The following is a 72089-nucleotide window of genomic DNA, read 5'->3' as shown; positions in this document are numbered from 1 at the left end:
CCCCTCAGCCTTTGTGCCATTGCCTTGCAGTTTGGTGTTACTGAGAAATTTTACTCTTGAAGTACCAAGTAAGAAAATTGGAAGCTCTCTTGTCCCTCCCAATCATCTTCCACACTATTCATGAAACCACAGGAGATGGGCTAAGGAAGAATATAGAATCATTTTAGAGTCTATGTTATAGATTAATACACACCTAGGTCTGAGTTTTATTTTATTAGGTACAAGCTTTGAGTAAGTCACACTCTCCATTTTCCATTTTTCATATGGAAGTATATATATATATAACTTTGTTGAGTATATATTGATATGTATATATCTACATATAAGAATTTATTGAGTATATATATGTATATTGTATATATATAACTATATAAATATATATATATATACACACACATATAATGTTTTATTGAGAGCTGAATAAACTGAATAAGAAACATATTTGTCAGGTCAATGCCTGAGATCTTGCTGGCTGGTCTTTTTTGCATTATTACTTTTATATTACTAATATTTTGCTATTATGGCTATCACAGTTGCCATTTATGATAAAGAGAAGTTGGACCCCATTCTTTCCTTCTAACAGCCAGCTCAGTATCACCTTTTCTTGTCCAAGACTTTTGAAAAGATATGCCAAGTTCAAGATGCTCTTGACATTTAGATCATAGAGTATTTACTGAATAGCAAGATGCCACAGTACTGTGGGAACATAGAAGGAGATAGGATAGCCTATCCTACCCACTGTGAAGGTGAGATCCTGGAGCTGGCTGGGTAGGACTGAAAACTGCATGTCCAAAAGGACCATGTGCACAATCCCAGTCCCAACTCTTAGGGAATCAGGGGGCTTATGGCTGGACCAAGTTATTTGGACTTTAATAAACTTAACACAAAAACTTATCCGAGTCCCCTTGTGTAAGATGGTCATTTCTCCCAAAGCATCATGTGAGGTACAGAAGTCAACATGAATCAGGCTCCTGTCTTCTTCTGCTTCATCTCAGTTATGTCTACTGGAATTGATATACTAGAAAATAAGAGACATTTCTTTCTAAGTAAAGAAAGCCCTAATCTGAATAAACACCCCCCTGCCAATCTCTCACTTTGAAGGGCTTCAACACACTTTGGAGCTTATGGCTTAGATATCCTAAGACTACTCTTAGTATTGACACCAGATTCCATCTTTACAAAAAGAAGAAAGAAAAAGAAAGATTACAAGAAAAGAGAAGTTTCAAGGCATCTTTACCTTCCACAATCACTTAATCCTTGACATCCAATCTTCTTAAAATTGGTCCAAAAGTCAAAGATGTACAGAATCATGGGTAAAACATTAGTGCAGAGGCTATCGCACTCCAACACACACACTCACAATGAGAGAGAGAGAGAGAGGCGGGATGGTTAATAGGGAATACATGAGTCAGGGAACCCACTGTCATTGCTTTCTTTATTTTATTACATGGCTCAGCCCAGGGAAGTGGTATTTGGAGAAGTCTAACTGTGTCCATGCTCCTACAATAAGATAAGCAAGATCATCCTATCAAATGCTGTACTACAAACTTAACCCACTTCTGTTGAGTAAAAGTTCAGACCTGACTACATGCTTCCCTCTGGCATTATCTTGACTTTGCAGATCCAGTGCTGGTTACAACTGCCAGGATTACTTCTCAGCTTCCATGAGTCTGCATTTCCCCTTATTTCCATTGAAATTTCCTTCCAAACATTGAGGTCAAATGTTAGCACAGAAAGATTTCAGGAAATAGCTTTCCACAGTCATATAAATGAGAATAAACTAATCTGAATAGGCTGGTTATTCAGCCAAGCAAGTAGCTAAATGTTTGTTTTCAATATGCTGATGGTTACAAGGGAGGAAGGACATCTATACTCCCACTTGATGGAGCATTTTTATAATACATTACCATGCACAGAATCACTGCTAAAATGAGTGGGGGGGGGTAGTATTTGCTCACATATGATGATTGGCAGTTAACAAAGGACTTTTACTTATCGTATCTCATTGGTCTGCATAGCAACTAAAGAAAATAATGAAAACCTAGATTCTTATTTCCAGTTAAATTTTGCAAAGAAATAATTCCCACTATAGAATCAGTTATGTTGGTACCTGTCCTGTTGTCCTTCCTATCATCTGTCTTCGTATAATCTGGCTATCCCACTTTCCTGAGAGTTTAATTAAAGATCAGTATATCCAGTCTATGTTTTAAGACTTGGCATGTTGTATAATTTTTCATTCAGGAAATCCTTCAGTGAACTTAGAGCCTAGGAGCTATGATAGGTTCTGTGAGAGGAGAAAGGGGGAAAGACAAAAATCACTGCTTTAAAAGAATTAAAAATCTAGTTGAAGAAGTAAAAATAAAACAATGTTCTTTTGTATAACCCAAAATCTAGTTGAAGGGGTCAAAAATAATGAATTTCGTAAAGTACCTACAAAATATTAAATAAGGAAAGAAGAGGCCAGAAGTGGGAGAAAATACAAAAATAGTTGATATTTAGCAGGACTTTCAGAAGTAAGTAGATTTCTGACTGTGAGCATAGCCTTTAACTACTGAGCCATCTCTTCAGGGCTTCTTGTGAGACTTCTATCAGAGAGAACAGCAGTCGTGTGTCTGATTCTTTTCCTTACTATTGGGAACCTTTTCCTCCTACTGGGTTGCCTCTTCCAGCCTTAATAAGATGGTTACCTAGTCTTATTGCAGACTGATATGGAATGTTTGGTTGATATCCCTAAGGTATCTGCCTTTTTCTGAAAGAAAATGGAGGAGGAGTAGATTGGTAGGAGAGGGGTGTTCTGCGGGACTGAGAAGAGAGGAGGAAGGTGAAACTGTAGCTGGAATATAGTATATGAGAGAATAAATAAATAAATAAATAAATAAATAAATAAATAAATAATTTTGAAAAGGTAAGTACAAAGTTTAAGTAACAGAAAGAAAGGAATAGATGATAGAGTATTCCAGGAAGAAAAAATGATCAAAGGCCCAGAGCCAGGGACAAGCATGCCCAACTGGTAGAAACTGGGTGCCTTGTAGATTATGCTATGAGAGAGTGAAATGGCACATGGTAACACCATAAAGAGATATCTAGTTTCAGTAGAATGTGCTAAACTATATTTCACTATTTAACCTCATCTACATCAAATCCTACAAATGAGCCTTCCTATCTATAAAGGACTTTATTTTTTTTTCCATTTTTATTAGGTATTTAGCTCATTTACATTTCCAATGCTATACCAAAAGTACCCCATACCCACCCACCCCCACTCCCCTACCCACCCACTCCCCCTTTTTGGCCCTGGCATTCCCCTGTACTGGGGCATACAAAGTTTGCGTGTCCAATGGGCCTCTCTTTCCAGTGATGGCCGACTAGGCAATCTTTTGATACATATGCAGCTAGAGTCAAGAGCTCCGGGGTACTGGTTAGTTCATAATGTTGTTCCACCTATAGGGTTGCAGATCCCTTTAGCTCCTTGGGTTCTTTCTCTAGCTCCTCCATTGGGAGCCCTGTGATCCATCCATTAGCTGACTGTGAGCATCCACTTCTGTGTTTGCTAGGCCCCGGCATAGTCTCACAAGAGATAGCTACATCTGGGTCCTTTCGATAAAATCTTGCTAGGGTATGCAATGGTGTCAGCGTTTGGATGCTGATTATGGGGTGGATCCCTGGATATGGCAGTCTCTACATGGTCCATCCTTTCATCTCAGCTCCAAACTTTGTCTCTGTAACTCCTTCCATGGGTGTTTTGTTCCCAATTCTAAGGAGGGGCATAGTGTCCACACTTCAGTCTTCATTCTTCTTGAGTTTCATGTGTTTAGCAAATTGTACCTTATATCTTGGGAATCCTAGGTTTGGGGCTAATATCCACTTATCAGTGAGTACATATTGTGTGAGTTCCTTTGTGAATGTGTTACCTCACTCAGGATGATGCCCTCCAGGTCCATCCATTTGGCTAGGAATTTCATAAATTCATTCTTTTTAATAGCTGAGTAGTACTCCATTGTGTAGATGTACCACACTTTCTGTATCCATTCCTCTGTTGAGGGGCATCTGGGTTCTTTCCAGCTTCTGGCTATTATAAATAAGGCTGCTATGAACATAGTGGAGCATGTGTCCTTCTTACCAGTTGGGGCATCTTCTGGATATATGCCCAGGAGAGGTATTGCTGGATCCTCCTGTAGTACTATGTCCAATTTTCTTTTTTTTTTTTTTTTTTTTTTTTTTTTTTTTTGAATTTTATTTTATTTTATTTTATTTTTCCATTTTTTATTAGGTATTTAACTCATTTACATTTCCAATGCTATACCAAAAGTCCCCCATATCCACCCACCCTCACTCCCCTGCCCACCCACTCCCCCTTTTTGGCCCTGGAATTCCCCTGTACTGGGGCATATAAAGTTTGCAAGTCCAATGGGCCTCTCTTTCCAGTGATGGCCGACTAGGCCATCTTTTGATATATATGCAGCTAGAGTCAAGAGCTCCGGGGTACTGGTTAGCTCATAATGTTGTTCCACCTATAGGGTTGCAGATCCCTTTAGCTCCTTGGCTACTTTCTCTAGCTCCTCCATTGGGAGCCCTATGATCCATCCATTAGCTGACTGTGAGCATCCACTTCTGTGTTTGCTGGGCCCCGGCATAGTCTCACAAGAGACAGCTACATCTGCGTCCTTTCAATAAAATCTTGCTAGTGTATGCAATGGTGTCAGCGTTTGGATGCTGATTATGGGGTGGATCCCTGGCTATGGCAGTCTCTACATGGTCCATCCTTTCATCTCAGCTCCAAACTCCGTCTCTGTAACTCCTTCCATGGGTGTTTTGTTCCCAAATCTAAGGAGGGGCATAGTGTCCACACTTCAGTCTTCATTCTCCTTGAGTTTCATGTGTTTAGCAAATTATATCTTATATCTTGGGTATCCTAGGTTTGGGGCTAATATCCACTTATCAGTGAATACATATTGTGTGAGTTTCTTTGTGAATGTGTTACCTCACTCAGGATGATGCCCTCCAGGTCCATCCATTTGGCTAGGAATTTCATAAATTCATTCTTTTTAATAGCTGAGTAGTACTCCATTGTGTAGATGTACCACATTTTCTGTATCCATTCCTCTGTTGAGGGGCATCTGGGTTCTTTCCAGCTTCTGGCTATTATAAATAAGGCTGCTATGAACATAGTGGAGCATGTGTCCTTCTTACCTGTTGGGGCATCTTCTGGATATATGCCCAGGAGAGGTATTGCTGGATCCTCCGGTAGTACTATGTCCAGTTTTCTGAGGAACCGCCAGACTGATTTCCAGAGTGGTTGTACAAGCCTGCACTCCCACCAACAATGGAGGAGTGTTCCTCTTTCTCCACATCCTCGCCAGCATCTGCTGTCACCTGAATTTTTGATCTTAGCCATTCTGACTGGTGTGAGGTGGAATCTCAGGGTTGTTTTGATTTGCATTTCCCTGATGATTAAGGATGTTGAACATTTTTCAGGTGCTTCTCTGCCATTCGGTATTCCTCAGGTGAGAATTCTTTGTTCAGTTCTGAGCCCCATTTTTTAATGGGGTTGTTCGATTTTCTGAAGTCCACCTTCTTGAGTTCTTTATATATGTTGGATATTAGTCCCCTATCTGATTTAGGATAGGTAAAGATCCTTTCCCAATCTGTTGGTGGTCTTTTTGTCTCATTGACGGTGTCTTTTGCCTTGCAGAAACTTTGGAGTTTCATTAGGTCCCATTTGTCAATTCTCGATCTTATAGCACATGCCATTGCTGTTCTGTTCAGGAACTTTTCCCCTGTGCCCATATCTTCAAGGCTTTTCCCCACTTTCTCCTCTATAAGTTTCAGTGTCTCTGGTTTTATGTGAAGTTCCTTGATCCACTTAGATTTGACCTTAGTACAAGGAGATAAGTATGGATCGATTCGCATTCTTCTACATGATAACAACCAGTTGTGCCAGCACCAATTGTTGAAAATGCTGTCTTTCTTCCACTGGATGGTTTTAGCTCCCTTGTCGAAGATCAAGTGACCATAGGTGTGTGGGTTCATTTCTGGGTCTTCAATTCTATTCCATTGGTCTACTTGTCTGTTTCTATACCAGTACCATGCAGTTTTTATCACAATTGCTCTGTAGTAAAGCTTTAGGTCAGGCATGGTGATTCCACCAGAGGTTCTTTTATCCTTGAGAAGACTTTTTGCTATCCTAGGTTTTTTGTTATTCCAGATGAATTTGCAAATTGCTCCTTCTAATTCGTTGAAGAATTGAGTTGGAATTTTGTTGGGGATTGCATTGAATCTGTAGATTGCTTTTGGCAAGATAGCCATTTTTACAATGTTGATCCTGCAATCCATGAGCATGGGAGATCTTTCCATCTTCTGAGATCTTCTTTAATTTCTATAAAGGACTTTATAATATTAATAATTAGTATTTGACTCTGGCACTTGTCCAACATGGAGCCCTGGGAACAAGACCTGAAAAAACCCTAAGATGGTTAAACTTACAGTGCTGTGAAGATATTGGAATGTTTCAGGTCCAGAAGATAACATTATCTTAGGCTAGATGTAGCCCCCGAAACAACCATTCCTTGACCACCTGTGTGTCAAAGCTAACATCTTATGGCTAACAGATTTAAAAACATTTTAAATCTCTTAACTTAGCACACCACTAGCTTCCACCAACCCAAAAGCTCAGATAGCATCTTGGGGCTGTTGTAAAGCCTCCTCCATCTCACTGTGACTGTCTCTCTAACGTACCCATAAGGATATTTTAAACTTGCCTTGATGTGTGACTTTCTTTGCTTTTTAAAACTATAAACGCTTCATGAATGTGCTCCCACATTGGAACATGGAATTAGAGGTAACCTAACACTGTGTTTCCCAGGCCAGGGTCATTCAATATTGTTCCAAAATAAACTCTTACTCCCTTAAAAAAAATAGAATTTTAAGACAACAACAAGGTTTGTAAGTGAATGACACATCTTCTGGCTGGTAGATGCCTGATGATCCCACCCTCCAGAAGCCTGCACTTGTCCCATGGTAGATGTGGAGAGAATACAGGTCTTGTGGTCAGATGAGTAGTATTTGGGCACTACAGTTTGTCCTTGCTGACTTCATGAAGAAAGCAGGCAGCCTCTGCAGCCCTTGGGCTGAATGTCATGCCTAAAAAGAAAAACAAAACAAAAGGAGGAACTCCAATCCAGATATGGGCTTCCTGGACCATAATCCTGCTTAAATGCTAGTGATGACATTACCAGAGAGATTTCATGAGGAGATGCATCTCAGGAGTATGACGTTGGGGTCACCAGTCATCCATCCCACCTCTCTACTTTTTTGACTTCCTAGGAGTCATTTCCCTCTGTGCTGCTTTGCTTCTTCCAGGAGGATCTTTTAATTATAAATATTAAATAACACATACATAGTGAAGCATTTCTTTAGAAGAGATTTGTGGCCCTTGGTCATGACCAGATCTTGCTGTGGTTCCAATCTATCAGAAAAAGGCTTTTTACTTATAGTAAAGTCTCAGTACCAGTCTTTGCCTACTGGCTTTTACTTGTGTATCCTGAATATTGCACTTTGCAACCTTTGCTCACAATGTTCAAACACGCTGTCTTCATTTCCTTTTCAAGTTCTTCTTACCTTGGCTTTTACACATGCTAGTCTGTCTTTTCCTCCAGTACCAAAGGATTGTTCCTTTGCCTCAATCTCTTTTTATATCTGGACATTTCCTGATGTCCAGGCTCAGCTCAAATGTTGCCTCTTTTCAATAGGACCTCCATGACCTTATATATGCAGCTGCCTTCCTCTGTTGTACTCCTAATCATTATCATTTTCTTCTCACTGCCCCCAAGGTGCCTCATTTAGGCCTTTATTTGTTTGCTTATTATCAATGTCTTTATTGGTTACATTTTTATTAATGTGATAAAACATCCTGGCCAAGGCAACTTTTAGGAATGTTTACATGGGCTAACAGTTCCAGAGGGATAAGAATCTATGACAGCAGAGTGAAGTCACAGCAGCTGCAACTGGAAGCTGAGAGTTTGACATTTTAAATTTAACACCCAAATCATTCCATTTCATACCCATTCCAACAAGATCATACATCCTAAGCCTCTCAAACAGTGCTGGCAACTAGAGAGAGACCAAGTATTCAAATGTCCAAGAGTATAGGGGATATCTCATCCAAACCAGCATAGTTGCCTTCACTAGACACCAATCTGTCTGCAAATTGGCTGGGTGTTCAAAGGTACCGCAGGGCTTTGTGCAAAACCAGCATTCATTAAATGTTCACTGAATAAACATGCTTATGAAAAAGCAAGGGCAGTTTGAAGGCAAGATAAGATTTGTTCACTAACACCTGAATTTCTACTGGACTTTTCAAAATCTGGGAGGAAATGGACATACACAATGCAATTTCTGTTTCATTTTAGCATCTCCCAAGATACAGGGGGTTGAGACATTTTCATCACATTATCCTCAATCCCTTACTCTTCCTTTAAATCCACCTTACACCCTTCACACATCTTCATTTTCCCTGTGTATTCTTTCTGTGCCAGGAAACCTGTATGCTCTCATCCTCTTCTAGGATAATTCCTAGGCATACAATGTTCCACACGGAGCATTTCATAAGCATGATATCTGAATATAATTCCCCCTCACCCCGACACAAATTGCATAATAGTGTCATCACTCTACTTTTAAGCCTTTTAATTTCTATCTTCTTCATCTCTTCGTTCTTTATATCTATTCATTAAAAACAGTTCTATGGTTTTCTCTTGCAGCTTTTTATGAATAGTACATTGAATATACTGTAAGAAAACAATGGGCTATAATACTTCTTACATTCTATGTACGTTTTAAGATTCTAGGATACGAGTGATAATTTTTTTCTTTATTTTGATAATTTAACTCTTTAAATAAGAACATGAAACTTCTTCTAATTAAATAATACACATCTCCCACATATTCTATCGTTGTCATCCACACATTCATGTTCATGAGCAGGGATACAATTCAAACAGAACAAGCACTCATGTCCTTAGGCCACATTATGTTCCAGCCACATTAGTTACCTGATGATTATACAACCTCATGACATAGATGCCATTACCGCCGCCCCCCCCCCCCCCCGCTTCCCCTGCCCCATTTAATTCCCATTTCAGGATCTGTCCAAAATCTTGAAGCTCCAAATCCAAAAATCACACCTAAGGCTGGGTGAAGTAAATCTAAGGTTAGAGTCCAAATGTAGATATCTGTGTTTACAATTAAACGTGAAAGAATTGAAGTGACTCAGTATTTTATTTATAACATTTTAGCCTCCCAGACAAGACTATTACACTTTCAATAAGGCAATTCACTGAATACTACTTTCTACTAAAGCCTTGAGCTAAGTGCCGAAGAACAAAAACAGAGAGTTACAGTTAGAGGAGGGAAAATATTTAAAAGTCAAAGCAACACAACACTGTACACAACCTACAAGCAGGGGACAAACACAACAGCTGGAAAGGGTGGAGAGGAATTGCTCTCCCTGAGAAGTGAGTAATGATGGCTAGCATTGGTCCGGAAGTCAGAAATATAATAACCTGAAATTGGTTGGTTGGGATTTATTGAGAACTTACTATGTGTGATGCATCTTGCTGAATGATTTACACGCAACTTCTCGTTTAGCAGTCATGACGACACAAAAAGTGATAGTTTTTAGTTCTTTTGTTAAGAATAAAATTGAAACAGAGTCAGGTTAACTGGTTTGTTGGTCTTCAAAAAGCTACAGTATCACATGGATTCCTATAAGACCATGCCAACTATATTATATTTTATATAAAATATTAGCTATAGACTAAAAAAAATGAAAAGGCAGAGAGACAGAGAAAGAACACTGAACCAGCATAGGCAGCACTGAAGGAGGTAACATTGCTATAGCTAAAGAATTAATAGGGCCCAGGAGCTTCAAGGATTAAACTTTAAAGGGCTACAGCTCTGCCTGGAGGAGAGGCACTGATAACCACCATCGTTATGTTTTGGTCTGCAGAGGATTGCCATGGAGCTACAGTCTAGATCTCTAGACTGTAAGATAGATAGAAAGATAGATAACAGCAAGTTGGTGCTCTTCTCTGGAGAAGTATGACTGAGACTGGCTCTGTGCGTGTTGGACATACTTCAGAATGAAAACAGAGAGGGAATGAGACAGAGCTCTGCTCCCAGAGTGAACTGCTCTGTTATGCTGGCTCTGTTGTGAGCGGCTCAAGCAAGAACCCAAAACAAACCCAGAAGAAAGCCCTCTTTTTCTCAATCCAGGCTTCTGGTTGATGATCTCCCTCTAGAGCCTGCTGGCTAGAAAGCTCCAACCAAGGAGGAATGCAAGGAGGACCACAGTCCTGCCTCAGTATCTTGAAGGCAAATGTAGATGGATGAGTGGGAGATTGAGAGTCAAAACTTAGCAATGGACACAACCAGGCAAGCAAGCTTTCAGTACTGGCTCTTCCCTGGCTACTTTTCCTGATGACTATTTCATTTTCATCCTTCCCATTTCCAGTTCTCAGTGTCTTCTCCTTCAGTGATACACTCAATTGATGGATTTTGTTCAGTTTCATAGAAAAGAAATGTGAGATTTGGGCTTTCCTTCCTTACTGGTGCATTCTATTTCAGCCATCCTCTCCTCTCTCTCTAAGCTCTGAAACCATGAGCTTCTTTGTATCTGTCAGCTTTCATTTGGTTAGGTTAGGTATGATTAGTGTGACCAATAAACTCAGCAGACATGGGGAATGTCAGTTTAAAGATAATATTATTTGAAAAGTATAAGATGACATTAAAGCCAGTGCTTCTCTCCTTGTCTTCCCTGTGACCTGATGCTGCAATTTAAAACACAACAGAGTCCCTCCCTATATATCCCTGATTGTGCAGAGACATAAAAGGTGCTATTTCTTTAACTTCAACCCAGACTCACATAAACAACTGTATCTTTAACTTCTCAGTTGCTGGTTTATTAAGCTACTTGCCTAGGACTACGTTCTACATCTTATCCCACACCTCCCAGCACACACACACAAACACACTCACACACACACACACACACACACACACACACACACACACACACACACACACACCATACATATTCACCTCTTGGCTTTTCCAGCTCTATTCCTGAGTAGTATCCAAGCAATAACATTCAAAAATACCCACTCATGCCATTGCCCACATTTGCTACTTACGATGCACATCATCTCTCAGTAGTTGAAGAAGGAAAATGAAGTGAAGTACTTCCATGTTTGGGAATAAACAGGAAACATACATCAGGAACTGGGACTGGTTCTGTGATTTGATTGCACCTGAGCAATTCTGTTAGGTAATATATTTGCAGAGGAGAATCAGTGCAGGTGTGTTTAGTTCTCAGAATTGATGCCTTGCACATAAATATGAGGCATTTTTGAAGACACCTAGAGTTTAGAAATTCAGAAAGTTCTAATCCTGGCTGTGACTAAGAGTCTTTGAGATGAATATTAATTTTTCAAAAGCACTACCGTTCTCTTATCACTATGTTTGGCTTGTGGTTTATCTGTATTTTTTTTAAATGAGATGAACAAATGAATTAAACTTTTTTCCAAACTCCATATTACTACGGTATTTCTGTTGTTGTATAAATGTTTCTACTTAGATAAATGACCACCGCAGTTGAAGTAGTAAATTCTAGGACACTTGAAGATTGCCAAAATAATAGCAATAAGAAGAGAAGGAAAATATGTCTGCAGCACCAGTGTCTCTGGCTGTACTCTCTTTATAGCCAAGGGGAAATGTTGAAAATACCCTCTGTTGCCTCCTTTGTAGAAAGGATTGGAGGCCGAATGGAGGGTCAGACACTTTTGTTTATGAGTTACTACAGCTGAGAAGTGTGAATTATCTTTTCCCATGAAAACTGATTTGAGATGCTGAATTCTATGACATCCCAACTCCATCCCTCGAAAAGAGGCCTTATCTTTCAAGGCCACTAATTTGTCAAAAGTATTTGTCAAAAATACTACTCTAAAGAAATCCCAAAATGGAGTATTCAGTTTTCTGTTGAGAGATTTTACCCTGCCACAGCAAAAGTATATATAGAAAGGGGCAATAAAAGGCTGTTGTTCTGCAGTTTTCTAAACTATGTACTTAATGACTTAAAACATGAGCTAGTGCACAGAAAAACATGGAACTGATTTGCAAAGCCCCTTTCTGAAAATGAGGTTAACCTTAAAAAATGGAACAAATTCACATGTCATCCTCCTTCCATTGTACAGGCTAACTTGTGGTTTAGAGCATTTTCTACATAACAGATATTCTTTATCATAGTATTCCCAAACACACCCAAGCATTGCAAATCCAGGAAGATAATATTTGATAGCATTATTGGAATGTATGCAGTAGCCATATAGTTTTGATGGCTACAAATATGAGAATTATATTGTTAGCAATCATCTGCTTTTGAAGAAAGGAAATAGAGGACATTTTTATTGATAGGTTCTCTCCAGGGCTTGACCATTACTCCTGAGAGCCTACTCATCTCTCTGCTCATATCACATAGATGAAAGACATCTTTCATCTCTTCCCAGCTTTTACATTTGAAGATCTTTTGTCAAGTATTACCACATTACCTCTGACCCTCATCATCCTCTCCAGCTGGATTCTTATACCTATGACAAGGTGATTTAAAAAAATGCTCTCAATTCTTAAATCAACATCCATTTCCCCTGACCCAGTCTGTTAACCAAATAGATTCTTTCTACCAAGAAAAGATAGAGAACTAAAAAGAAATTTTCCTGGCAGACTTCCTTTCTATAATGGAAAATATTCCACCATGATTTTGGTTATTGAAAAAAGTTAAGGCAAATTAACCTGAACTGTCTTCTCCCTGATTTTATTCTAAACAACATATATTAACATTTTAAAATAGAACTGAAACAGGTGCCCAGTAACAGAATGACAAGCGTTAAGTGTGAAATCTGAAAGTTAAAGAAACTAATCCACATATGGTCACCATTTTTTTCTTTGAAACCTCCTCCTGCACTGGTCTGCTAAGTGGCCTCATCACTGTCAAGTCAAGAAGTGGGTATTCACAGACATTTGCTTGGTGCCTTTAATATGTCTGTAATTAGTCATTTAAACAGATTGCCCTGTGATCCAAAACTGGGGGAGCAGAGAGATGAGCTGAGAAAATAATATCCCTAAGGTACTTTTCCTGTAGCTTATTGTGGGAAACAAGTCTTTACTCTGTGAAGAGGTCTTTGGATCATGTTTCATTAGGTGAGGATGGAGCTAGAGAGCAACCAGGACTCTATAAAAATATATGTGATGAGAATTTATCTTTTTCTCTCTGACACTGGAGTGCTATAAAGAGTTTTGTTGGCTACAAGATATCAAGTGATCTAATGTCATAATTGGCTAGCTAGGAGCAAGAAGGAAATGTACTTGGTGAGAATGAATTGAACCAGAAACTAAGAGAGGTAGCTAGCAGGGTAAGAGTGCATATTTTCCAAGCATGAGGATCTGATTTCAAACCCCAGCACCCACAAAGAAAGCAAGATGTGGCTGCCTATGCCTATAACACCAACTCTGTAGTAGGTGGAGACAGGAAGAGCCGTGGTTTACTGGATGCCAGTCTGGTTCCAGGTTCGTTGAGAGAATCTGTCTCAAATGAGTAAGGCAAAGAGTGATAGAGCAGGATACACAGTGTCCTCTCTTAGTCTCTAAAACATATGCAAGGGCTAGCACAATAGCACGCTCACATACACATAGACTGGGCATACACACACATGCACATACAGTAGGCATACACACACACACACACACACACACACACACACACACTAAAACATAAATAAATAAACATTTGTAGAAAATGTTCTTTTAAAATGAGTTGGGGCAAAAAGGGAGAAAGTGAGAGATGGTAGTGTGATACTTTATAGGAACTGGGGAAGCTAGAAAGAAGCTATGATTACCCTCTTGGAGCTGGCCAGTTACACTTTTTTGCTAATAAACACACTTGGAGTGATTAATCAGCCTCTGCTTCAAAGATGAGAGTAGACATTTTCAGAGACTGACAGGAAGAGATTGGACTGATTTAATTAGTTCATGACTTCCTCGGTGGGAAGTGTTCTCTCAGTTAACGCCTTTATCTCAGCAAGGCTCAATTATTCTTTCTTATAAAAAGACTGTTTAATTTTCACCAGCCATTTTGCTTGTCTGTAGTGGTATTTGTGCTGATGACATAGGAGTTTCTAAAGAGTTGGATGATTTAAATCTGTGAGATATATATATATATATATATATATATATATATATATATATATTCTCACTTTCATAAATGATCGCTAATATATCCTGAATGATGACCAAACACTTTGCACAGTTTGAACTCTTCTAACTGTTCCAATTTTTTTTTAATACTCAGGCAACTAAATAGGAACGTTTTGCCACTCAGGAAATGAAGGGTCAGAGTACTTAAGTAACCAGCGTGAGAGGTTACAGAGCCAATAAGATGAAGAGCTGAGATCCCAACTTAGGTAATCTAACTTCCAAATCAATGCTCCATGCAGCAGCACTCTCTCGGTCATGTCCTTCAGAATTCCCATTTTCCATCTGCAACCAAACATATGGAACACATAAATTTCTTTTATGAGCCCTAACATTACCATCGAGCCCTAGATGAATCTCAACTAAGTGTTGGACAATGGAGAAGCATATTAAGGAAGGAGAGGGCAGAGAGGTTGACCTGATTTCAGTACTCAGAAGAATGAGGTACGATGTTTTGACAGAAATGATGTTTTGAAAGCTGGGGGAATTCAGTGTCTCAAAGCAAAGAATCCTATGCTGTGTCACTCACTTCAGTGGCTCAGAATTCTGACCATGCAAAGGAAGGGGCAGAGGGTGAGTCAGAACATCAGAACTGACAGATGGTGTATAAAAGTACTTGGCAACATCTGGGAGTTTTTTTGTCTTAAGATTTTTAAATCTTCATTTTAAGTTGATTTTCAATTTACCATCTAGATCCTCTGAGTGAGCTGACTAAAGATGTGGAATTTTCCAAAAAATAAAATGAGAAATTTCAGAGAATTAACTAGAAGTCATGAGTCAATTCCTTTGGTAGATACATCACGCTCCCACCATCATGATTGCCTGAAATACTGTGCATTTGGAGGGACCCATGGCTCCAGCCGCATACGTGCAGAGGATGGCCTTGTGGGTCGTCAATGGGAGGGGAGGCCCTTGGTCCTGTGAGGGATTAGTGCTCCAGTGTAGGGGAATGCCAATACAGGGAAGTGGGAGTGGATCAGTTAGGGAGCAGGAGGATGGTAGATGGGATGGGGAGGGAGCTTTTGGAGGGGAAATGTGGAAAATGGATAGCATTTGAAATGTAAATAAAGAAAATATCTAATAAAAAACATTTTAAAAAATCCTACATGATTTTAAATTGCAAACAACCAATGTATTTGTCAGGTTACCTTATCATTAGCACTGTAACCCCCACAAAATATGAAAACAAAGAGTCATTCCATAACTCTTGAGACAGAGGAAACAAACTTGCATGATCTGAGCCACTGGGGAAGCCAGATGTGGCTGGAGACGAGAAACCTGAGCAGTTGCATGAATGTGCTCTTCGAAGAGGGGACACATCAATTTGCCTCCACTGAACAGGGCCAGATGTCAGCAGAATGCTAAATAGCATGCCTGTGACACTGACTAATCTGAAGAGATTGCACAGATGTGACCTCCTCTGTCAAAGTCAATGTGTTCTTGGCCTTCAAAATTCCAGAAAAATACAAACATAAATGAAAAAGCAGTAGCAAGACTCACCTCTAGCCTCACAGTCATTAAGGCCTTCGAGGTTTCTAGCATCCTGCTGGAGGCTGGTGATGATAAAAAGATTGCCTAAGACTGGAGTGATATTCTCTAAGCACTAATAACCATAGAGCTGTAAAATTATATGACATTAAAAACCACAGAGTTGAAAAAAGTCTTTCTCACATGCTCATTGCTTTATAATTGAAGACTGACAGGTAAACACAAGTGTGCCTTGCTCACTTTTGTGCCTTTGCCTAGAATGAGTATGCCTATCTGCTTGGGACCCCATTATAAAAGGCAAGGTCCAGAATGACGTCACAATCCCGCCTCTTGCCTTACTTCATCCTATAATGTGAAATGTTGCTGTAGCTATCTAAGCATATGTCTGACTCACATCCTCTGTGCCTTTCAGTTTCTGTTTGAGCTTCTTCCAGTTAGTGCCTCTTCTTTAGAGTCCTCTCTAGATAATTTACATAAATGCTCAAACCATATAAACCATGGCCTCTTACTTATGGTTTCCCAGACACTGGCCTGAACACTTTTATTTTAATTGAATTACCAGAGGAAGTATGAGTTACCACTGTGGGTTAGAAGCATATACTATGTCTAATTCTTCTTTATAACCCCATTGTCTAGCATGATTCCCGCTGCAAAGCAAGTGCTCAGGTTGTACATGTGGAATCAATAAAGCCATTGCATCTTCATTACTCCTTTTAGGTTAATTATCATGTCAATGACTTGGAGAGTCAACTTTGTGTAGCTGCTTGTATTATGAATTACATTTCCCCAAAATCTTTTTACAAGAGTGTCTGCAAGAAGTTTCTGGAAACCTACCCCCAATTGATTCTGATTGGTAAATAGAAATGTCAACAGCCAATAGCTAGGAAGTACAGACAGAGGCGGGGTTTTGGAATTTCCTGGACTTGGAACCAGGAGGAGGAGGAAGGAGAATAACCACCATACAAAAAGAATGTGGAGGAGAAAAGAGACACCACACCTGAGAAAAGTGCAGGACAGAGAGGCATGACTGCCACGCTAAGGAGCTGAGAGAAGGCAGCCCCAGGTCAGGCAAGACAGAACTTAGAACTGGTAATAACTCAGAATTAAAGGAGTAGAGGTTAGGCAGTAGCCCAGCTATGAGTTGCTTAAGACATTTTCAAATATAAAGTCTGAGTGTGTGTGTGTGTGTGTGTGTGTGTGTGTGTGTGTGTGTGTGTGTGTGTGTGGTGTATGTGTGTGTGTGTGTGTGTGTGTGTGTGTGTGTGTGTGTTTTCTTCAGGAACATAAACCATTGACGTGGGTAGTAAACCCTGCCCCTGCTGGGATTTATTATTTTAAAATGTAATTCAATGACTTTGAATTTTTTACTTGTTCTTCTTAGAGATTTCTGGGTTCCAACAAGCGCATTCTTTGGTGGGTCCCATGACATAAACACTGTGATAGATTAGAATTTAAAACCAGAAAGGATTTATTGTCAAGAGGTGATAAAGGAATAATAAACTTGAAAAGGATTTTGTATATTTATACACATGTCCAAATTCAGACTAGAAAATAAAAGGGCCTACAACCAATTTTCTGCCCATTAATACCTTTATAATTAACATATTTAAATGTAATTTGTTTCCTCTCCTTATTAGAAATAAGCACCAATGTTTATCATAATATGATATTATACAGTCAAGAACTTGGAGTGACCAGAAAGAAAATGTTAAAAAGCTAGGCAATGGTGGCACATGCCTTTAATCCCAGCACTTGGGAGGTAGAGGCAGGTAGATTTCTGAGTTCAAGTCCAGCCTGGCCTACAGAGTGAGTTCCAGGACAGCCAGGGTTACACAGGAAAAACCTGTCTCTAAAAACCAAGGGAAAAAGAAAAAGAAAAAGAAAAGAAAAGAACTTGGAGTGATATAGACCGCTATTGCCAATTGTCTTTCTTCCTAGAGCAGGGCTTAAAAGAAAACCTATAAGTAAGATAATACAAATCAAAATACCACTGGATCAATATTTGAGTCCAATAATTCAAAGAAATGTTTTGGGGGCTAGAATATGAATTATGCCACCCATTTTTTCTGTGGTTTAAGCTTAAGTCTTGAGACAAGCTTATTCAATCCCCCTGTGAAAACGAAGGAATGAGTGGGGTGGCCATATTTGCCAAGAACCTGTTCCTATCTGCTCAGTCCTCAACCCTGTGCTCATCACAGTTGGAAAGAAAAGGAGTCAACCAAGCCTGGGTCTAGCTAACAGAGACATGTTATGCCTACTTTATGTACCAAGGGGTACATAGAGAGAAATATATATGAGCCAGTTTCTCTGGCTTTGGTATGCCATAACTCTGCATAATAAGTTAGCCCAATAACTGTTCTAGTTTCAGGCGAATCATATTAAATATCCTGACTGCTTAATGAAGGATCTGAAAAATAAGTAGACAATAATGAACCCAACATGAAAGGCACCCTCAAGGTCCCTTTGTGAATCTTGGTTTCTTGTTCAAAGGTGGGCATGTAAGCTTCAAATACCACCTCCACTTCCCTTCATAGTCTTTGTGTGTGTGTGTGTGTGTGTGTGTGTGTGTGTGTGTGTGTGTGTGTGTGTGTGCAAGTGTGCATTACAACCACAATTAGCAAATGCAACTACGCCTGGGGATCCTACTAAATATGCTGTCAAGGAAAGGACAATGTTCCCCATAACAAAGAGTGATTCAGCCCCAAATAGGATTAGTGCTGTTAGAAATATGTTTGAGTTTGCAAAGAAAGAGTCCACCATTCCAATCAAGGTCTTGCAACAAGGTAGAAATTTACCCTTGGTCAGGAGGGTGAGCAGCTCACTAAAGCGGTGGAACAAGCACATGGTGAGTTTAGTTTTTCTAATGCAGGTGACAACTGTGTATTTTCCTTATTAGCTATTAGGTGTCTGATCTAACCATCTTTCCCCTTTTAAAAAAAACTAGCACAATAAGGGATAAAGGGTAGACAGATCTGACATTTTAATTGGAGATCTTAATAGGGCCTTTGTGTATACAAATATTTTATAGGAGTAGGGTTGGGGAAATAAAATACTTGCATAAAACTCTTACAAGGTGGGGAGATAAAATGATGTAAATTCTTTGTTAAAAAACGCATTTTGTAGTAGTTAATGGAAAAAACTCATATTTAATATTTCTTACAATGCTGAGCTTCAGAGATGGTGGGTTAGACTATTCATCTCAGAAAGAACCCATTCCTTACATTCATTAGTCTATGAAGCTCAGCTATAAATGGTGTCATAACAATAAAATCTTCATTTTCTGTGAGGACTCTGAAGCTCAGAGGAATGGGACCAGTTCAAGGTTAGAGCTATGGAAGGAAGCAGAATGAGATGGAATCCATGTTTTATAATTCTATCATGCTCTTTACCCACCGCCATCTCTAACTCCATCCCTGCTAATGTAGCCTGTAGCTCTTCTCCTCCACAGCTCTGTTGATAACAGCATACCCCAGATGTGTCTTTTATCCAGTCAAGCCTTTCGACCAACTCATTGTCTCTTTTCCTAGCAAGACTTTTATTCAGAGTGAAGCTCAGTGCATTCTGTAAATAGCAGGGCATGGTCAGGCACAGATAGAGCACATCAGGGAGCTAGTATCAGGGATGCCTTTAACATCCACATCTTATTCACTCTCTTCTTTAAAAGAATGAAAACTAATCATTTGTACAAACTTCTGCTGAAATAGCTAACCATTGAAACAGGTTATTTGGTCAAAATGAGAGAGTGGGGGGAGAGGGAGAGGGAGAGGGAGAGGGAGAGGGAGAGGGAGAGGGAGAGGGAGAGGGAGAGGGAAACAGAGAACATAGAGAAATGTATTCCAAGGAATGCACAGGTAAGCTTCAGGGTAGATCTTGCATATTGACTTGGCTTGCATTTCTCTCCAAGTTCATTTTTTTCATGGTCTCTAATTCATCTGTTTAGTGCACCAGTAGCATCAAGAACCTTCTTCGTGTTCTCCAATGCACGAAATTCTTCAGGGTGCTCACTCCCTGATTTAATTCTTTATTATTATTATTATTATTATTATTATTATTATTATTATTACTACTACTACTACTACTACTACTACTACTACATCCTGACTGAAGTTTCCCCTCCCTCCTGTCCTCACCTCCTATTTCCTCCCCTCTACATACCCCCCCCCCCAAATCCACTCCTTCTCATTTTCTCTTCAGACAAGGGTAGGCTCCCATGGATATTAACCAAACATGGTATATGAAGTTGTAGTAAAACTAGGCACCTCTTCTCCTATTAAGGCTAAAGGAGGCAACCCAGCATGAGGAAGAGGGTCTCAAAATCCAGCAAAACAATCAGAGGCAGCCCCTACTCCCACCACTGTTAGGAGACTCACAAGAAGACCAAGCTACACGGCTGTAGCATATGTGCAGAGAGCCTCTCATGTAGGCTCTCTGGTTAGCATTTCAGTTTCTATGAGCCGTAATGAACTCAGAAATGATCCTGTGCATTTTCTTGTGGTGTCCTTCATCTCTCTGGCTCCTATAATCCTTCCTCCCCCTCTTTTGCAGGATTCTCTGAGCTCTGCTGTGGGTCTCTGCACCTGTTTTCATCCATTGCTGGGTGAAGCCTCTCTGATGAAAGTTGGGCGAGGTACCAATCTATGAGTAGAGCAGGCTATCAGTAAGAATCATTTTATTGAGTTTTTGTTTGTCTATTTATTTATTTATTTATTTATCAGTCATGTTTTGTTCTATCTAAGTCCCTGGGCTATCAAGGCTATGGGGCCTGACCAGGCAGTGTCAGAGGTGGGCACCCTCTTGTTGTATGGGTCTCAACCTGGTTTGGTTCTTATAGATCATGGCTCCTCCTACATTCCACTGGGCTAGCACATATTTGTTATTGTTGTTGTTGTTGTTGTTGTTGTTGTTGTTGTTGTTTCCATCAAATTTTGTTTTATCTAAGAAAGTCTTCATGAACCTGCCTTAATTTCACAGCCTCTCTTCCTTCAGATTATTGGCTATTTCTTTTAGTAAGTCTCAGCTTTTTGCATATGTGTAGTGTATGTCTCCCCAACAAAAGAAAATTAGTGCTATGAGTACCAGTATTAAAGTCAGCTTCATTCACTGATAACAGCTTAAACAACCCCACTAAAACTAATGTTGAAATTTAATGCCTCTGGTAGACTCTTAAGCGAGTAGAAACCTAATCTAACCTTGGTTTGCTGAGTGAAACCACTGGGAGATAATGTTCAATAGGACCACAAAGACAGTGCCCTAATCCAGTGAAACTGGCTTTATATGAAGAGGAAGAAAAGCAAGCCAGGATGCTTGTCTCTCTCACCCTGTGATGCTCTGCTCTGCCTAGGGAGTCTACAAATATCCATTCCCATCCCCAGCAGCAGCCACTCATGTGTAGATTCCCTGCCTCCAGAGCCAAGAGCTCTATAAACTTTTGTTTCTGCTTTAATGACCTAGTATAATTCATTTACAGAAATAAAAAACAAAGCTATTCCCCTGCCCTCATCCCACATCTGGCATCAAAAATATGAATAAATAACATTTTTTAAAATTACTTCCCCTCTTTGATCTTTATGTTCTATCCACCTAGTAATAGTATTAAGTTGAAATTCTAAAAGTTATGTTGTTGAAAACTGAAGTACAGCAACTGAACAATAGGAATGCAGAAGTATTGTGCAAAATTTGAGAGTTGTCCTGATTCTTTGACTGAATTTCTTACTGTGTGACCTGGATAAGAAACATCCCATTCTGTGCCTCCTCATTTTCTTCCATTTTTAAATTACACATTTTGGTAATATTCAAAAGTTAGCAATTTCAGATTTTTTTTCCTTTTTCCATACCCTTTGCACATAGAATTAAAATAGAATTCAATACTTCACACACACAACACCATAATTTACATGCAAGGTCAAAAGAGGGAAGTTTTACTGTTTCACAAAAAATAAAGATCTCATTGAGTATGGTGGCAGAATCAAATTCTAAGGCCTCAAATTCTCTTCAAATGTTTGTTTCTCATGCTGTGGATTCCTAGAAAGGCATTTCCGAGTAAAACTATACCCACTATTGTAGGCAAGTGAATCATTCATTACCTATGATTGCAAACATCTGTTATTTCAGCTCCAGTTAGGAATAATCTATATATACTACAATTGAGCACAACTACTGATTAGTGTATAATCCAAGAAGCCGACAAATCCCATGCATCCTCGTTCATGGTGGATAGAGATAAATACAAAGGAAGAGTGTGCACATTGCATCATCATGACTTTCTCAAATCTATTCCGACGGCTGCCTCATTGTGCATTGCAGAAACTTTGCTGCATCTTATCATGGCCTAGGAAACACAGGAAGCTGACAGTGTGACCGAGCTAGTCCTGAGGGTCTTCGCAGAGAAGGCAGCTGGGGTCCTGGTCTGCTGCAGATTCTATCTGAATGGTAAGAGAGTGAAGATCAAAGCTGCTGAGGGCTTGAGCAATTCCTGTCCGCACAGACTGGCTGTCCTGGCTGGCAGCTGTTGATAACCACAGGAAGATTAACACAGTTAATGTCATAATGTATTCATGTTCTCTGTCTGTCTGCCTCTGTCTCTGTCTCTGTCTGTCTCTGTCTCTGTCTCTCTCTCTCCACACATACACACACACACACACACACACACACACACACACACACACACACGCATGCATGTGAGCACATGCTGAAGCAGGAGCCGATTTTACCTTCAAGGGTTTGGTACCTGAAGGATAGAGAAAGGGCAGAGCCCTCAAAAGAACCAGTTGGTTCTAACACTCACTTCTGTTCACACGGACAATGCATCCCAGTATAACAAGGTATCGCTTACTACAGGTACTCTTCCCACATAGTTACCTCTGTAGTCTGGCACTGGTAGGAGCTTCTTATGGAAGGAGAGACATGACTTGGAAAGCAGTAGAACTAGACTGAGCTCCTGTGTCTTATTGGACCCTGCTCACCAGCCCCCAGGGATCTCCCTCTTGCTGATCTTGGATTTAATTAGAATTTATATCAAGACAAGTGGCAGGAACACAGAAGCATTTAGAGCTCCCCAAAGGCCTTCCCTAGAGCACCCACCCTCACTGCCATCCTTTTTTTTTTTCCGGTCTTAAATAATATCAATAGGCTGCAAATTCCCTGCATGGTTACCTGATTCTTTGCTATACTCCTATACTTGTGGTGAAATATTTGTACAGAGGATGTTGTAAATTTCTGGAAGTCATATCTGAGCCCCTTGGAGAAAATGAAGACATCTGATAAAGAACAGCCTTCAAGTGACTGTCACTGACTTTCCAATCCTGTGCCTCTAAGTAACATCTTGAGTCATTTTTAACAACCTAATTACTAACATTGGCCTGAGGTTTCTCTTAAGAGAAAAATCTCCTGCCTCCCATTTCTCCCCGTCTGAAAACTTATCACGACACACTTACCTTCTACTTGAAAAAAAAAAAAGCAGGTTTGAGTCTATTCTATGAAGTGTCTTGCATGGCCACATGATGTCTGACCATCTTTCAACACATCTGCTAGCTTGTTGGAATTTCAAAACTGAGCCTCCACCTCCCTTCTTTCTTCTTCAGGGTCAGAAAAGTATCTTTTACACAGGAGACACTCCATGGAGATTCTTTGTTGTCTAATTCATTTCTACTATTTAGACTAAGGGGGCACCCAGACAAATAGGCAAAGTCATTTCTTCAGAAGCCAAGGACTTAAAGTAAGAGAAACATTTTAGCCCTTTACACTGTCTTTCTATTCTGTGCAATCAGCTCAGAGGATGCAATTGGGATCATTGTTGCTATGACAACATTGATAAGTGGGTTGGTTTTCAGAGGTGCTGAGTAGAGAGAGCAACACATTTTATAGTTGTTTTGACAGACAATAGATAGTAAGGGCAGCTGCAAAAGGAAGAGAAATGACTACTTTTCAGGCTAAGGAGTGAATCTTGCCTGGGTGTTTGCAAAACTCACTGACCTGTAGCAACATGAACAGAGAGAATCACTTGGTTCACAGTCAGTGACCAGATGTGTAGACTGTGCACGGAGATCACGCCATCAACTGCGAGGATGATCTCTTTCACACTGTTGTAACTCAGGCCCTTTGGAACACCTGACAAAGGAATCGTAGGACCCTCTTGTTACTTACCTAAATATACTCACCATGAAAGCTAAGTGGACCGCACAGTCTTCAGCCGAACACCAACTTGCATCCAGTGCCTTTCTTTGGTTTTGTACTTCAAATGTTTAAAAATCTGCCTCTGCCGAAGGCTTTGAGACTGATAAGTGTCAAGTTCACAGACAAAATACTCAAAGAATTTACTCAGCAGCATCTAGCAACAGTAATCATCCTGAAGATGTTATTATACCAACAGTGTTTTCCCTAATTATCTTTGCACATGCTCTACAAAGCATAATGAAACAGCATGGGGTTTGCTATCATAAATCTTGGGTTTGCATTCTGACTATAATTACTGTGAATTTTCTCAAATTGTGATGCTTCTCTGACCTGCATCATATGCATAGTAAAATGTGACCAATATGAGCAAATCATAGATGATGAATGATGTGGGGAGCTCGTGGAACAAGTCTGTCCTTTGTAAATTATAATGCTGTGAAAGATTGATATCCAGTGGTCACTCCAGGAACTGTGCTAAGAGGAGATGCTAACGATAAGCCATTTGGTTTGCAAATTGCCCATTGTGTTAGCTGCCCAGGTCATTCACTGTCTGGGTAACAGACTGTAATAATTAGAGACACTCTTCTTTTTAACTAAATCATGTAGAACACGTGGGAAGATGGGAAGACTACTGGCCAATCAGCTTGGCTTTAATTTTTATAATTATTTTTAACCGGCTCTCCCTATGTAACTCTGAATGGCCTGAATGTATTATATAGTCCAGATTGGCCTTGAACTTACAACAATCCTTCTGCCTCTATCTCCAAGTTGCTGAGCTTATAGGCATTTGCAACTGCACCTGAATACTACCTGTTCTTTGAGATTGAACTATTCCTGGAATTTATGTCAGTCACACATCACTACTGAGATGCAGTCTGGGAATCTCAGAAAACAGCAGTTCTTCAACTGGGTTGTGCCAAATGAAAACAAAGTAACAAGCTGTAGAATGCAGTGGGGAGACATTCCCAGGAAGCTTTAGTCATAGGAGCTACTGTCTTGACAGTGAGAGTTACTTCTGTCATCTTTTTCTGATTGACAGGAAGACCCATGGAGCCAGCCAGGCAAAGCAGAATAGCTGGGAACCATACTGTCTATGGGCAATGAGGTTCACATACAGAAGATCCTACCCTGGGCTAAGAACAAGCTTGTGACATTGTAATCCCATCTGCTCGCTGACCCCTCCTCCCCAGCCATGTTAGAATCCCGGCTCTTCTTTATAGCACTTACTGTTCTATTCTTTCTTATTGTTTAGACAATCTCTCCTTTTATTCAAGTATAGCTCCCTCCATTAGGAGAGTGTCATTCACTGCTTTGCTCATTTTAGTAAATCTAATTTTAAGGACATGATCTAACAGCATTCTGCAAACACTTGCTGGATAAATAAATGTCATCCCCGTGTGCTTGTACTTTGAGACACATGAGACCTAAACATTCAACTATATTGCTGCCTAATAGAAAGACCCATCTTGTCTCTTCTTTCCTTGATATTTTCCAGTATACGTCTGCACTATTTCCCTCTAATATTGTATTCAGTGCTTATATTTGATATCTTTACATTGTGAAGTATAATTTAACAGTATGTGTGTGTGTGTGTGTGTGTGTGTGTGTGTGTATTTCTATTAGTTCCACAGAGGCAGAAACCAAACATTAATAATTCTTATCACTCTAATTTTCCTCTATAATATAGATACAAATTAACCAAGAACATGTCTGGCAGTCACCCCTTTTATGATCAAATGGAAAGAGCATCAGTCCTGAGGATACTGATGAAAGCAGTCCTACCTTCCATGAGTAAGATGGAGAAGTCTTTTAAGATCATGACGGTGCTGGCCAAAACCAGGATGGAAAAGATAAATGTGCACACTGGATCAGCAATTTTGTAGTCAGGCTGGAAAACACAGCATCCTGGGTTAACTGAGTTCAAACTTTCTATCAAGACCCCAGTTGATAAAAGAAGTAACATTCTCTGAATCTTTCTTTCTCTGCCACTCATTGATCTTCCTGACCCTGGGTGTTCAATTCAAAAGCAGGATGCTTTTCCTGGGGACTCAGTCACCCAAGTTTTAAATTTGCAATGAGTAAGGAATGGGGGGATCTGGAAATTCGTTCCTCATAATTCAGGGATTAAACTGAAATGTATTCTTTTTTTTCCATTTTTTATTAGGTATTTAGCTCATTTACATTTCCAATGCTATACCAAAAGTCCCCCATAGCCACCCACCCCCACTCCCCTACCCACCCACTCCCCTTTTTTGGCCCTGGCGTTCCCCTGTACTGGGGCATATAAAGTTTGCGTGTCCAATGGGCCTCTCTTTCCAGTGATGGCTGCCTAGGCCATCTTTTGATACATATGCAGCTAGAGTCAAGAGCTCCGGGGTACTGGTTAGTTCATAATGTTGTTCCACCTATAGGGTTGCAGATCCCTTTAGCTTCTTGGGTACTTTCTCTAGCTCCTTCATTGGGGGCCATGTGATCCATCCAATAGCCGACTGTGAGCATCCACTTCTATGTTTGCTAGGCCCAGGCATACTCTGACAAGAGACAGCTATATCAGGGTCCTTTCAGCATAATCTTGCTATTGTAAAAATGGCTATCTTGCCAAAAGCAATCTACAGATTCAATGCAATCCCCATCAAAATTCCAACACAATTCTTCAACGAATTAGAAGGAGCAATTTGCAAATTCATCTGGAATAACAAAAAACCTAGGATAGCAAAAACTCTTCTCAAGGATAAAAGAACCTCTGGTGGAATCACCATGCCTGACCTAAAGCTTTACTACAGAGCAATTGTGATAAAAACCGCATGGTACTGGTATAGAGACAGACAAGTAGACCAATGGAATAGAATTGAAGACCCAGAAATGAACCCACACACCTATGGTCACTTGATCTTCGACAAGGGAGCTAAAACCATCCAGTGGAAGAAAGACAGCATTTTCAACAATTGGTGCTGGCACAACTGGTTGTTATCGTGTAGAAGAATGCGAATTGATCCATACTTATCTCCTTGTACTAAGGTCAAATCTGAGTGGATCAAGGAACTTCACATAAAACCAGAGACACTGAAACTTATAGAGGAGAAAGTGGGGAAAAGCCTTGAAGATATGGGCACAGGGGAAAAATTCCTGAACAGAACAGCAATGGCTTGTGCTGTAAGATCGAGAATTGACAAATGGGACCTAATGAAACTCCAAAGTTTCTGCAAGGCAAAAGACACCGTCAATAAGACAAAAAGACCACCAACAGATTGGGAAAGGATCTTTACCTATCCTAAATCAGATAGGGGACTAATATCCAACATATATAAAGAACTCAAGAAGGTGGACTTCAGAAAATCAAATAACCCCATTAAAAAATGGGGCTCAGAACTGAACAAAGAATTCTCACCTGAGGAATACCGAATGGCAGAGAAGCACCTGAAAAAATGTTCAACATCCTTAATCATCAGGGAAATGCAAATCAAAACAACCCTGAGATTCCACCTCACACCAGTCAGAATGGCTAAGATCAAAAATTCAGGTGACAGCAGATGCTGGCGTGGATGTGGAGAAAGAGGAACACTCCTCCATTGTTGGTGGGATTGCAGGCTTGTACAACCACTCTGGAAATCAGTCTGGTGGTTCCTGAAATGTATTCTTAAGCATGTTCTATATTTACTTGATTCAGAGCTTTCAAATTAGAGAGCACAGTAGTCATGGAAGTGTGTGAAAAGATGATCACACTAGTCAATACTTTTCAACCATAATTATGACGAGGGAGGAAAAAGGGTATCATTTATTTCAGCTTTTAAAGCACAAACCAAACATGATTTTTGAGCTTCTCTCTCTCCCTCTCCCTCTCCCTCTCCCTCTCCCTCTCCCTCTCCCTCTCCCTCTCCCTCTCCCTCTCCCTCTCCCTCTCCCTCCCCCTCCTCCTCCCCTCCCCCTCCTCCTCCCCTCCCCCTCCTCCTCCCTCTCCCCATCTCTGTCCCCCTTCTTCCCTACCCCTGCTGATTATTGGTCTTGAAATTGAGTGAAATATGTACTGTTCTAATTATGATGAAGCTCGGTGGTGCAGAAAAGTCCATTCTCTACTTCCTTTAGGAAATGTAACATAAACCTGACCTTTGTGCATGCAGCAACTGGACTCATTTTTAAGGTGTTACATGGATTTTATTAGTTACACAACAAAGAAAGTCATAAATCAAATTACTTGCCAAATATATTGTGGATGGCACGGGTGGGAAAGCTGGGAAAAGTCTGCTGTGGATTTCAGATGCTGTGTGATATAATCTGATGACATTCGTAGCTTTTTAGATGAGTGAAAGCAAGTGGTCTATTAAGAATGCATTGCAAAGTTTTGTTTCTTTTTTTATTTAAGTAGATTGTGTAATGCAGTATATTCCTATTATAGTTTCCCTTCCCCAACTCTTCTTGGATTGTCTCTACTTCTCTACCCACCCAAACCCATACCTTTCCTTTCTCTCATTAGGATATACACAGGCAATACTAATATACTAATACTAATACTAATACTAATACTAATACTAACACTAACACTAACACTAACACTAACACTAACACTAACACTAACACTAACACTAACACTAATACTAATACGAGTTAAACAGAATCGGACAAAACAAACGTAAGAAAAAAGCCAGAAACAAAAGCTCAAGAAACACAAATAGATACAGACACACATAAATATATACACACACGCAAATCTCATAAAATACAAAGTCAGAAGCTATAAAACATGTGCAAAGGACCTGTAAGATTTAAAAAGACAAAAGGCTTGACAAAGCATTATGAGACAGAGAACTTCCAAAACTGCCATTGCTTTCATTCTGTTTTGACATTTACTGATGGGCATGTAGCCTGCCTGTATGTATGGTTTGTATAGCCAGGGAAACTCCATTGGAGAATAACTGTTTAGAATAACTAATTTTTCATTTGTGAGAAGTTATCAATGGAACTAGCTTCTGTGTTTGAGATGGGACCTGTGTCCACTCCCCATCTCAGCACTAAGGCTACATCAGGACCAGACCTGGCAGGCCCTATGTGTGCTGTCAAATATATATGAGTTCATACTTAGACAAGCCTTGCTGTGTTTAGAAGGCCTTTTTTCACCATCCTCTTTGGCAAACTCAAACTATTACTCTTTATGATTTTAAGCTGCCTTTGCCTATGACTTGAAGTTTGTATTTCACTTTAAAAGTTTTTATTTATTTACTAACTTCAAGCTTTTAACGTGAATCTCCCATCCCCAACCTCAGCAGTCAGGTATTTCTTTCCTTTTGTTTTTTCCTTTTACTGACATGTTTTCACACTTTAGGAAAAAAAATATTATAGTCTCCAAATTGGATAATTATCATAGCATGATACAAATGGCAAAGCTGTAAACAATTCTTTTTTTTTTCCCTATTCACTCCATCCCAAACGTACATCTCTGTCAAGGAGTACTTACATGTTTAGAATTAGAGACCCTTCTCCACTGTCATTTTGCCCAGAGTTCTGCTTTGGGATAAAAGAAGCTCCTGCCACACTGAGAACAGTATCAGTGGGCCCATTCTTGAGCACGCCCAGACTCGCCAGCAAGAACGACGCTGCAACAGGATCCTTCTGCACACGTAGCTTACAAGGATTAGGATATGAGGCTACCCCAACTATAAGTGCAAAATCCTTACAATGGAAAGATAAAGAAGGAAGGACAGGGCTTTTTCAACCTTATGTACTTCCTTTACCTGTAAACTTATGGGGAAGAGATGTGTTGTCAGCCATGAACTTTATACTGACTAATGATTATTCTCAAAAAAGCAAGGAAATGATGAAAGGAATGGGATATATACCTGGACTAGGTCTTGGAAAAAATTTACAAGGTAGAATTTCACCAGTTAAAGTCACAGAAAAAGCAGACAAGAAAGGGCTGGGTTTTTTCTAGGGGCCGCTGAGGAGCCTTTGCCCATTCCATAGTGTACAGAGGACACGGAGTGGGTGCCTCAGTGGCCTTTACCCTCTGAGAAGTTAAAAGCAGCTAAAGAATTAGTACAAGAACAATTAGACCTGGGACATGTGGAACCCACACAATCACCCTGGAATACCCCTATTTTTGTTGTAAAAAAGAAGTCAGGTAAATGGAGATTGTTATATGACCTAAGAGCCATTAATACACAAATGCAAGTTATGGGTCCTGTACAAAGAGGACTCCCCCTACTCTCAGCTCTACCTAAGGATTGGAGAATTATAGTAGTAGATATTAAGGATTGTTTCTTTTCCATTCCATTAAATAAGAAAGATAAACCTAGATTTGTATTTACCTTGCCTTCTATTAATCATATGGAGCCTGATAAAAGGTACCAATGGCGGGTATTACCACAAGGAATGGCAAATAGCCCTACCATATGTCAGTTATATATAGGAAAAGCTTTGCAACCGGTTCAGGATGGTTTCCCCTCCTTAAAAATTTGTCATTATATGGACGATATTGTGATTTGTGGACCTGAAGAAGAAAATATACAGCAAGCTTATGGCTTGCTTAATGAAACTTTAAAAAATAATGGCTTGATTATTGCACCAGAAAAAGTACAGCAGTCTAATGCTAGTCATTTTTTAGGAGCCATTGTTACTTTACGGTGTGTCACCCCACAAAAGATTAGTATTAGAAAAGATCATCTAAAGACACTAAATGATTTTCAAAAACTATTAGGAGATATAAATTGGATTAGACCTTATTTAAGGATCCCTACTTCGGAATTAAAACCTTTATTTCAAATTTTAGAAGGAGACTCACATATTACCTCATTGAGACAATTAACACCTGAGGCTTCTGATGTTCTTAGGAAGGTAGAAAAAGCGATCCAAACAGCACAGTTAAATCGAATAAATGAGCAAAAACTTTACTGCCTATATATGCGTGGTGGCCAGCGGTAACCAGCGCCACCCTGCAATGGCACATGTGGCTTCCCACAGCCCATGAATCACGTGTTCTACCCTTCTCCAGCCAAGCAGTAGGCACAAATCCCAAACACAGCGAATTAGATTCCCTTGCCCCCGCCCCCACCCCAAGAAATATAACTCTCAGAAAGCTGGAGAAGGTGTCTCCGTGATTTGGAGCAGATTCTGCCCTTCCAAAGAACCTGAACCCAACACTCAGCAGTCACAATAGGCTGCTAATAACTCCAGCTCCGGGGGAATCCAACTCCTCTGTCCTCTGTGGATACCTAGACTCATGTGCACATACTTACTCAGAGACATTACTGGACATAACTAATAAAACATACATAGATAAATATTTAAGAAACATGACTCTTGGCAGTGATACTAAGAATGGGTAAAATACTTGATCAGACATATTTATTTCAGTAAAGATACCTGTAAATAGCAGAATGTGCCAGATCTCTACCTTGGTTTGTGTCTCTGAATTCATTCCATACATTTTTTTCAGACAATAAGCATAATTTAGATCAGCCATTTAGATCTCTTCCATCGTTTACATCTGAAGAAACTCAAGGTGTCCATGATTTCATTGGTTTACATCTTAACACCATATCGAAAGCGTCTTTCTTGGCAGACTCAAAGCCCAACAGATGAAGCACAAACAGCTTTTTGGAATCCAGGAAAGACTGTGGTTTCAGGATTTGTTAGCTTTAACTTTGTAAAATGGTTTGAGCGAGTGAACACAGGCTGCTAGCATTGGTGGTATTTGAGGCTTAGTTTTGATGCTGCTACATCCAGAGAATCACTGATTACTAAACACACTCACCTTAAAGTAGATAATGAGAGCACTAATTAGCACACTGATGCTCTGAAATACATCCCCCAGGGCATGCACAAAGGCTGCTCGGACACTGGCATTAGCTTGTACATCCTTGTGGTTGTAGCCAAAGTTCCGTTGGTGCAAAATCATAGTTAGTCTGAAAGAGATAACAATGTTCCTGACACGCAGTAAGTTTATACAACATAATGGAGGCATCATCAGGAGCATTTATCACTCAACCTGTCAGTTAATTAAAATAAACTAAGATATACTATGTTGGACTTACATTTGAATATAAGTATACCTTAGAACTTTTCAAAACTCTCAAAAGGAAATATTTCCAAAATGTACCCCCTTTTATTCTGGAGAATTCACCCACATAACTATTCTGTCTCATGGTAAAAGTGAAAAGGATTACTGCTTTTATGAAAATCAAACATTGGTACAATGAGATAACTGTTAGTTGTCCCAAATATGTAAGTTCCACTGTTTTGTCACTGTGGTTTAAGACTCACAGCTTCCTTGGAGTGTTGACTCCCCTGGCAACTTACATAGAGCTCTCTTGCTCCCAAAGCTGGAATCTTTCATTTAACTTAAGTTAATTTGTTTCATTTGAAAGATTATTTTTTAATTTTATTTTATTTTTAATTTATTTTTTACACTCCATATTTCATCCCCTACCCCACCCATCCAGCATCTGACTGCTCCAAAACCCACACCTCCTTCTCACCCCACTCTGTCTCCACCGGGATGCCCCTACCCCCACCCCACCTGTCCTTTATTTAAAATTGAAAGATTATTTAAATCTGAATAATTTTCTAATGGCCAATGCAAAGTATACTGTATCTGAATATATACTTATCCATGCAGGGACTGAAATCATTTGATATCGTATAAAATGCTTGTATATATACACACATATTACAACATATTGCAAAGTTTAGCACTCATCTTCCAAGCAAACTGACAAAGAATGAAACACATCCTGTATGTGTAACATATCTGCTAAATCTCAGTCCATCACTGAAAGCAGAATCCAAGCTACCCACCAAGGCTCAATCATTCCATAATGCAGTTTTCAGATTGTCAGTATTTGGATAGGAATTCACTGTCAACTGTAAGTTACCATTCCACATGCCCCAGACAGGCTGGCTGTAAATAGAGCCTCTGGATCTGTTATTAAAGCTCATTGCATTGTCATTCATTCTCTAAATTGTTATATTTTAAGATGACAAGGAACACATATTTAGGCACAGTTAATATTTGTACCACAAACTGGACATGATATCTCCCTAGCATACACTTGTAGCAGAGAGAAAGAGCATTACACACACACACATACACACACAATTTGTATTCATATCTACTAAAAATTATCACTATAGTTGACCATCATAGGAGTCTAGTTTAGACAAATAGCAATTCGAAAGTTAAGCAGAAATATCTTCACTTCAGAGCTCTATCTACAATTTTCATCAAAGACTCTCTTCACAGTTGCTATTAGAACTTTCTGTTATGGTTTTTGGGTTCCCAAAGAGCAGATTTCCTCCTAAATTTCAGTTCTGATATCTCTGTATATTCCCACAACACAGTATCTAGCAGCACTTGAAACCCACATTCTCAGTTCCCAGAGTAAACATTCTAGTCACCTTTATCTACAAATAACCATCTGGTTGCTTGCTTGGGAAAAGCAGAGCAGACAGTTAGCTGTCTCTCTAAATATGAAAACTACTTGCAATTGTCAGGTCAATGTTCAAAATCAATGCAGTAAAAAGAAAACCTAGATGGTATCTGTACTGTCTAGTTTTGTGTCAACTTGACACAGCTGGAGTTATCACAGAGAAAGGAGCTTCAGTTGAGGAAATGCCTCCATGAGATCCAGCTGTAAGGCATTTTCTCAATTATTGATCAAGGGGGAAAGGCCCCTTGTAGGTGGGACCATCTCTGGGCTGGTAGTCTTGGGTTCTATAAGAGAGCAGGCTGAGCAAGTCAGGGGAAGCCAGCCAGTAAGGAACATCCCTCCATGGCCTCTGCATCAGCTCCTGCTTCCTGCCCTGCTTGAGTTCCAGTCCTGGCTTCCTTTGGTTATGAACAGCAGTATGGAAGTATAAGCTGAATAAACCCTTTCCTCCCCAACTTGCCTCTTGGTCATGATGTTTGTGTAGGAATAGAAACCCTGACTAAGACTATCTATTGTAAGATAAAAATCCACTCTTAAGGTCTCCCAAATTAATGGAGTAATTAACTTGGTTGATACACTATGGTTGATCTTTGCACAGTATTAACACAACCCACGTGGCATATGACTCTTTGGAAACTATGAATACTTTCATTCTTCCTACTGACTTTAAGACATACTCTTCTCCTTCTAAAAGAAGGTATTGCCACCACCACCACTACCCCAGTGATCAGAACACATCTGAGTATTTATCTCCTAGACAAGATATATTCACGTTTATCTGTCTGCATTCTGTTTCCAAAATGAAGCATAGTTTCAACTTAACTCATAGCACACAGGATCTAGTCAATGACAGCAGATCATCGAATACCATCCTTAACTTTCAGCTCAGATATTTTGGGTACAAACTATGAGGTGAAAATAGAGGTGTCTAAATGGAATACTCTTCCAATAACCTGAGAGCACATTTTCAAACCATACATGCTAGCATATCTATCAATTGAAAAGATACCATTGTGCACTCTCCAAAATGACAACAGAAACAATAAAAAAAACCCACTGTCAGTAGCATTTTATTTCTTCAACCACTGTCCACTATCAAGTCTTTAATGCCAAATCTACCTTATAATATGTATCAATTTGTACTGGAAGATGGAAGATGATATACTTGACATACTTGGTGTGTGTGTGTGTGTATGTGTGTGTGTGTGTGTGTGTGAATTTTTACATAAAATTTGCTGGTTAAGTATTCCTGATTTGACTACTCAAAATGTTCAAAACACTCCAAGGCCCAGAATTTTGAGCATGAGACATATTCCAAAGTCCCGGGTTTCAGGTCAGTTTAAGTTGTTCATCAAGGATGCTCAATCTTCAAATGATTTTCATTTTACTGAATTAATAAAATACCACAATTTGTGGGGCGCTTCAAACAATGTGAATTTATTGTCTTACAGTTCAGGAGGTGAGACATCCACGGTAGGCTTGAAGGACTGAGTTCCTTCTGGAGGCACCTGTGGAAAGGATTTTTCTCCCCTAACAACTTTTCATGCAGTATTATGTTACAAAGATAAAATAGACTTTGATGGGGAAGAAATCCCTCCATTTTTGGTTTGGATGACTACACAAAGGTGAAGAGTGCTTTATAAAGATACTGCAAAAGCTAACTTAAATGTAGAATCCAGATGACAGTAAATAATTTCTAAGGTCTCTGTCAACTCAGCAATCTGAATACTCATTATCTACTTACCTAACAAACACTGAGCCATTTGGAAGCCACATTCCATGAGATCATCAACACACACAAGAAAGCAGAGTGGATGGAAGCTCCATTCCAAATCTGTGCTTCTACGTTTGAATCCTAATTCCTCACTACCTATTTAACATAGCTGAGTTTCCATTTCACACTCTGTGGGTTTAGAGGACTGTGAAAATTCAGTTTGATATGTATATCACAAGATCTTTTTCCAGTCTCTGGCATGTTGCAAATTTTCAAATATGATAATTACTGGAGGCAATGTTTTAAAACTCTTTAATCTTTAGTGACCAACATTATTTTCTGTCATCGTGGCACTCAAATACCATGTCAGAACATTAGCATCTTCTAGACACAGGGGATTTATTTCTAACTCTTTCTCTAGATAAGAGTGGAGACAGGCCAAATAGTCAGTAAGTATGGTATGACTTACACAATGTTGGCTGCCACTGCACAGCCTGAAACAGTGATCATGATACCTGCTTGGATCTGGTAATCAGGATACAAAAGGCGCTCACAGGCAAGGTACAGCAGCACACCAGTCACCACCCAGATGCAAAGGACAGACAGCAGGGCACCGAGGATCTCTGGGAGTCAAGTTCACAGAAAGCAACATGAATATCACCTTCACATCCCAGACTCCCCACACAAGAGTCAAAGACTCTTTGATCCACAACCCCGCAGCCCATGAAAATGGCTTCATATTGTTTTTTCAGTGATTCATGAAGCAGAAGTATCAATGGGTTTGAGCACGGAGATGAGGCATTTTAGCATTGCATCCATAAAACACGAGCATCAGAATTCATTAGGCTCCCTATTACTGGGTAATTTTCAGCAAATTTTTAGAACATATTAATTGCTGCCTGCCCTCCCTGTTCTCCTGGGGAATTTTAATTTACACAGGTGCTAAAATGATGAAAACTTATTAGGGAGGGATGAAATAATGAGATACGACGAGTAAAATGTGTTTAGAAACTCTTAATTTCACCATAAAACATTTACAACTTGCCAGCACTGGCACCTTTAGAGGAATAAGCTAGTAAAAAAGGAAAGCATCAGAGTGTACTTTACGAAAATGGGTTTCATTTGCCAACCCGACATATTGTAAACACAGAGGCAGACTCAAGGGCTTCTCGGGGCTGCAACTGCTCTTTAAGAGCAACCTCAAGGAAAAGAAACATCTAATGGAAACATTTGCATTAATATTTGAAGATAAGGGAGATCTCAGTGTGCTTGTTTAAAAAAGAACGTACTTCGGCTCACATGGACATTCCTTAATATCTCACCTTGTTCTTTCAACCTTGTAGATAGACTTTAAAACCCCACAAAGGTCTATTCTCTACTCCTTGCCCTGGTTTCATTCTTGTGCTGTGACAAACACCAATCTAGGAGAAGAATGGGTTTGTTTGGCTTAACTTCCAGGCCACAATCTATCGTAGAGGGAAGTCAAGACCAGAACTCAAGCAAGAACTTAAAGAAGAAACCATAGAGGAGTGCTGCTTGATGGTTTATGTTTAGCTAGACTTCTTATGCAGCACAAGACCACCAGCCTAGGGATTGGTGCCACCCATATTAGGCAGGGCCCTCCAAGAGCAATCAAGACTATCCTCCAGAGACATGCCCACAAGCCTGTGGCTAATCTGCCCACAGACTAATCTGATCTAGGCAATCTCTTAGTTGAGAGTTTCTTCTCAGTTGACTATAAGCTGTATCAAGACAATTAACACCAACTACAACACTCCCTTTACATTATTCTTATGTATTAGAGCCTGCTAAAGCAGAATTATAGACTTTAATCTACCATGTGGCTAATTGCTTCTCTGACTCCAGTCAGCTATATACAATCTTCATTTTTTTGCCATATTCAAGTGCTACTTAGCTGTCATTTCATATTTTTTCACATGAACCTACCCATGATTAGGTTCTTCCTAAATAAAATTATACATAAAATTGCAAGTTTGATGTTCTACCTTATGTTTCATGCATAATAGAATGTGTATGTGGTTATTGTCTATGAAACGCTCAAAACATCTGATAGTCCATCCGTGGAACATTTTTTACATAATAGGGAGTGCTGATGCAGATATTTAGGGCTTGGCTACAAGTATCAGACCCATATGGTTCACCAGTGACTGCCTATATGGCTTTATACAATAGGAGCTTCTTAACTATAAGATAGACATTTAAAATAGCATATGAATACAAGTTGGCATGGGTTGTGTCTTGAATTCTGTCCCTCAAAGATCTTTACATAGAAATGCTACTTATCAGGAATTCATATTGCCACATTATTTGAAAACAGGGTGTTTCCACATGGCTAGTTAAGATGTAGTCATTTTGGTATAAGGTATTCCTATACTCAAATATGGCCAGTTGGCTTATTCTAAGGGGAAATGTGGGAATAAATGTGCATAGAGAGAGACTGCAGGACAATATAAAAATTAAAGCAGATATATTTTAGGCAAGGAACAAAGACTGTCGGCAAATGACCATCAGCTGGTCTGAGAGAGGTAGGGGACAGGTTTCACTGACAGATGTCAGAAGAACCCAAACTCACTAATGTCTTTACCACACACTTGTTTTTCTAGACCTCTAAGACATCAAATGTCTCTGAGCTGTCCAGTTGGAACCATGCTGTTAAAGCAACTCAGGGAAACTAATGGAACATTAAACAACCTCTCAAGAACTACTAATTAGTCAGATTGTTTAAAACTTCCTTTGCCAAAATTAATGAGAATCAGCCTTTTAAAATTCTGCATGGCCAGAAACAGAGACCAGATCTAAATGGGGATATTCAAGTTTATCATGTCCCACCCTAAGCCCATGTTTAGAAATATTTAGGGAACAAGGGCTAGAACAATAAAGCCCTCATACCAAGTTCAAGAGCAACAGTCAGATCCAAACATTGGTTAGGAACCTGAAAGCAACTAGTTAGGAAAGAAACACATGAGGAAAAACAGATAAATGGTATCATTGTGCTACATGGTTTCCAAGGAAATAGCCAAGTAGGCGGGTGGCGGATTGGCCAGATTGGGCTGTGGATTCACAGGGCCCACCTGTGTCTATGACACTGTTTCACATGGTAGCCACCAATCCTGTGCAGTCATTCAATAGACATTAGATAAAATTCAAAATATTGTTATTAAGTCATCCTAGCCACATTTAAAGTTCTCAATATTTACATTGTACCCTGTATTTCAAAATATTTTGCCTAATAGCAGAGAGTTTTTATTGAACATTCTTGGTCTTTTAGAATATTAGGGCTCATAGATTTCCATGATTAATGGCACAGAGTCTAAGCAAAGATGTAAAGTTCTGAGTCTAGTCTATCTAAAAAAGGAAACTTCCCAGGGAAACAAAACAGTTCTAATAGTACTAGGAAGTGCTGAGAGTGTGTACAAATTTGTGCTGACAAATGGGGAGAGTTCTACAGACCTCACATGGCTTCCAGGTGTACCTTTTTCAGAAATAGTACTAAGACTTCTCTAAGCTCAGTCTCACACACTTTCTAAGACTGTTTATTTCTCTCTGACTGTTGAAGGGAAGCCAATCCTGAACACCTGCACTGATAAACTGCTTAGCACGAAGACAGAGTTTCCTAGTACTCTAACCTCTAAAACCTACACTTCACATTGTCAGTGAAGCTGTGGTTTTTGGCTGCCAGCGTCTCTCCCTGGGAAGGCTGACCATGAAGATTACCCCGCATGCTGCAGTCAGCTCTCCTTTGCCTTGGCTTCTCAGCCTGTGTGAAGTCAGAGCTGCTACTATATGTTCCCAATACTGGTACAAAATATTCCAACACAAATTTCTCCAACTGATATAAGAAACCACAGAGACAGGAAATAGTGCAGCAGCAAGGTAAGGGAGTGAGGGGATACAGTAAAGAAAACCCATAGTGAATGCTTTGCAGAGACTGAACACTTCTCATAACTCTGGCTGCTTTCTGGGCAAGAGCAGGCAGTCACTCAGTGAAAGAAGCAGCTCTGAGAAAGGTCAAAAGAGTGAATTTTACTCTCTCCCTTTTTTCTGTGTCATTATTTTTGTCTACCTCAATGCTATTGATGTTTAAATGAACAAGGATTCAGCTGAGTCAAGCATTCACTGGATGCATTCTTGGTGCATTTTCTGATGCTATAACGATGTACTAGAGAGTAGGCCATTTATAACAAAAGGAGGTCTTTTTTCTCCTCTCATAGCTCTGGATCCTGGGAAGTACAAGATCAAGGTTCTTGAAGTTGGCAAACATTTTATGCTGCATCATAGCATGATAGAAGAGCAAGTGTGTGTGAGGCAGGGAAATAAGTTACACTGACCTCATCATTTTTACCAGGATCCCACTCCCACAATAACTGCATTGACCCATTAATGAGAGTACAGATCTCATAACTTAATGAAGTCCTATCTCAAGACCACCTGAACAGTCTTTAAATTCCCACCTGAGATTCCAAAGCAGCATTCAGATCGTAGGAATGACTATGTGTGTGATTAAGAAAGTCCATATTTTATGCCTAACTCCCTAGGGACAATCACTAAACCCTAGATTCTCTGCCTTCATCCTTTCTTCGAAGGATGTAGAGTAACCGAAAGAATCATCTCCTAGACCCTGGAGACAGAAATGTCTGGCATCACGATACAGCTATTTCTGTTGTCCCATAGTAGAGGAGGTACTTCCATTAATCTTGCTGTCAGCTGAATTAATGTTGAGAGCTCACATTCCCACATGGTTATTTTATCCTGAGCAGCAGGCTTGTAGCCCAGAGGGAATTATTGGGCAAGGCTTTCTCTTTACCTTCCCCCTTTTTTTCAAGCTCTGTTTGAATCTATATCATTATGCATTCACTATTGCGCAATCAGAGAATGTTACCTGCTCGATACCACCCAAATGTCAGCCGCTTGGAAGGGGGCCTCGATGACAACCACAAAGAAAAGAGACTGAGCAGGAAACTAGTCAGGTCAATTAAGAGATGAGCCGCATCAGTGAGGATAGCCAGACTCCCAGCAACGTGTCCACCTGTGAGATGCACAATATCACACTGGGTTAAAGGCTGGGAATGCAATTAGGACTCCTCTGCATATTAGACATAGTTCATTCATACAACTTGGGAAGCAAAAAAAGGTATTGAATTCAAATTAACCCACCTCTTTTTCCCAATTTGAAAAATAACTGAGACCATAACAGTAACTAAATTTAAGCACATAAATATAAATGTTCAGGGCGTCATTTCTGAGGCCATGGATATATAGCAATAGGAATTATGAAGCAAATAGAAACAGCATCTCAATTATGCTAGGCAGGAAGTCTCACGAACGGACCTATAAGTACATATGGCTGTAGATGCATTGGCTAGATTCACGGGGTCTCATAATCCAGGCTGTAGACTTGAACTTCTACCTGGCAAGCAGCATTGCAATCTGGCTCATAGTCTTGCTATTTATTTGTAATTTTACCATAGCCTTTACTGCCACTCTTTGTTGTGCTGAATTACTAGCTGCACTGGAGATCCATGTTATAAATGGTGGGAGAGCAGAACAGAATGGAGAAATGAAGGTATGTCCAGTGGACATACCAAAGTCATGAACAATCTGACGAAGCATAGGACAGAGAAAAGCAGGCCCACACGGCCACCTTGCTTTTCTGGACATTGGTGACTTCCCTCTTTCTCTCCTTTGAAAACACCTCCAGCCTCCAGAAGAGAAATTAAAGGAGTGTTGTGTCCTTTCTTCCTGAGCGTGGCTTCTTTGAGAGCAATAACCTCTATTGCTCTCCCTACCTCTTTCCAGCAAAGAGTGTGTGCTGACTGATGAGTCATTCCTGCCACTGTTTATTGCCTTGTGTACTACAGAGCAGCAGAGACCATCAGTCATCAGACCCTCCATCATCAGACTCACCTTGTCTCGCTTAATGATTAAAAAAAAATTGCATAGATGGCTCATCATTGCAATAATCCCCACAGACCGGTGGCTCGAGCTGTACTTAATAACTGGTTTGTCAAAGTTTAATGATCTGAAGCAAAGTAGTCTTCAGGCGTGTTACAGAGCTGTCCGTGCAAAAATCAGAATGATTCATTAGCCAAAAGGCAACATTTTGCTAACAAATCAGCTGTCCTTCCAATTATCCTCTAATGTTCCTCGATCTGCCAGACTCGGTCCTGATAATAAAGCTGTGTTAATAATGCATTATTTCTTGCCTGGAGAATAACTACATGCAGATAAGCAGCATGCTGCAATTTTAGCCATGAATGATGGGGATTCTCAGTGCCACACTGAAATTGCCCACTAAGTCAAGGCAAGAAAAGTCTTGGAAAAATTCTTTAGCAGGCTCAGCTGGTGAAGAAGCAACTAAGAAAAGAGCTTGCTTTAGAAGAATCATGGTAATTTGGAGACCTGGGACCCTATAATCATTTCCCAACCATCAGAGCTGGTAATAAGAACTATCTAGAAAAGTGTGGGCACTGCTGAGTGATACAGAGCACACTGCATGCAAGAGGTAGCAAGTGCATTTACTTCTGAAAGCATGGGGCATTATTGACCATTAATTCAACTATTCAGCCAGCACTTATAGAGCCCTTGCTGTGCCTGGTAACATGAGCAAAGTACACAAAGGTAAACAAATTACAATCCCTTTCTTCAGTGATCGCCTAACACTGCACTGAAGTCTTGCTACCGGAATGGGAACAGAGAACACTGTGGTATTCAGGAACTTTTCAAAGAAGGACTGAGAATTAGCAAGAAAATTGTGGGTTTTCATGATGCACAGGAACATGGAAAAAGAAATAAAAGAATGTGGCACTTTGCTATAAAAATAGAAGATAATAGATGAGGAAATATCAGAATATTCTGGGAAATGAGATTGACAAAGAAGTTGAAGGCTAGCCTCCTTGCTAAGGAGATCTGCTTAGGACGTTCAGACAATGCCAATGCATATTTAGTTTGTGTTTGTGAGAAAGGTCTTTGTCACCAATATGCAGGCTTACTTGGAGGGACAAGACATTGATGATTAAAAACAAATGGATCTGGAAACAATTATATGATAAAACTCAGAGAGACAAATATCACATGATCTTTCTCATACATGGATCCTAGCGCTCTCTCTCTCTCCCTCTCTCTCTCTCTCTCTCTCTCTCTCTCTCTCTCTCTGTGTGTGTGTGTGTGTGTGTGTGTGTGTGTGTGTGTGTAAAAAGGTATGTTTGTGTGCAAATGTGTACAAGCTATGAAAGTAGAAATGAGACCATGTGCTGAGGGGAAAAAAAGAATTATTGAAGAAGGGGAAGAGAGAAATACAACACACGGCAAGAAAATTGAAAGGAGGATATGGAGGTAGAAGGGAATAATTGAAGAACAGGAGCAGAAATGTGAAGAGGGAACACTGGAATAAAAAAAATGTTGCAGAATATCATAATGAAACCGAATAGTTTGTAGGTGAATTTAAAAAACCCACACAGCAGTAATTGCTGAAAGGAACTATGGAGAATGCATGAAGCAGAGTGTTGTCGGTTCTGTTTCTAGCCATGGCAAGATGTGTGCAGAATGTTCTTATGGCAAGGAAACACAGGCAAAGAGAGGTCTCAACCTGGGAACAGATCGCATAGGCCCTGAGAGCAGAATACTGTCCCTGCATCTCCTGGACATGGACCCCCCTCAGATTTAAACAATTGGCATTTTCCAATAAGAAAGAGATGTGTTGGCAGTGCTGAGAAAAAAAAAACAAAAAAACAAAAAACAATTCACCTGATGATAATAGCTTTTGTGGGGTTTGAATGAGAATACCCCATGGGTTCATATAGTTAAAGGCTTGGTCCCCAGTGATGGAATTGTTTGGGAAGAACTAGGAGATGTGGCTTTGGTGGAAGAGGTGTGTCATTGGGAGTGGAGTTTGAAATTTCAAAAGTCTACCCTGTTGTGGTTGGGCCTCTTGCTGTTTGTATTTTGATGCTAACTCCACTCTCCTGGGAGGGGTTTGGGACAAGAAGTAAGCCATGTACTCAGGTGACTTCTTGTGAACCAATCCCCTAATGAATAAAGGAGCCAATCGTTGAGTGAGTAGAAGGGACTTCCAGGTTGGATCGAGGAAGAGAGAAAGCAGGAGTTAGGCCGTTTTGGACAGGGATAACGTGAGGACAAGATGTAACTACTAATGTCTCCCAGTTTCAATGGTGGCTCTGTCAGGATTCGCTGGAGGATTTAGATTTAATAAAGCTGACAAGATTAGTGTTTTAGTTGTTGTGCCTAGCGACTGAGTTACTGTCTAAACTAAGTTTGTGTTGTGTTTTCCTTCACGTAGTGGCTCATCTGGGTTCAAGAGAGAAAGGTATGGCAGCAAAGCCTGGTTTTGCCTGAGATGTATCACAAAGGTCATGGGAGTTTTGAAGCATGGGGCTGACATGACCCATCAGTAGGAACTTAGCGCACTGGGTGGAGAAGTTTTGGGAGCTCTGGGCCAGAGAGTCTCCAGGAGATAAGAATAAGACATCGAGACCTCCAGGGCTGAGAGTAGCAGGGCATAGCTCAGGAACCTGCCAGTTCATTTTTTAAGTATTTCCCACAACACTACAACATTCCCAATTATGTTTCTCTGCCTTATACTTATGTCTCAAGAAGTGAGTTCTCAACTTCTGCCCTGGCAGTACCAGCTTGCTTGCTACCACACTCTTTGCCACAGTCTTTATGAATTCAAACTCTCTGAAACTGTCAGCCCCAAGTAAACTCATTCTACAAATTGCTTTGGCCATGGTGTCTTATTGTAGCAATAGAAAAGTAACCAAGACCACCTTGTATGCCATTAATTCATATAAGGAGAATGACTTACCTATCTTATGAGTGGCATTTCATTAGACTGTATTATCTAATATGGATGTCAAACCCTTCAGTTATTGTTTAGCAAGTATTTAAAGCAAACTATAGTTTTCCAGGTCTTGTTTTAAAATTTCCCAATAGCAGGAACCACAAAAAATATCTGCGACTTGAACTGGGATGGTAGACACAAGGAGAAGTTGGATGGAGTAATGGAAGGGCCAGTGTGATGTGGTTTCAGTGCTCATATACTTATTCAGTTCTCAAAGAGTAAAATATTTTAAAACAAAAATATTTATGACCCATGTCACTGAGGTGCTGTACCTACAGAACAAAGCAAGAAAAACTCTAGTAATCAAACATGTATCACGCATTACAGCTATATCCTTCTCTTAGTAAGACAGAAATTCTCACTCTCAAATGTGTGGTTTTTCAGCCTGCTCCAGCTCTGCATCACTGCCTGGCAAAATCATCTTTCCCCATCCTTACATAACACTGAACATGGTACCCCAGATGCCTCTCCCTACCTACTCTCAATTGCTTCCAGCAATGACACACTCAGGCTTAGTTTCCTGAGTTCTCTGTGTCTTCATTTCATCTTTTCAAATAGAGATGTGTGTGTTCATATCTGCAATATAAGCCCCATTTTATGGCCTTTGCACAGTGAAGAATTTTTACAAGCCACAAAACAGTCCTAGTCTGACAGCTCCAAAGGCCCAAGAGTGGGTACACTGTGCCTGTCTCCTTCATTTCTCAGTCCTTCTACCAGGCTGCTATGCACACTGTGGCAGTCATCTCCCCCAAATGTAGCCCAATGGCCTGATTCTCTCCAACTCTAAAGACCAATTATAAAGCAAGCTCTGCAAAAAGGGCCAGGTTCCCCAGCAGATCCACCAATTACTATTCTAGCTGTGTCTTCAACAGAATCTCCTTTGTCTGAGTCATAAAAGCTTAATCTAAATTAGATTAAACAACAGGGAGGTTTCAAGTTATTGGCTCCTATAAATGAATCTGAGGATAATTGAGCCGGTGTGTCCTAAGTCTAAGGATCAAAGATGTTACTAAAGCAGGTTACTAAAGGCAGGTAAGATATAGGTGGGGCTCTGGAAGCTCTGGAGCTGCATCATTCCATATAATACTTTTAGAGGAAAGACAGTAAGTTTTTATTCAGCTTCTTTATATAAATCCCAGAGATACTTCAAGTATCAGGTACTTAGGCCAAGAGAGTAAGTCTTGTAGCTATTGTGGACAATGAAAGCAAGCTGAACAGAGGTGTTTGTCTCCTTCAAGTTGCTGTGCCTGTATCTCTGTAGGTATTTTTCCTTGCCCTGTCTCAAACATAACCATAGAGATATTTGAAGGAAGATCCTGATAATCACCAGCTCTCAGGCCACAGGCATAAATAATAAGCTGTTTGGTTTGGGTTTTGTTGTTTTTATTTATTAATTTAACTCTTTTTTAAAATTTAAATATAATTACATCACTTTCAGTTTTGTATCAAAAAGGACTTTCTCATGTCATTTACGAACCTCTTATTCTTCCTTTGAGGCCTTTTTTAGAGTCTCTGCCCTGAAGAAGGACCTTCTAGACTCTCCTAAAAGGTCTTGAGAATAATCACTTCTTGATGTGACTTCAGGGAATAGGTGGTGCTGTGGACTGGGATCTTGAGTGATGGCTAAGGCTTTGATGAGAATGGAGACTTTGGAATTTAAATAAAGAGACGAAAGCTCCTGAGACTCTAAAGCGTAGGATCATTTCCCAGAAAATGAATAATCTCTTTGAGTTAGAACTGAATAAGTATGTAAGGCTGTGGCAAGAGAAAATTATTAGTAATTTATAAGTCGGACTGACTGTGGAATACCTGAAAAAGTATTTCACAGAAAGAATTTTCTTTTCTTTTGTCTTAGATGTGCAGAACTTCTAATATATTGATCACATTTCATTTGGGAGAGCAAAGTGGGGTCTAGCATAGAAACAGCTTCTGGACCAGCCTCTTCCAGCTACTCATGCTTTTGTTGGTTTACCCTTGTGCTCAATTGCATTTCAAGCAAAGTGGAAATGCTGAAGCCTTCGAAGATGGATGTGGCCCTGATAGGAGCCATGATTACAATAATAATCAACTTGATACTGACATGGGTCAAAACTCACCAGGTTTCAGGCTGTATCCCTTCTATTCCTTTACTAATGAGATCACAGGTGACTTTAAGAGTCAAAAAAAAGAGTCAGACTAGAACTCATGAACTTGGATACACAGGAATAAGAGGGGAAGGAGGACTCCATGTGGATAGCTGCCCATGCCTATCTCACATGAGGTATTTTGAAACAAAATGGCAAATAGCAAATAATGAATATTAGGAGTAATGAACGAAGTGAAAGCTACAGATGACATAGCCTCATGCTACACAGGATGAAAAGGGGAAAGCATTCCTTGGGAGCAAACCAAGGAACTCACTTTGGCCACTTCCATTTGGTATGTTCTGAAGGCCTTTGTCAGAGCAAATAAACATGACAAAGAAATAGAAAACATTATAACAGGAAAGAAGGAGTGACATGTTCTATTTGTATCAAACATCATCTGTAGGCATATAAGTGCATGCATACATGTGCATACATGTATGTAATATGTCACCTATCTGTGGGTGCTTGTGTGTGTGCACTTTTGTGAGATGCTGGTACATTTTCAAGAGGATGTTCTAGATTGGAACTGCCTATTGCCCTCAGCAAATTGCTTTGCAACTCCATCATACTTTCAGTCTCTTTCCTCAAAAGATAGAGCACTTGTTAAAGAAATTGTGTGGTACTTACTCTCTTTATAAATTCAGAGTAAAGTGCTGTATCGGTGTTGCTTGTTTTGGATTTAATAGGTCTATGGTTTTATCTGATTTTCAAATGCTGTGAAAATCTACATATGAGAAGAGTCTGCAGCTAAGAAAAAACACATCTTATTCTGGTAGCTAAAAAATACAGTGGGAAAAGGAGCTAGGGAGAGCCTATTTTCTTCTATTTGCCTGTTTCTACTCATATCACCTTCCCTCTAGGTGGCAAACTGGAAATGAGGCCCCTAAGACATTGGTAACACCACTAAAGGTAGTGGGTAACAGACCCATTATTAAAAGTAATAGTGACCCCACATACATGTAACTTAGAGTTTTCTTTTACATATTTAGAGAAAAATGAGATAACATCGCATTCCAAAATCTTCAAGCTGAGCAATTCAAACAGAAGGCCATCATGCCCCAGCATCTGACAATAATTTTGATATTTCCCAGTAGCTGAATGATTTTAGAGAAATATATAGAAGAGGAAAATAGTACTGAAGAAGTAGAAAATTTGATTTTACCAAAGAATGAGATAAAAGGTAAAATACTTACCAAAAACTACTTTAAAAGGCCTCTAAAAGAGATGATTACAAAAAATATGGTTTATTTGTTAAAAATGAAAAAATGTTAAAACTCAGCTTTCTATATTAGCATGTGTGGTTGTGACTCAAAACTCTTAGAAAAACTCTAAAATAGAAAACTACTACTAAATTTTCAGCTATTAATAAATACTTATAATTTTCTATTAACTTACATGCCAATAAAATCATAATTCAATTGAATGATAATGGAATGAGTCTTGTGTTTTATTAGAAACACAGAAATTAATAACCATTATACTTTCCTTCTAAAGAGAGGATACAACAGATACTATGATGTTTAAATCTACATTAATTATTTTACTGCCATAGATTAGGAATGCAGATCAGTGAATATACTTAGAAACACACTTTGATACTTACAAAAGGTTAATGACAAACAAAAATATATTGAATATCAATGGAAAAAATAATTGTGTCATGATATTGTAAACTTTTTTTATATGTTTAGAAAAGGAACTTTAGTTCTTGTAGAATCCAAAATGTCTAATTTTACATTGATGTTAAAATTACGTGCAAAAACCAAAGAAAATGCATTACAAAGTATTTATTCTCTCAGTGGGTGGAGATTACCAAGTTTTTAAAAAGAATCAGCTGCTGGGCTGTGTGCGCCGGTGTGTGGTGGCATATGCCTTTAATCCCAGTACTTGGGAGGCAGAGGCAGGTAGATTTCTGAGTTCAAGGCCAGCCTAGTCTACAGAGTGAGTTCGGGGACAGCCAGTGATACACAGAGAAACCCTGTCTCAAAAAACCAACAAAAACAACAAAAAAAATCAGGATGAAAGTTTTTTATAGTTGCCTATATTTAAAACCTAAACTGCTTAAATTTAAGCTCTCAAGTCAAAACAAATGAAAAGGCAATCAATAAGCTAAAAAATATTTATGAATGCTATAGCTCAGAATTAATATCCCAACACATAAGGAGCTCCCAGAGATCAATAAAGTAATTTGCAAAATTCTCAACTAAGAAGTTACTGGGGAAAAGCCTCGAAGATATGGGCACAGGGGAAAAATTCCTGAATAGAACAGCAATGGCTTATGCTGTAAGATCAAGAATCAACAAATGGGACCTCATAAAATTGCAAAACTTCTATAAGGCAAAAGACACTGTCAATAAGACAAAAAGGCCACCAACAGATTGGGAAAGGATCTTTACCTATCCTAAATCAGATAGGGGACTAATATCCAATATATATAAAGAACTCAAGAAGGTGGACTCCAGAAAATCAAATAACCCCCATTAAAAAGTAGGGCTCAGAGCTAAACAAAGAATTCTCACCTGAGGAATACCGAATGGCTGAGAAGCATCTGAAAAAAATGTTCAACATCCTTAATCATCAGGGAAATGCAAATCAAAACAACCCTGAGATTCCACCTCACACCAGTCAGAATGGATAAGATCAAACATTCAGGTGACAGCAGATGCTGGCAAGGATATGGAGAAAGAGTAACACTCCTCCATTGTTGGTGGGATTGCAAGCTTGTACAACCACTCTGGAAATCAGTCTGGCTGTTCCTCAGAAAATTGGACATTGTACTACTGGAGGATCCCGCAATACCTCTCCTGGGCATATATCCAGAAGATGTTCCAACTGGTAAGAAGGACACATGCTCCAATATGTTCATAGCAGCCTTATTTATAATAGCCAGAAGCTAGAAAGAACCCAGATGCCCTTCAACAGAGGAATGGATACAGAAAATGTGGTACATTTACACAATGGAGTACTACTCAGCTATTAAAACGAATGAATTTATGAAACTCCTAGGCAAATGGATGGACCTGGAGGGTATCATCCTGAGTGAGGTAACTCAATCACAAAAGAACACACATGATATGCACTCACTGATAAGTGGATATTAGCCCAGAAACTTAGAACACCCAAGATACAATCTGCAAAACACATGAAACTCGAGAAGAACAAAGACCAAAGTGTGGACAATTTGCCCCTTCTTAAAATTGGGAACAAAACACCCATGGAAGGAGTTTCAGAGACAAAGTTTGGAGCTGAGATGAAAGAATGGACCATCTAGAGACTGCTGCACCTGGTGATCCATCCTGTAATCAGCCTCCAAATGCTGACACCATTGCATACGCCAGCAAGATTTTGCTGAAAGGACCCAGATATAGCTGTCTCTTGTGAGGCTATGCCGGGGCCTAGCAAACACAGAAGTGGATGCTCACAGTCAGTTATTGGACCTCAATGGAGGAGCTAGAGAAAGTACCCACGGAGCTAAAGGGGTCTCCAACCCTATAGGTGGAACAACAATATGAACTAATCAGTACCCCCAGAGCTCGTGTCTCTAGCTACATATGTAGCAGAAGATGGCCTAGTCAGTCATCATTGGGAAGAGCGGCCTCTTGGTATTGCAAACTTTATATGCCCCAGTAGAGGGGAACATCAGGACCAAGAAGTGGGAGTGGGTGGGTAGGAGAGCGGGGGTGGGGGTGGGGAAGGGTGTGGGGGACTTTCGGGATAGCACTTGAAATGTAAATTAAGAAAATACCTAATAAAAATTCAAAAAAAAGAAAGTTAATAAGAAAAAAGGAGGGGATACATCATAGGAGTAAACATGTCCAACTAATAAGTGTGTGAAAGATGCTAACTAAGAATCAGAACAATGAATACTAAAGCACTCGTATATATATATGTCATCAAAGACTTTATTTGTGTGTGTGAATGTATGTGTGTGCATGTGTGGGGTGGATGTGCTTGTGTGCATGTGCATGTGTACATGTACATGCCTGCAGAGTTCAAAGAGAGTATCAGACCCTCTACAGCTGTATTTACAAAGAGTTGGATTGAAAATCATTTTTGTGAGGAGTTTCCATACTGACAAATCATTTCAAGTGTCTGGACATAGGTTTGACAGAATGATTCAAGACATAAGAAAAATATTCTTGTCTTTCAACCAAGTGTTTCAATTATTTCCATTTTTAGAATCCCTTTCAAGGGATAATCAGAAGGGTAGGCAGATTTTTATTAAGATTGTCTTCATTGTAATATAGTGCAGAAGCAGAAAAAAAATCTCCCTAAATTCCTACCAGTAGAGGAATAGTTATATGAATTACAGTGGAGTATATTCTTTGGGCACAAAAATATTTTTAAACAGTATTTGATAGCATAGACAAGAGCATTCAATATGGTCCAAGTTATATAAAAAAAAGAAAAATAACCCCTGAGCTATGCACAGAAGATACACTGTAGGAAATTATCTATGGTGTAATTAGAGGTTTTAATTTAAATGTGACATAATAATAGATTTTGTTTTCCCTCTATTTTCCAACTTGACCACTATGTGCCTACTGTCATTCATGCATGCAGAAAACACTAAAAACTTCTTTGAAAGAACATCTTAGTTGTCCCTCCCATCTCGATGCAGGGTTTCGTTAGTTTGCAGAGTCATCGAGCGTTTTCCTGGGCAGTACTCACCCACCACCTCTGCCACCATAAAGATGAAGCATATTGCTGAAGCAGCACAGAGTCTCCACTTGGCATGCGCTTGCTTGCTCGACCTGTTCCCTGTGGCCTTGGCGCTGTTGTGGCAGTGATAGATGCCTCCTGCCTCTGGATGCTCTGGCCTGTCTCCAGGACACTGATCTTTATTCACAGGCTTCTGTCGAAGTTCTCTGTTGAGGATGATTTTGACAGGAGCAAGAAGAAGTGAACATGGTTACAAACACGCACCTTCCTGGCAGCCCTACCCACTCTCAATGTCATAGGACATTTGCAAACTAGCAAAGGAGTTGTAATTCAGAGCTTTCTTTACATTTCCTTCTGAACTCACAACTGCTTACAAGCATTGCCTTTGTTGAGCTAAGGAAAAAAAAATAGAGATTCTTAAGGACAAGTCTTTCTTAATTGCTCCTTTATTAAAAGGTTCTGAATATTGTGCTCAGAACCCACCACCATCACTATCATGGTAGATTGTAAGGTATGACAAATAGACATCAGTAGGTCACAATGCTTGTTCAGGCTGAGTTCGTGGAGACCCTCAGACACCTGATCATGCATTTGCACCATTTGCAGACAGCCTCCACCAATTACTCACTGTTATGATAAAAGCTGGATTCCACTTGTGTGTCCTCAAATAGTAACTATCACTTCTGTTCCAACACAAAACTTAATTTGGGCATTTCCATAAGATCATAGTTGGTCAGGCTATTAATAAAAGGTAACCCAACTGCATAGTTTCTTGACTGAGATAAGTAAGATTCAGAGAGGTAATGTGATTTTCTGAGGTCAAAAAAGTCAGAAAATGACAATGCAAAACCCAGTGTTTCCTACCATGGCACAGACTAGTTGATATCTCAATGAGTGTACCTAAAAATCAATTGTTGCTGGTCCAGATGACACTGATTCTGAATCTTGAACTAATAGGATGTTTTTTAACTCCATAAATTATTTGAAAACACTAGTGAGGTTCTCGGAATTAAGAACTTTACATTTCTAGCTCTGAAAGTTAAGTTTTACATTAGCTTCTATTTGAAGGTTATCTCATTTGGATTATCACCATCTGGAATTAAAAGCCTGAATGTTTTGGCTTAGCTGATAAGTATTAGGATCACTCTAATTACTGTCATATTTGATATTCTGAAAAATAATAAATGTGCATATCATTATAGGAAACTTAGTATAACAAAAAACACAAAGTAGAGAAAAATCACTGGTAATTATACTTCCAAAATACAATTATTGATATTTTATTGGATAGTGTTGCAACATATTAAATATGCATTTTTATACAATGAGAGTCCATTGGTTAGCTTGTTTTGAGTTATATATAGAAAAAAAATTCTGTTGAAAAGGTAGCGCATGAGAATTGTTGGTTATACTACTGCAGACACCTAAAAGCACCTAGGCTTCAAGCACTATTTGGACAGAGCTATGCTTTATCCCAAAACTGATTTTGCTCCTATCTTGGAGTGGTTGTCAGGGTATATAAGGCTATCTTTGTGGGTTTTTATATTCAGGTGGAGGAGTTCATCTGCCATGGTTTGAAGCTGAAAGCCTCCCCTCACACCCTTCACCCTGAGCCAATGTTTCACTTCTTGATCTCCGTTTTCCATAACTGTTTTAAATGGTGTAAAATGTGGGATTTGGCTGCAGAAATGAGTTCTAGGATCAGTCCGTGAATTTTATACCTCCTCTTGATTTTGTGCTATTTCTTTGTGCTTCCTGGAAAAGCTAAGATAGGAGAGCCCCAGGCTCATGCTTCCATCACAATGGACGTACTTTGTCTTGTCATGGTAGACTGTCATCTCCTGAACCATGACCAGAGCTAAATCTTTTGTCCTTGAGCTTGCTTTTGGTCACAAGCAACGAGAATACTAATGTAATAATCGCTCTCAAAATTGACCCAAGAGTCTGGAAGCAAACTATTTTTATCAAATGAGACCCATCCACTATAACTGAAGACTGTTTGTGTAAAGCTCCTTACATTTAGGCCTAAACTCAGCCATGCTGCTTCCTAGAGCTTAGAACAAAGTCTACCCCCATTAACTTTGTGCAATTTGGGCACTGTTTCTGTACTATAGTTTACAGAAGAAGATGTTTCCTTTCTTGTTAACTTACACAATTTTAATACTTATATCTTAAGTATCTTTTCAAGAAAACATTCCTAATCCAAGATTCATTGGTTTATACCTATGTTTTCTTTAAGAAGATATTTAACTATATCATCTTGGCATCTTCCTTAATGCTATAACTCATGTTAGTAAAGTTCTTTAATATGATGTCAGAAATATATACATATTAACTTTTTTTTACACAACTATTTAATTGTCCCAAAAACATATGTTGAAAACACCTTGTTGAAATACAATTGGCCCATTCAGTTGGTATGTATTATTATATGTATGTATGTATATGTATATTAGTATGTATATGCTGGTAGCCTATGTCGTGAATTTAAGTATATAATTACTCTTTTCATTTTTTGAATCTTTGAGAGTTTCATACATGCACATAATGAATTTCAGGGGCTTTTTACCCTATAATTTTCCTCTCTTTTTCCTCTCTCTCTACTACTGAAAGCCTTCTTGTCACTCTGTCTTAGTAAGGATTTCCATCGCTATGAAGAGACACCATGACCAAGGCACAACTCTTATACAGGAAAACATTTAATTGGGGCTGGCTTACAGTTTCAAAGGTTCAGTCCATTATCATAATAGCAGGAAGCATGGCAGCATACAGGCAGACATGATGCTGGAGAAGCTGAGAGTTCTGTATCTTGATCTGAAGGCATCCAGGAAAAGACTGGATTCCACAGGCAGCCAGGAGGCTCTTAGTCAACATTGGGAGGAGACTGAGCATAGAGACATCAAAGCCCACTCCCACAGTGGCACATCTCCTCCAACAAGGCCACATTTAGTCTAAGGCCACAACAACTTAGGACAAGCATATTCAAACCACCACACACGACTACTTTTATGTCTTCTTTGTGTGTGTGAATTACCTGGATGAACAGATAAATACACTCTAGTGTAATAGTGGTGTGATTATTATGGGGATGACCAAGTGCTTTCTAATTGGGTTTGTGTTAATTTTTAATAGCAGGGTATGTGACACCTTGTGAAGTTGGCACCAGGGACTAGGGTATTGCAATAGTGGACTTGACCTTTTCCCTTTATGGCAGAATGTGGACTTTGGATTAGGAAAGCAGTTGAGTACTTTAAGTGGGGCTTAATAGGCCATGCTAGTAGAATCGTGGAAGACAGTGGTATTGAGTGATTTGAACTCTGGGGGGTCTGGCTTAAGAGGTTTTAGAGAAGAGTATTACTGTGTGGCCTAGTCAAAGTCTTATGATATGTTGGTGAAGAATACTTTTTGTCCTTGTCTGAAAAGTCTGCCTGAAGCTAAAATGAAGAGTTATGGATTAACAGCATTGGTGGAAGAACTTTCCAGAAAGCGTAGCACTGATAGTGTTGCTTTATTAGTTGCTTGATTATTAGTGGCCGGTCTTACGCATATCTATAATGAAAAGGAGCAAGCTGAGCAAGGAAAAATGCAAAATGTACAGTTTGAGAAAAGGGACACTGGGAATGGTAAACAGATTAAAGAAAAGCCTGGTGCTACATGGAATCAAAGGAGTAGTGACCTCAGAGCAAAGCCCCAATTAAGCTTCCATTTTGTGAAAAGGACTTAAGGAAAGGTTCAGGGTAGGCATAGTGGCACACACCTTTAATCCTAGCACTTAGGAGGCAGAGGCAAGTGGATCTCTGAGTTCAAGGCCAGCCTAGTCTACAGAGGAAGTTCAGGCAGTGATGGAAACCATTGAAAACAGAAAGCTGGTGAAAATGTATTCAAATGAGTGTTCCAGGGCCAGCAAGCAGCAGAACTTGCCAACTTCTCCCTCCACTTGTTTATGGCTGTAGATCAAGGATAAAAGAAAGGGGTTATGACATCTAAGGCAAACCATTGCGGTCAGATATATGGCAGGTGTGTCACTGTGTGGAGGACTAAAGAGGCCATTGCTTAAAGCCGTGAAGGTGAAGTCAGAACTGCCTTGAAGACTTCAAGGTGTTAAAGATAGCAGCATCATGGGATGGCTTCTGAGGAAAGCTGCTAACAGAGAGTGGAACCATCTTGAGAGAAAGCAGTATGCTGCAGTCAACAAGGCTGAAAGGAGTTAGGGATCTGAAGACCTCATTGACATCAGACATAGAGATACAGAATTTGGAGTTTGTCAGCTGCTTTCCAGTCTTGCTTTGGTCCAGTCTTTCCCACTATGCTCCCTTTCCTACCTTCAGGAATGGTAGTGTATCTCCTATGCTATGGTGTGTTGGAAGTGTGTGGTATGCTTTTGGATATTGATCTTACAGGGGGCTACAGCTAAGAAGTTTATCATGAGTCTCAGAAGAGATTTTGAACTTTAGGCATTTCAACAATGTTGAGACTGTTATAGGCGATAATAAGGATTTTTGAAGTTATGATTAGAATCCTATGGGTTAAGGGAATGGGATATGGTATTTTAAGGGAAAACGGCCCCCATAGGCACTATTTGGAAGGATTAGGACAAGTGGCATTTTGGGAGTAGGTATCAGCTTATTGGAGAAACTGTGTCACAGGGGGAGGACTTCGCAGTATCTCCCTCTCTCTGCTGCTTGCCAACCCAGACATAGAACTCTCAGCAACCTCTCCAGAATCATGTCTGCCTGTATGCCACCATGCTTCCCACCATGACAATAGTAGACTAAACCTCTGAACTGTAAGTCAACCCCAATTAAATGCTTTCCTCCATAAGAGTTGCTATGGTTATTGCACCTCTTGACAGCAATCAAAATCCTAAGTAAGAAGTCCCTTCTGTTACTATGTAAGTTGTGAGGTCTATTTGTTAATTTCTCTTAAAAGGTTTAATTTCTCTTAATAAGTATTATGGTGAGCACATTAAATTTTCATGTCAATTTTAAAATTTAGCAATATTAATTCTTCCACAATGTTGGAAACATTCTTAGTGAATTCTTTAATTCCTACAATGTTCTGTAAATTATAATATAAAATTGAACATTTTTATTTATTTAATGAATTACTTTTTTGTAATTTCTAATTTATGAGTATGGGTGTTTTGCCTGCATATATGGTCTGTGTACTGCATGCGATGTTGTGTTGGCAAAAGACAAAAGAAGGCATTAGATCCCCTGGGGACTGCAGTTGTAGGTGTTGGTGAACCTCCATGTGAGTGTTAGGAATCAAACCTGGGTCTTCTGAAAGAGCAACCAATGCCCTTAGCCAGTAAGCTATAGCTTTACCCCCTATTTGATGAATTCATATGCTTTGTTTGCATGCCCTTGTAAGTAAATGAGTTTTCTTAACTTTATTTTCAGGTCTTATTTTATTTTATTTTGCTATTCCTATGTAAAAATACAATTACATTTATATCTATCATTTATTACCACTTTACTGAACTTACTAAATCTTACATTTCTCAGAGTATGTTTTGACATTTTTATATTTAAAATATGTTATTGTTTGGAAATATAGCTTTCATTTTCCCTTTCTATTCTGATGTCTCTCATTTTGTTTTCTCACATGGAAGTCCTGGCTGGAATGCACAGTATCTTCTAATATTTATTAGAAGCAACGGGCCTGGACATAGTTATGTTCTACACATTCTGAAATACTTTCATACTTTCTTCTTAATTATAACATTCCATGTTATGGATTTAAGGAGATTCTCTTCAGGGCTGAGAGATGGCTGTGCAGGAGGTGAGTGCTTAGTGCTTTTTGTAGAAAAGCTGGCTTTCAGCTCTAAGCACATGGGGGCTCACACCCATCTACAAAGTCAGGCAGCTAACAACAACCTGTCATTTCAGAAGAGTCCAGTACCCTCCTCTGGCCTCACCAGTTTTTTGAGATGAAGTCTCTCTATGTAGTCCTGGGTGTCTCAGAACTCACTATGTAGATTAGGCCAGCCTCAAACTTATAGAGATCCACATACCTCTGCCTCCCAAGTACCGCAGCATAAACATGCATCACCTCACCGAGCTGCTTGTCTCTTCTTATATTCACTAAGTATAATGGAACTGCAAATTAATTTTCACCAAATTTTTGAGATTTGGGGTCATTAAAGACATTTATAAATTTTTCTTTCCTTCTGGTAATACTATTATGCATGAACTAATGAATTTATCATGCGTCACAGTTCTCTAATGCTCTGCTCATTTTCTTTAACTTTTAAATTATTATTATTATTATTTTATAATCATACACATATGTTTATGTAATTATACAAATATCTTATTGATTATTTTAATTTGAGTTATATTTAATTATTTTAATTATTACTTTATTATTTTATTAATGATAACTTTCTTTATATTCAAGACCACTGAAGTTTTGTTCTGTCTGCTGATTTCAATAGCAGAGGTCTGTTATTAGGCCTTTCTGATGGGTTTTTTCTTTTTCTTTTTTTTTTTAATTTTACTTATTATGCCTTTCTACCTTAGAATTTACAATTTGATCTTATGGTCTCTATTTCCTTGTTGGTATTCACTATTTTGAGATAGTCATCAAGTCTTTCATTAGTGTTTTAAACATAATTACGTTTTTGTTCTCTTGATAAATTATAGTAGCTGCTATCAAAACATTTAAACTGTAAGTCCAACATTTAGACACTTTTAAAGCTGTCCTATAACTGGAATTTTATTTTTTTATTTTTTTTACTATTTGTGTATTTTTTTTCTGTTTCTTTGTGTCTTTTGATTTTGAGGAAAATGAACATCTTTCTGTATTGTCGTGATACTAGATAGTGATTCTTTGTGATTTTCTTTCTTTTCATTTCTTATTTGGTAACTTGGATTACCCAGTTCAGTGGAGTGCATTCCCCTGGTTTTCCACGCCTGTGAGTGCCCCGTGCTCCTTGAGAGGGCTCATCTCTGGGTGTCTTTACCTCTCTGTACCCTCCACGGATGGTGGTCATTTTAGTTGCACATGCTTTGTCTCTTTCCATGGCTGTACTCTCAAGCCTATGCTGGATATTCTGCCTCTACTAATAACTCACTCAGAGTGTGGGATGTCTAGCTGCCTTCCAATTGCTTGACTGTTTTCAACAATGCTCTAAGATAAAAATTACTCCACGGTTTACGTGGTTCAATCAGATTTAGAGCTTCTGTTAGGCTGCTTGAACTGCAAGAAAGCATCATAGCATGGATGACTTAACAGAAACGTATCTTTGCACAGGTCTGGAGTTTAGAACTTCATGGCCAGTGTGCTAATAAATTTCTGCAAATTCTTACTTGCTCACTGATGGCAGCCCTTTGATATCCTCACATGGCTTTTATCACTGAGCACATAAAGAGAGAGAAAATGGATTCTCTGGCTTATCATATGTAACAGACATTCCTGTAATCACATTTAAACTTGGTTACACCCTTAGGATTCGTATTGTTGTTAATAAGCCCACACTGGGTCTTCAGGTGTCAGCATGTGAATTCCTCGAGTGGGGAACACAAAGGAAGCCTCTCTTCAGGATTGCTGTTGATGCCAGTCTGTGGTTAGCCGCAACCCAGAAGGATTTTTACGTGTGTGTGCGTGTGTGTGTGTGTGTGTGTGTGTGTTGTTTTAATCTTGGACTATTGCTGCTCTTCATTCTCTTGTTTATTTCTGTCACGAAGCCTCAAGCCTACTCCTCCTTTCTCAACAGAAAAACAAGAACTCTGCTGTTCTCAGCAGCAGCTCTGCTTGGAAATACCCAGTCTCCCCATCCTCTCACATCTTACTGAGATGCACTGGCTTCTGAGAACATGTTGTTTTTCATTTCTGCATGTGCCCTTAGGACAACTCCAGAGACAATAAAAAAACATAAACTTTGCCAGGGTGCCTGCAAACAGAAGGGCCTGTATTGGATCGTTGGAAACTATATTTAAAAACCCAGATGTGAGGTGTGTGCTTGTAATCCCAGCACTGGATAAGCAGAGACAAATGGACCTCTTAGACTAACTGACCAGCCAGCCTCACCTACTTAACAAGATCCAGGCTGGTGAAAACGGTGGGAAGCACTTGAGGATTGTCTTTCACATGCACACACATCAAGAGAGAGAGAGACAGAGACAGAGAGAGACAGACACAGAGACACAAACAGAGAGATAGCGACAGAGACAGACAGAGAGGCATAGAGACAGTGATAGAGTAACAGAGAGAGATACATAGATAGATTGTTGAAAAGATTCTAGCAGCTTATCTCTACCCTCTATCCTTATTCTTGTTTCCACAGCCCTTCTTTAACAATGGAACAATTCTGGAGGAAGAATTGCAGAGGAAGGAGAGGGTATTTCCCAGTGACAATGGCACTAACAAGGCTTCCCTTTGTCCCGTGGTGAAATGTGTACAAAGGTGACACCCAGTAATATCTGTCATGTTAAAATCCAGACCTTGAGGCTTATTATTACTTGCTAAAATAGTAACAGTGATCCTGCTGTGGGCTTTAGCTATGTGATGGTCATAAGCTTCCAGTCTTGTTTTTTTAGGTCCTGAATTATCATGTCAAAACTCTCAGGCTGGTGCAAATGTAGAGAGGGCAAACAAAGACTCTAGTCAAAGTCAGGAAAAGACCCCAGGCATGTACGTGTGAATACAGGCATTTTGAGCTTTCTAGTCTAGAAACCAGAAAAAAAAAAACAACTTCCTAAGCAAACCAGAACAAAGGCCATATGCCTCAGATTTTCCTCATAGAATTATGTGCTGTAAACCACCCACTGTGGGAGTAGTTCATTGTAAAACCGCAGCTATAGGAAACAATCCCTCTGTGGAATTAGATGACAAGGTTGCTTTCAAGAGTAAGTATCTTTACAATGTATAACAATTTAAACAAGAAGCTCGTGATGGGTCAAAGGAAGCAGCCCAGGAGAAGAAAATTATTATTAAGAGGTAAAGCTCTGAAATGAAAGAAAATATACAAGTAAGGAGACTGGAAGAGATGGGGGAGGATAAGAGATCTGCAAGATACAGATTTTCTCAGGAGCAATTAGATTAGGTTTTGAGGTCACACGTGTGTGGATGAAGGCAAGGGGAAGCTACTACACAGACCCACTAGGAGCACAGATCCTCTCAACTTTCAACTTAGCCCTCTGGCCTTACAAGGTTGGGTCCTCTCTTTGGCATTCATTTTCTTCTGTGGCAAATGCAAAGATCGGGATTTTAAAAATCTGTTCAAGATTTCACTTTTGTGTTTGAAAAGAAAACACTGAATGCTTTCAAGGCTCCCCTATGCACCATGTCTTGAGACTCATACCTTAGTCACCCTACGAGACGAACAAGACCATTTTGATAAACTAGTGGCTGTTCATCAGAATCCTAAAAATCTATTTTAACAGTAATTATTGTTATTTCAATAATATGACAGTACTTCTAAGACTAACAGCATGTTGTCCAGGCTTCATATAAGGCTTTGTTTTCGGTATTTATGAGGTCAATAACCGACACTTCAAATTTTCTAAGAAAATAATTCTTTCAATGTGTGATAATAGATGTCCTTCTTGTATATTATTCATTTGTTTAAAAATATATACTCTTTAGGGAAAGTCCTCTTTACTATATTTGATGTGATCAAATACAACATCATTGTTTTTAGATTATGAATTTGATTCTACAAAATAAATGAAAATATTGCACACATTATTAATAAGTACAAATTCTCTTAAAATTTCCTCTGCATGAATTCATTTTATGTTTTCATTTACCGACTTGACTCCCACTAGGAGTGATCTTCTCACATACACCAATTCCCTAGCTATATACTCTTCCACTCAGCTACATCGCTACCTCCCATTTCCTTACTTTCTATATAGATTTCCCTTAACTTTATTATGATCCTATTTTGTTTTCTTCAGTCCTTATTCTATGATTTCTGGAAATTTTGCACTTGTACTCAGACCCAGGAAAACATTAGTTTCTCTTAATGTCTTCCTTTAAAATAATCATTAAATGTCTCAAGCATTATTCTGTATCTATCCTGTAGTCACTTCTTTTTATATGCAATTTATATTAGCATCTTAATTTAAATGAACAGATATTTAGAGCTAGAAATATTTTCTTTTCCAATATATATGCAGGACATAAGATAGGTGTGTTCAGTCAATAACTGTTTAAAAATGAAAATCAAAGACTTATATTACACATGACACTGTGAAAGCATTAAGAAAAATCCAAAACCATGGAAAACATTAAATTCAGCTACATTTATTGTAGGCACACCTACTGATATAAAGTAATCCATTCATCTTGAAATGGATATAACTCTGATTATGAGCCATCATTGGAAAGTGTTATTTTTTCCTAAATATTTGACATTTTAGTCTCTAACTTAAAAATGAGAAAATTGAAAAAAACGCAACAGTAAACAGATTATTCTTATCTGTTTTCTTTAGTGAAAAAAACCATAGAAGAAAAATTACTTTAATGAATGTTTCTTTTTTGACTTATAACATTTAATGAATCAAAACAACTATGCAGTCTACTGTATGTCTCAGGATGAGTCACACAAATCAGTCCACCTCTTTTGAGATGCTCAAAATAATTCTAATTTTCAAAGCAGACCTGTATCATTCTAAAGTACTAATATTTGTTATCTTCCTGAGTACTGAAGCCACAGAAAATGCCAATGTAGACGTAAGTATCTTCTTACCTGTCTAGAGGGAAGGCGTACATCTTGGTGGCTTGATCATTCACAAGATAAGTTCTCTCAAGAAACTCCATGGTAGTTGGGACAGGAGCTGATACTGTTGTTTCTGATGTTTGATGCGCTGTCCAGTTTTGGAAGTAAAGAAGCACTGATATTATTATATTCACACAACTTCCTAAGAAATTAGAAAAATTCTTCCAGTACTTGAGTTAATGAGGCCTCCTATATCAGTGTTGTGGGTAAATCTGTGAAAATTAACAGTCTCCTTGGAAAATCACCTAGACTCATTCTATCACTCACAGAAACTGCTTTTCTGGGAGACTCAAAGGTACAATTGTAATAAGTGTGTGTGTGTGTGTGTGTGTGTGTGTGTGTGTGTGTGTGTGCGCGCGCGCGTGCGCGCACATGAGCATATGTGTGATCTCTCTGTGCTTTCTAAGGAGTGGAGTTGCTCTGATAATGCTGATGTAAGACATTTACCTTCAGAGCACACCTGAGTGAGCTGCAAATAGCCACCCTCTGTCTTCCTCTACACTAGCCTCATTTTGTTTTCCTGTTCCATTTTGTTTCTACAAGCATTTCTCCTGGGATATAGTTCAGAGATGACCTCTAAGCAGCTGTGAGGATTTTAATGACCCCTCTTCTAGGACTATTTGGGGATTTCATTCCTAAAGTGGGGAACAAAGGTTATCACTCACTGAAATCTATGATCTAAGCATATTCTAGATATGGCATCTTTTAAAGCCCTTGGCAAACTCTTTGCTAGGTAAATAACTACCCTCTGAGTGAACTTCATCTACCTTGGCTGGACGGCCTTCAGCAGAATGTGGATGACCTAGCCCAGATAACACCATCAAGAATATCAATCCCAGTTAATACGGAATGGGGTCTTCTGGGTTGCTCACAAAAGAATTTCAAGTCACAAAATTCCAAGGATTGACACATCACTTCATTGCAAGCTACCTTCCTTTCCACAGATGAAAAGGAACCTGGAAAAACAATAGTCATTTGAATATAGACCAAAGATCTATAAAGGTGGAGGAGATTGTGAGGCAGAGCAGGGAAGGATAAGCCCACCATCAAGGAACCGGTACTGCCATCTTCCTCTGCATTTCCTCTGGAGAGAATTCAGAGAGGTTTACCTCCAGAATAACCCCTCAGCCTGGTGTCTCTGGAGTATGCAATTTTGTCAAGCAGAGGTCACTCTCCATGCCTGATAGGATCAATGTTACCCTCTATAAGGAGGATGGGGTGTCAATGGCACTGGGATGGGCTGAGAGATAGAAGCAACCCTTGTCTGAGGTCTTTTATCACATCAGTGGGGAGCCATACATCCAGCACACCACAAGACTTCAAATACTCTCATTTGTAATATAAATGCTAAGGGGTCTGCATAGAACAGTATTGTCTGACTATTAACTTTACTGTGTCAGTGAAGAAGTCAATGAAATAGCTCTAGGGAGGCAATCTGTCCTTGTTGAAGAAGCCATGGATCTCAGAAGCTAATGTCAGCAGAATAAAAATCAAAGCATTTCCTTCTCACATATCCTAAGTTACCTGAGTAAAATATCAAGTTACTCTATAGAGACAAATTAGACAAAAGCAGAAAACAACTCCTAATCCATCTGTGTGACACAGGACCATACTCTGTTGCATGGATCATTTGTGAACAGTTGCTAGCACAGACTGGAGAAATCGAATCTAGAAGGTCAAATGATAGAAAACAAGGAAGCTACTACAAATGAAGCTGAAACGCAGTAAGGATGAGAAGGGAGAAAGGACGGAGGACACTAACGTACAGAAAGGGGATGCAGGCTGTGGGAAAATGCAGCAACAGAAGAGAGCAGCGTGCAGGCTTGAGACTGTACTGCAAGCTTCATCCTTAGTCTAGACATGGACATACAGGCAGAACTGTGAGTCTAGAGTACAGAGGTCATATACTACCTTGTAATGTGGGTTCCCTATGGGTAAGGAGAGAGGCAGTGGATAGTGAATAGTGTTAGCATAGGACAAGGTGAAGCAGAGATGAGAAAATGGAAAGGACAATCAAAACCAAAAAAGGATAAGAAAATATGGATTTATTCTATTTAATTATAAATTTACCTAAGTGAAATTACCCTGGTCATAGGCTCTGTACTGAAATTTCATGTGTTGGGATCTGATTAAATATGCAGAGCTATAAAATATGTATGGACATAGATACTACATTTAAAATTTAAAATTTAATGTCTATATTTATACCATTTTCATCAAGTATTTATGAATTTCTAAGTGTTATTCTTGAAGATAATTATCATACACCAAAGTATCTCCTGTGAAGAGCATAAGAGCAGAGATTATAGCAAATAAAACTCCCATGTTAGAAACTGAAATAGGTTTTGTGACTATAAATTTAGGTGCAGATAAGTTATGATTAAGAGATGACTTTATATGAGGCTAAGATGACCCAGTGGCCAAGAGTCCTTGCTTTACAAGCAAGAGACTGAAGTCAAAGCTAGGCATGGTTATACTCCAGACACCCTAGCATTGGAGGGCAGAGACAGGTGGATCATGGGAGCTCTCTGTTCAGCTAGCCTACCTTCAATGTGAGCATAAGATTCAGTGACTACCGTAGAGGGAGATAAAAGAAAACACATTATGTCTCCTGCCAGCCTCTGCATGGGTTAGTATATGTGCACATGTCTGCACACATACATGCATATACACTATGTATATATACACAGAAAGAATATTAAAAGCTTTTAAATGTCTTATGTTAAATAGTTAAAATATTTAGATGTTCAACTCTCCTTTGTAAATTCATTTTCATTGCACTATTATCTTCCTCCCCAAAAAATTTAGTCAGCAGAATGCTTATGAAAAGTTTTGTAGCCTCTCTTGGCTAATGTGGGTCACTTTGGCATGAACTGTCTATCAAGGGTAAGTAGCTTTAATTAGACACTACAGGAGCCATAAGGTATAAATTAAAAAAGCAACTCAGATCAGAAATGCCCTCTTGTTGACAGTTGGTTTTGGTGGACATTCAGCTGTTCATCTCAGTTTCCTAGGCAACCAGCTTCCCAATCATCTTGAATTACAGGTTGTCCTCTCTGCCCACTCTCCATCATAACCTTACAGCAGCTGAAGGAGCAAAATGCAATTTATAGCAGTTACCTCTGAGAATAAATATTCTGTCAGCCACAGAATACCACTGACATAGCAGCTTCAGCTTCCTGGCTTTGGCTGATTCCAGCATCAGTTTTTTTTTTTTTTCCATTTTTTATTAGGTATTTAACTCATTTACATTTCCAATGCTATACCAAAAGTCCCCCATATCCACCCACCCCCACTCCCCTGCCCACCCACTCCCCCTTTTTGGCCCTGGTATTCCCCTGTACTGGGGCATATAAAGTTTGCAAATCCAATGGGCCTCTCTTTCCAGTGATGGCCGACTAGGCCATCTTTTGATATATATGCAGCTAGAGTCAAGAGCTCCGGGGTACTGGTTAGCTCATAATGTTGTTCCACCTATAGGGTTGCAGATCCCTTTAGCTCCTTGGCTACTTTCTCTAGCTCCTCCATTGGGAGCCCTGTGATCCATCCATTAGCTGACTGTGAGCATCCACTTCTGTGTTTGCTGGGCCCCGGCATAGTCTCACAAGAGACAGCTACATCTGCGCCAGCATCAGTTTCTTAATAGGATTTTATAAGCAGTAGCTAATCCTTGTACAGAAATCATTCATACAAGGTTTTTTAATGTTTTATTTTCTGGGGTAGAGTGGCGTGTGTGTTGTAACCCATACACAGAAGTCAGAAAACAACCATTAGAATTAACCTTTCCCCTCCATCATCTGGGTCCCAGGGATCACATTCAGATTGTCAGTCTTGGTAGCACACAGCTTTATGTGCTAAACCATTACACTGGCCCCAAGACCAACATCTTACACATTGTTTTATTTTTTCATTTACAGAAAATATTTTTTTCTATGAGACACTACCAGGACTTTACCAAGACACAAAAAGACCAAGTTCTTACAATTCACATTTCCTCAAATAAATTTATATTTAAAAAATATTTGTTGATGCTGTTGTTTGTGTGTAACTGTCCCCTAAAACAAGGTACAAGAACAAGCTTGTCCTTAGATCTCACCTTTAGGTTTACAGTATTTTCACTTCTTTGTCACTTAGTGGTCAAGAAGAGGAATGAATTAATTTATTATATGATCTTATAAACTAGAGCAGTTCAGTTAAAGCTTTGGTTTCAACACTTCTTTAGATGGGGCCTTGAACAAATTGGATGATTTTTTCTTTTTCTTTTCTTCTTCTCTTTGTCTATAAAATGGAAACATTAATAAAGAGAAAAGTATCTAATATAGGTTACAATCAGCATGTGTTCTCAGTATAATCTCCAGCATCGTACATCATGCTCTCACATATAACCACACAACTGTGTACTCAGTCACATTCACGTACAATGTCCCAGTCTTAGCAAAAGGCTGAGAATTACCAATGAATGAAAGTGTCCATGAAGAAAGTCATGGCCACTGGAAAGAACCCAGGGACTTGAAATCATCACAAGTCTACATTTTTCAAAGACTCTGAACTCAATTGTTTCAATTTAGACACCCATGTCTGTCTCATACTGTCTCTTTCCCAGTAAAATGGCATTCCATATAGATCCTCCATTCCAATGTTCTCTTCAGCAACAGAGGATAAATTCACAGCCATGTACTGTAGTCACCTTCTGAAGCACCCAGGCTGCTGTGTTTCCACATAGACAAGAATGGTCTTATTTCCAATTTGAATAGCATTCCCATAGCAAGGAAGCTTTGTGGTTGTTTCCACCATATGAGTTTCTCAAAAGTCCTCACTGGAAACATTAAATAAAAACACTGAGATTTTAATTGTCTTATAGCCAGCATCATTAAACTTTTATTTTAATCTAAAGTAAATGTATATAAAACATCAATCATTTCTAATACTTGATGTATTATTAACAAATGTACTGAATACCATTCAACTTTATTTTCTCTTTGATAGAGCCATATAACTTTATCCTTTAACCATTTTCATTTTTAAAGATGTTGAGCATTCAAAACATGTCAGCAAAAGATTCAATTTGTATTTATTGAGAAAAGAAGAACTGATAAAATATTGATACTGAAACAATAAAAGAAACTCTTTACTAAGTCTCATAGATCCAAATAAATAATAGAAAAATAAACTAGAATGTGTTAGGAAATATTGGGGTCTATGTGATTGACATTTTTACATGGAACGTATTTTATTGATTATTCCATATTGGACAGTTGCTGAACTAAGCATTCTGCAAATTTGAACTAATTAACCCTTAAAATTACCTTCTAGGTTAGATATGGTTGTTTTTCTCTTACAAATTTCAAAGCAATTATTTTGAGCCTTTCTAATCCCATGAGTACTTATGTCTTTCTCCTTTATTTTATATATGCAAGCAAGGGGGAGTTGCAAAGACCAATGCTGTAGTTTGGGGACATTAGAATACAAAATACAGGCAAATATACCCTCTGTTATACCTGCTTCTTGATTATAAGTTCACAAAACAGTTACTCAAACCTAAAGCTCCAAGTTCCTTAAGTTAAAAACTATAGGATACAACTTTTTAAAATACATGCCTGGAATGTAGTACTAGAATTCCATGAGTACTGTACCTTTTCTCTTTTTTCCTTTTCTTTTTATCCTTTTAATTAATTTATTTATTTATATCCAAAACACTGATCCCTGTCCTGTTTCCTCCCTCACTGAGTGGAGTCCCTCCCTCCCATGCCCCCTTCCATTCTGAGAGAGTAGGACACTCCCCTCTGGATCTCCCCCAACCCTGGTACATCAAGTTTCTGTGAGATTATGCATCTTCTCCCACTGAGGCCAGACAGGGCAGCCATGATGAGTGAGCCTCATTCTGTCTTGTTCCAGCCAGTGTATGTTTTTCAGTTGGTGGCTCAGATTCTGAAAGCTCCCAGGGGTCCAGGTTTGCTGACTTTGTTGGTCTGCCTGTGGAGTAACCACCTACTGGTAACTCTTCCGTTAATATCCCCATTAATGTTTGGCTATGGAAATCTGCTTCTGTTTCCATTTGCTGCTGGGTAGAGCCTCTCAGAGGATGCAAGCATAACAGAGCATCACTAATAATGTCAGGGATTCCTGTTTGCCCATGAGATGGGTTTCCAGTTCGGCAGGTTATTGGTTGGCCTTTCTTTCGATCTCTGCATCATCCCTGCATTTCTTTTAGATATGCTTCAAGGAGAATTTTCACAGAGTCACACCTACCCAATCCTACCCCTTCAACCCCACATCCTTCTCCTATGAATTCTGAAGCCTATATATATGTGGCTCTCACTGCCAGGTTCACCTCTATAGAGATAAACAAAGGAGGACTCAGAAGTTCTCCAACAAAGGCCTCTGCTCAAAACCTGAACTCCCAAATGTGTGGAGAGATGTCATTGTCTTTTCCAATAGCCAACAGAACTACAAGGCTTTACAACTAATTCTTCTCTTCAGATATTAGTGAATTGCTTCCAGTGAACTTACAGTTTCTTTTTTTTTTTTTCCTCTTTTTTTATTGGGCATTTTCCTCATTTACATTTTCAATGCTATCCCAAATGTCTCCCATACAGTTACCAAACAAACAAACAACAACAATGACCAAACAAACAAACAAACAAATAAAAAAAACCCAGGTTTCAGGCAGTTAGTCAGAAACTGCCTTGCCATCAGAAGCTGACCCCCACCTGGCCTGAGGCAAGGGCAATGGATCAGCAATAGTTTCCAGACTTCCTTAGCAACAGTTTCCACACTTTTTAAAAAATATTTTTATTAGGTATTTTCCTCATTTACATTTCCAATGCTATCCCAAAAGTCCCCCATACCCTTCACCCCACTCCCCTACCCACCCACTCCCACTTTTTGGCCTTGGCATTCCCCTGTACTGGGGCATATAAAGTTTGCAAGTCCAAAGGGCCTCTCTTTCCAGTGATGGCTGACTAGGCCATCTTTTGATACATATGCAGCTAGAGACAAGAGCTCCGGGGTACTGCTTAGTTCATATTGTTGTTCCACCTATAGGGGTGCAGATCCCTGTAGCTCCTTGGGTACTTTCTCTAGCTCCTCCATTGGGGTGCGTGTGACCCATCTAATAGCTAACTGTCAGCATCCACTTCTGTGTTTGCTAGGCCCCGGCATAGTCTCACAAGAGACAGCTATATCTGGGTCCTTTCAGCAAAATCTTGCTAGTGTATGCAATGGTGTCAGCGTTTGGAAGCTGATTATGGGATGGATCCCTGCATATGGCAATCACTAGATGGTCCATCCTTTCATCACAGCTCCAAATTTTGTCTCTGTAACTCCTTCCATGGGTGTTTTGTTCCCATTTCTAAGAAAGGGCAAAGTATCCACACTTTGGTCTTCGTTCTTCTTGAGTTTAACTTACAGTTTCGAGTGCTGCTAATCCAATTGAGGCAAATCTCACCCCTATTCTCAGAGGATGGAATCTTTGAATTTTCATCTCAGGGAGAGAAGTGAGGCTTCATAATAGCCTCTCCAACACTAAGCTCTATATCACTCACTAAGATACCAGTCAATGACCAGATAACAGGAGATTCTATTTCTTTTTAGGGAGCTAACTCTAGAAAAAAAATTTAATTAGAACAAGAAGACACAAAGCATTATTAGAAATAGTGTATTAAACAAGAGATTTTGTAAAGGCTTATGCAGCTAAGATAATATTCCTCTCAGGCATCTAGAATCTATAGCAAAGAATATTATTTTCTGATTTGTTACAAAATATTACTTCACTCCCACAATGAGAGTTTCACTTAAACATAAAGAAAAGGAAAGTTTCTACTACAAGCTATTCAAAGTTTTAAATCTTAACATTCTGGGTGAAAAGGTTCATGATCCATTGAAGAATAATGCCCTGGACTTAAACTGTATGCAAAAGGAAAGAGTGTTTTATTCTGTAGAAGTCCAGCATGCTGGGGTCTCCCATTACCAAGATAGAGGAGACGACCAAGTGAGCTTGCAGGCCTGATTTAAAGAACATTAGGGTAATTACTGAGTAAGTGACCTTTATCTGACTCTGTTGGCTCTATCTTAGAGACATTCCAGAACCATTACTGCAGTGGAGTCAGAGTGGAAACTGTTGCTGGAGAAGTGTGGAAACTGGTCCATCCATTTGCCTAGGAATTTCATAAATTCATTCTTTTTAATAGCTGAGTAGTACTCCATTGTGTAAATGTACCACATTTTCTGTATCCATTCCTCTGTTGAGGGGCATCTGGGTTCTTTTCAGCTTCTGGCTATTATAAATAAGGCTGCTGTGAACATAGTGGAGCATGTGTCCTTCTTACTGGTTGGGACCTCTTCTGGATATAGGCCCAGGAGAGGTATTGCAGGATCCTCCCATAGTACTATGTCCAATTTTCTGAGGAACAGCCAGACTGATTTCCAGAGTGGTTGTACAAGCTTGCAATCCCACCAACAATGGAGGAGTGTTCCTCTTTCTCCACATCCACGCCAGCATCTGCTGTCACCTGAATTTTTGATCTTAGCCATTCTGACTGGTGTGAGGTGGAATCTCAGGGCTGTTTTAATTTGCATTTCCCTGATAATTAAGGATGTTGAATATTTTTTCAGGTGCTTCTCAGCCATTCGGTATTCCTCAGGTGAGAATTCTTTGTTCAGCTCTGAGCCCCATTTTTAGTGGGGTTATTTGATTTTCTGGAGCCCACCTTCTTGAGTTCTTTATATGTATTGGATATTAGTCCCCTATCTGATTTAGGATAGGTAAAGATCCTTTCCCAATCTGTTGGTGGTCTTTTTGTCTTATTGACGGTGTCTTTTGCCTTGCAGAAGCTTTGCAACTTTATGAGGTCCCATTTATCAATTCTCCATCTTACAAGACAAGCCATTGCTGTTCTATTCAGGAACTTTTCCCCTGTACCCATATCTTCGAGGCTTTTCCCTACTTTCTCCTCTATAAGTTTCAGTGTCTCTGGTTTTATGTGGAGTTCCTTAATCCACTTAGATTTGACCTTAGTACAAGGAGATAGGAATGGATCAATTCTGATTCTTCTACATGATAACCGCCAGTTGTGCCAGCACCATTTGTTGAAAATGCTGTCTTTTTTCCACTGGATGGTTTTAGCTCCCTTGTCAAAGATCAAGTGACCATAGGTGTGTGGGTTCATCTCTGGGTCTTTAATTCTGTTCCATTGGTCTACTTGTCTGTCACTATACCAGTACCATGCAGTTTTTTTTTTTTTTTAATCACAATTGCTCTATAGTACAGCTTTAGGTCAGGCATGGTGATTCCACCAGAGGTTCTTTTATCCTTGAGAAGAGTTTTTGCTATTCTAGGTTTTTTGTTATTCCAGATGAATCCGACAATTGCCCTTTATAACTCGTTGAAGAATTGAGTTGGAATTTTGATGGGGATTGCACTGAATCTGTAGATTGCTTTTGGCAAGATAGCCATTTTTACAATGTTGATCCTGCCAATCCATGAGCATGGGAGATCTTTCCATCTTCTGAGATCTTCTTTAATTTCTTTCTTCAGAGACTTGAAGTTCTTATCATACAGATCTTTCACTCCCTTAGTTAGAGTCACGCCAAGGTATTTCATATTATTTGTGACTATTGAGAAAGGTGTTGTTTCCCTAATTTCTTTCTCAGCCTGTTTATCCTTTGTGTAGAGAAAGGCATTGACTTGTTTGAGTTTATTTTATATCCAGCTACTTCACTGAAGCTGTTTATCAGGTTTAGGAGTTCTCTGGTGGAATTTTTAGGGTCACTTATATATACTATCATATCATCTGCAAAAAGTGATATTTTGACTTCTTCCTTTCCAATTTGTATTCCCTTGATCCCCTTATCATGATTAGGTATGGGCCTTGAATTCCTGATCTTTCCAAGACTTTTATCATGAATGGGTATTGGATTTTGTCAAATGCTTTCTCTGCATCTAACGAGATGATCATGTGGTTTTTGTCTTTGAGTTTGTTTATATACTGGATTATGTTGATGGATTTCTGTATATTGAACCATCCCTGCATTTCTGGGATGAAACCTACTTGGTCAGGATGGATGATTGCTTTGATGTGTTCTTGGATTCAGTTAGCAAGAACTTTATTGAGGATTTTTGCATCAATGTTCATAAGGGAAATTGGTCTGCAGTACTCTATCTTTGTTGGGTCTTTTTGTGGTTTAGGTAGTCAGAGTAATTGTGGCTTCATAGAATAAGTTGGGTAGAGTACTTTCTGTTTTATTTTGTGGAATAGTTTGTGAAGAACTGGGATTAGATCTTCTTTGAAGGTCTGATAGAACTCTGCACTAAACCTATCTGGTCCTGGGCTTTTTTTGGTTGGGAGACTATTAATGACTGCTTCTATTTCTTTGGGGGATATAGGGCTGTTTATATCATTAACCTGATCTTTATTCCACTTTGGTACCTGGTATCTGTCTAGAAACTTCTCCATTTCATCCAGGTTCTCCAGTTTTGTTGAGTATAGCCTTTTGTAGAAGGATCTGATGGTGTTTTGGATTTCTTCAGGATCTGTTGTTATGTCTCCCTTTTCATTTCTGATTTTGTTAAATTAGAATGCTTTCCCTGTGCCCTCTTGTG

General features: G+C 39.3%; 1 protein-coding gene across 1 annotated transcript; it reads right to left on the bottom strand.

The window, feature by feature from the left end:
- Positions 1-21617: 21617 nt before the first annotated feature.
- Positions 21618-61863, bottom strand: Slc30a8 (solute carrier family 30 (zinc transporter), member 8). Its single transcript, NM_172816.4, has 8 exons — positions 61460-61863; positions 50770-50966; positions 39995-40141; positions 35564-35717; positions 31706-31856; positions 25744-25849; positions 23761-23895; positions 21618-22294 (listed from the first exon to the last, which is right to left on the bottom strand). The coding sequence occupies exons 1-8, from the start codon at positions 61528-61530 to the stop codon at positions 22152-22154; spliced, it is 1104 nt and encodes a 367-aa protein (NP_766404.1). The 5' UTR covers positions 61531-61863; the 3' UTR covers positions 21618-22151.
- Positions 61864-72089: the final 10226 nt, after the last annotated feature.

The sequence above is a fragment of the Mus musculus genome, chromosome 15, assembly GCF_000001635.26.
Source record: "Mus musculus strain C57BL/6J chromosome 15, GRCm38.p6 C57BL/6J".
NCBI classification, from domain to species: Eukaryota; Metazoa; Chordata; class Mammalia; order Rodentia; family Muridae; genus Mus; species Mus musculus.
Note: the sequence above shows the minus strand (reverse complement) of the source record. Positions and strands in the feature narration are given on the sequence as shown.

What these genes read in the sequence shown, in the direction of transcription:
- Slc30a8 (NM_172816.4), bottom strand. Translation starts at nt 61,530, where the DNA reads ATGGAGTTTCTTGAGAGAACTTATCTTGTGAATGATCAAGCCACCAAG. An exon ending in TATGGTGGCAGAGGTGGTGG is followed by an intron (nt 40,142 to 50,769) that starts GTGAGTACTGCC and finishes TGCATCTCACAG; the next exon opens with GTGGACACGTTGCTGGGAGT. An exon ending in CTCCATCTTACTCATGGAAG is followed by an intron (nt 23,896 to 25,743) that starts GTAGGACTGCTT and finishes TTCCTTTGTCAG; the next exon opens with GTGTTCCAAAGGGCCTGAGT.